Source organism: Capricornis sumatraensis, chromosome 17, assembly GCF_032405125.1.
Source record: "Capricornis sumatraensis isolate serow.1 chromosome 17, serow.2, whole genome shotgun sequence".
In the NCBI taxonomy this organism is placed as follows: Eukaryota; Metazoa; Chordata; class Mammalia; order Artiodactyla; family Bovidae; genus Capricornis; species Capricornis sumatraensis.
In genome coordinates this window covers 79068613-79133648 of record NC_091085.1, presented here as the reverse complement: position 1 = coordinate 79133648, position 65036 = coordinate 79068613, and the positions used below count along the sequence as shown (strand labels likewise).

General features: G+C 66.1%; 6 protein-coding genes across 10 annotated transcripts; 4 read left to right on the top strand and 2 right to left on the bottom strand.

Annotated features, from left to right (window-relative positions):
- Window positions 1–7391: 7391 nt before the first annotated feature.
- On the top strand, window positions 7392–10261 carry SLC25A1 (solute carrier family 25 member 1). The gene is made up of 9 exons (XM_068989769.1): window positions 7392–7477; window positions 7698–7805; window positions 7879–7978; window positions 8071–8209; window positions 8586–8670; window positions 8816–8920; window positions 9013–9128; window positions 9397–9470; window positions 9670–10261. Exons 1-9 carry the CDS (start codon window positions 7393–7395, stop codon window positions 9782–9784), a joined length of 927 nt encoding a protein of 308 aa, XP_068845870.1. The 5' UTR covers window position 7392; the 3' UTR covers window positions 9785–10261.
- Window positions 10262–18238: 7977 nt separating this feature from the next.
- GSC2 (goosecoid homeobox 2) lies at window positions 18239–21048 on the top strand. The gene is made up of 6 exons (XM_068989648.1): window positions 18239–18292; window positions 19042–19131; window positions 19583–19726; window positions 19830–20175; window positions 20293–20546; window positions 20944–21048. Exons 1-6 carry the CDS (start codon window positions 18239–18241, stop codon window positions 21046–21048), a joined length of 993 nt encoding a protein of 330 aa, XP_068845749.1.
- Window positions 21049–23531: 2483 nt separating this feature from the next.
- Window positions 23532–30508, top strand: ESS2 (ess-2 splicing factor homolog). Its single transcript, XM_068989963.1, has 10 exons — window positions 23532–23666; window positions 24532–24700; window positions 24784–24885; window positions 25227–25396; window positions 25482–25599; window positions 25842–25975; window positions 26513–26615; window positions 27495–27604; window positions 29079–29194; window positions 29540–30508. The coding sequence occupies exons 1-10, from the start codon at window positions 23532–23534 to the stop codon at window positions 29817–29819; spliced, it is 1437 nt and encodes a 478-aa protein (XP_068846064.1). The 3' UTR covers window positions 29820–30508.
- A 567-nt stretch (window positions 30509–31075) lies between these two features.
- On the bottom strand, window positions 31076–32149 carry TSSK2 (testis specific serine kinase 2). The gene has a single exon (XM_068989647.1). It carries the CDS (start codon window positions 32147–32149, stop codon window positions 31076–31078), a length of 1074 nt encoding a protein of 357 aa, XP_068845748.1.
- Window positions 32150–35652: 3503 nt separating this feature from the next.
- TSSK1B (testis specific serine kinase 1B) lies at window positions 35653–36756 on the bottom strand. Its single transcript, XM_068990144.1, has one exon. It carries the CDS (start codon window positions 36754–36756, stop codon window positions 35653–35655), a length of 1104 nt encoding a protein of 367 aa, XP_068846245.1.
- A 2245-nt stretch (window positions 36757–39001) lies between these two features.
- Window positions 39002–63663, top strand: DGCR2 (DiGeorge syndrome critical region gene 2). Of its 5 annotated transcripts, none has more exons than XM_068989560.1 (10): window positions 39002–39120; window positions 45667–45789; window positions 53873–53998; window positions 54945–55155; window positions 56163–56239; window positions 56466–56642; window positions 56999–57202; window positions 60097–60249; window positions 60721–60957; window positions 61852–63663. In XM_068989560.1, exons 1-10 carry the CDS (start codon window positions 39042–39044, stop codon window positions 62097–62099), a joined length of 1635 nt encoding a protein of 544 aa, XP_068845661.1. In that variant the 5' UTR covers window positions 39002–39041; the 3' UTR covers window positions 62100–63663. The 5 variants fall into 5 exon arrangements, with proteins under 5 accessions (XP_068845661.1, XP_068845662.1, XP_068845663.1 ...); XM_068989561.1 differs by having other exon boundaries at window positions 54936–55155; XM_068989562.1 differs by lacking the exon at window positions 45667–45789 and having other exon boundaries at window positions 39042–39120.
- The last annotated feature ends 1373 nt before the right edge of the window (window positions 63664–65036 follow it).

Below are 65036 nucleotides of genomic sequence, written 5' to 3'. Positions count from 1 at the left end.
TCTTTCATGCTCATCAAGAGGCTCTTTAGCTCCTCTTCACTTTCTGCCGTAAGGGTGCTGCCATCTGCATATCTGAGGTTCTTGATATTTCTCCCGGCAATCTTGAGTCCAGCCTGTGCTTCCTCCAGCCTGGCATTTTGCGTGATGTGCTCTGCATGTAAGTTAAATAAGCAGGGTGACAATATACAGCTTTAGCACACTGTTTTCCCAGTTTTGAAACAGCTGTTCCATGTCCAGTTCTAACTGTTGCTTCCTGACCTGCACACAGGTTTCTCAGGAGAAAAGTAAGGTGGTCTGGTGTTCCCGTCGCTTGAAGAATTTTCCCGTTTGTTGTGATCCACACAGTCAGAGGTTTTAGCATAGTCAGTGAAGCAGAAGTAGGTGTTTTCCTGGAATTCTCTTGCTTTTTCCATAATCCAACCAATGTTGGCAATTTGATCTGCCTTTTCTAAACCCAGCTTGTACACCTGGAAGTTCACGGTTCATGTAGTATTAAAGCCTGACTTGGAGAATTTTGAGCATTACCTTGCTAGCATGTGAGATGAGTGCAACTGTGCGGTAGTTTGAGCACTCTTTGGCATTGCCTTTCTTTGGGATTGGAATGAAAACTGACCTTTTCCAGTCCTGTGGCCACTGCTGAGTTTTCCAAATTTGCTGGCATATTGAGTGCAGCACTTTCATAGCATCATCTTTCAGGATCTGAAACAGCTCAGCTGGAATTCCCTCACCTCCACTAGCTTTGTTCGTAGTGATGCTTCCTAAGGCCCCCTTGACTTCACACTCCAGGGTGTCTGGCTCTGGGTGAGCGATCGCCCCAGTGTAGTTATCTGGGCCAAGTGTCCGCCTGCTGGTGCAGGAGAGGCAGAAGGCTCAGGTTTGATCGCTGGATTGGGAAGATCCAAGGAAATGGCATCTCACTCCATGGACAGAGAAGCCTGGTGGCCTACAGTCCGTGGGGTCGCCAGGGGTGGGACAGGACTGAGCATGCACACGTGCTCAGTATCCAGTGGTTCAGTCTCAGAGGCTGTCGAGCAGAGGCTGGCCCTTCCTCGCCCTAAATCCTGCTGTGAGGCTTTAATGTTAGGTGTGGCTTGTAGGCCAGAGAGGCCACAGAGGCCTGTGCAGCCGTGTTCGGGGCTGTGTGTGTGCCTGAACTCGGAACTGCTGCCGAGTAAATCATAGGCCGTGAGCTTACGCTGGACTGGGCGCATACACCCGGGTTGGATCCTGCCTGCCGGAGCTAAGGTGCCCAGGGTAGTCTGCCCTGCCTCCGGCCAGCCTCCTTGGGTGGGTGTCTGCCTGTGGACACTTGGCAGGAACGGCGCTAGAGGCGGGCCTGGCCGCGTGCCACCTCCCCACACACGCCGGCCCTTCCCAGACCCGCAGGGCCCTGCCCCCCTCGTGGCTCTTTCTGTGACTGGCAGCTGTACAGGCATGGTTTTCTGTGCAGGCAGCCGGGATGCTCGCAGGCCTGTCCCCGGAAACCGTGAAATGAAGGTGTAATGTGCGGAGTGTATCAGTGAGCCCCAGATGAGCAGAGCAGCCTGAGAACCGGGCCTGCGGGCCAGGGCGGGCGACGGGTGCCCCGGTCAGCCCGGGGAGGAGGAGGGACGGTCCCTGCTGAACCGGTCAGCCCTGGGGTGAGCACCGCTGCGGTGGCCCGGCCCAGCCCTGTGCCCGAGACCAGGCGGAACGCACACAGCACTCTGCAACCTGGTGCAGGGTGTGGGGACAGAGGCCCTGGCAAGGCTGCCTTTGCGTGGGTTTTAGTAAAAAGTCATGTCTAAAAAAACCCTCCAGTTAAGGTTCCAGGTTTTTAAGCAGGTGCCTTATCCTCGGCCGCACTGGGTCTTCCTCGCTGGGTGCAGCCTCCTCTCGCTGCCCGAGCGGAGAGCACTCTCTAGTCGTGGTGAGCGGGGATCCTCTCTGGTTGCGGTCCGTGGTCTCGCTGTGACGCTTCTCCTCATGGCCCCCGGCTCTACACACGGGCTCAGTAGTGGGGGCACACGCGCTGAGTTCCCCCATGGCACCAGGGATCAGGTCAGTGTCCCCAGCATCGCAAGGTGGATCCTCAACCACTGGACCCCCAGGGACGGCCCAGGACTTTCATTTAAAACGGTGGCTGCCAGGCAGTGCCCTCGCCCCTCCGATTTCTGCAAGAGGTGAACACATCCTCTTCGGGAGAACCTGTGCACCAAAGCTTCGAGGGAATCTGGTGGAAAACGTTGCAGCGAGCGAGGAGCTCGTTGTGAAAACACGACAGAAAGTGTACGAAGCGAGACCCCGTTCGCAAGGGCCGGACCTGCCCTGGCCGACCGCGGGCTGGGCCAGCGGGCACAGAGCTGAGGACCACAGAGAGGGCTACCCCAGCTTCTAAAAGCATGGAGAGAGTTCTTGATAAAGCACTCAAGATGTGTCTGTATAAAGGCTGTTATCCAAGGAAAGCAAAATGGTTCACAGAGAGCTCAGACTCTGGTTAGACTTGACCTTGGGCCCCGCCAGATGTGGCCACCAGGACTGCGACCGGTTCCTCCTCGGGAGGCGGGAGGCCGGGTCCTCAGCTGGGTCAGTGCAAACTGCAGGTGTGATGAGACCAGATATAGCTGCTGGCCGGGGAACTCCCGTGTTGGTTAAGTGGCTCCAGGCATTGTCTTCAGAGCAGGGAACTTATGAGCAGGCAGAGGCTTCCCAGGGGGCTCAGTGGAGAGGCATCCGCCCGCCAATGCCGGAGATGAGGCTTTGATCCCTGGGTCGGGAAGATCCCCTGGAGAAGGAAATGGCAACCCACTCCAGTACTCTTGCCTGGAAAGTCCCATGGACAGAGGAGCCTGGCAGGCTGCAGTCCATGGGGTCACACAGGGTCGGACAGGACAGATCACGCGTGCATCCGTGTACACGTGATGCCCACACGTGAAGCAGTGTCTGGGGTGGTGTTGCCTCACTGGCGTCTGTGCTGAGCACGCAGGCGGGTTTTGGAGCCCTCTGCCAGGGATCCTGCATGTGGGAAACGCTTGAGAAGACGTGCAGCGACCTTGCATCAGTGAATGTCTGAAGCCTTGTGTCCTAAAACGTGGAAACCAAGCATCCAGTCAACAGCAAGACTTTAGTTAAAACAGTGTAGGTGCCCGGAGGCCACCTGCTCTGCCATCCAGAATGAACACAGGAAGGAGAGGCGTCAGTGCGGCCCCACCTGTGTGTGTGCACATGCGTGCCCGCAAGGGTCCCTGGGGGGCTGGTGACACCTCACGCAGAAAACAGGAGCAGGGACCAAGCCTTTTCCATGTGTTTCCTGCTTCTGGGGCAGGGGGTGGGGAGGCTGAGCTGGTGGGGGGCCCTCCGGGTCACCCCAAGATGGCCATCCTAGTGGCCCCGTGAGGCCCTTTGGAGCAGAAGCCTCCTCCTGCTCAGGGACAAGGGGCTCCAGGCTCTCGCATCTTCCCATGTGCAGAGAAGTGCTAGCCAAATTCTCTGCCTTGGTTTTCTGGTTCTGACTCACAGTGACCTTTCAATGTTCCGACCCCCTGCCTTTTGTTACAGACCCTAACCTGCTCTCGCCTGCTCACAGCAGCTTTCTCAGGGTTTCTTGGGACGCCGTCTCGGGACTTGAAGTCCTAAACATTTCCGCAGAATAAAACATAGTTCTAAAGAACATGAGAGAAGGACAAGGGGCTCTTTCTTGGCTTCCTGCCGGTGCCTCTGCGGGCAGCCGGGCCGGAGCACGAGCACGCTTAGGTCATCATCAGGGCAGACCCTGCGCCCGGCCCTGCCTGCCGACCGGGCCTGAGGCTCAGGGTGCTCCTTAGCCCCTTCTCCACCGCCTGCCCCGCCTGGGGGTCAGTGGGGGGCTCTGTCCCCCAACCTTGTGTGGCCCTGACGTTGGCTTGTCCGGGAGCTGCGTGGGACAGCGCCGGAGCTGGTGGTCCCTGTGTGGGGCCCGGCCGGCTGGGATACTCCGAGGCCCGGCCCTCCGCCTCTGGCAGTGCCCTGGGGACGTCTCCACACAGGCATCCAGGGTGCCCCTCTGGCTGGAGCCCATGTTGCTGGCACCTCAGCGCTGAAGGCACGGGGGTCATGTGGTGCGCGTGTAGCTGAGCCAGCCTGTGCCCCGTCGCTGGCCAGGACTGGGCTTTCGAGGTGCCCTGCCTTCTCTCGGCTCCTTGGACCTTCAGGAGCCCAGTCGGTGCCCAGGGGGCCACCCTGGGGACCACCTTTGGGCGATGTGCTGAGACCACTGGGTCAGCACTGACGGAGCCACAGCCACCCCCGCGGGGCCCTGGGGACGGGGGCCGCGCCCGAGTCCAGGAGGGGCCCGGGACCTTTAGGGTGGGGCCTTCCCGAGTGTGCTGTGCGTGGACTCAGCCTTGGACAACTGGCCAGGAGACGCCGCGGTGCACGTGCCTGGCGCGATGGGCCTCCACGGGGCTGTGGTCACAGGAGCGGCCTGGTCCAGGCAGCCTGGGGAGGGGACTGTTAGGAAGCGTTCCCCATGGACTCCGAGCCCCAGCCTCCCCCCCAGCAGTGGGGCACGAGTCTGGAGGGGCCTTAATGAGCTGCAGGGCTCAGGACCTGTGCAGGTGGATACCACTGAGGCCTGGTAGCAGGTGCTTTCCTGCCGTGCAGAAGTCCTAGAAACAGACGGTAAAGCAAACAGGAAGGGTGTTTGAGCTGCCCTGAGGCTTTTAAGTGAAACACTGTCCGTTTGGCAAACGTTCCAGCCCCTACTGCGTGTCAGGCATTATTCCAGACAGTGGTTATCAGTGGGCAAAACAGAAAACCTTCTTGGGTCGGATCCGCGTTTGGCGATGTTGGCTGACAGGGGGCAGTGTTTGGAGGGGGTGACGTGTGCCGGGTGGGGCCCAGAGTGCTTCACAGGGAGGGACTGTCAAGGCAACTCCGGGAGAAATCCAGGGTCTGAGACGGGGGGGGGGGGGACGTTCGAGGGAGGGGCTTGCCCGTGTTCCGAGAGGGGTCTCTGCAGCGGGACGCGGAGGTCAGGAGGGCCGGAGGTCAGGGCCTGGTGCTGGTTGTGGCGGGCAGGGGTGGCCATCCCCGCATGCACGTGGATGGGCGGCGGGGTGACCGGAGCCCAGGTGAACTGTTTGCTCTGGGGCTTGAACGTCAGGAACAGGGTTATCACCGGCGATCGCGGAGACCAAAGGGGAAGCGGCCGGAAAGCAGGACAGGAGCTGCTCTGGGATGAGCTGAAGGGCGGCCAGGCCGACTGGACAGTGCTGAGGGGCCCCTCCTTTGCCAGCAGCGACCCAGGCCCTGGGCCCCCCATCTGCTGAGGGCGCACCCTCTGGGAACCCGGGGGGCCGTGGGCACAGCTCCCATGGAGCAAGGGCGGGGCTGGCTCTGCTCTGGCCGGCCGGCCAGCCCCCTCCCAGACCTGGGCACACGCCGGACATGAGTCTTCTCACCCAGTGCGTGTGTGGGATCCCAGGCACACAGTTGCTGTTGCCCTGAGAACACGGTGCGTGTCCACCCCCAGCCCAGGTGGCTGGTTTCAGGAGGGGTGGGTGGCCTGGGCTGGCTGAAGCAGGCAGTGCTGCACTCATGACCCCTGGTCAAAGGCCACCGCTCCGGTGCCCTGGTGGCCTAGTGCCCGCTTGAAGGCCCAAGACCGCAGCGGAGGCTGGGGTTCATCAGGCCACCACCCCATCTCTGCCTGGTTATGGACATCATGGTGGGTAGCCCGGGCGCCCGTCCTCTGGTCTCCCTCTCATGTGGGCTGTGCGCTCCTGCGTGCCCCTGGCACACACACAGCCTGTCGTATGGGCACTCAGCACTCCCCGCTCTTCACAGATGGACAGATTGGGCACCCCAGAAAGCCTGAGGCCCCACCCCACTCCTGCGTGGTAGGTGGCAGCTAGTAGCCCCAGTCCCCTGTCCCCGGGGGGAGGGGAGGGGAGGAGAGTGGGGAATCCTTTGGCTCTGCCCTCCCCTAGCTGGGCTCCAGGCGGGGCAGGCCTGCGGGAGTGGGTCAGTGCTCCAGGGTCGCTGCCCCTCGTGCCCGGCAGCTGCCCAGCTGCAAGTGCCGATGTTCCGGCCCCGGCCGGCCCCCTCACGCAGTGAGGCTCCGCTGGCCTGGCTCTGGGCAGCGGCGTGGACGGCGTGCCCTCGAGCAGACAGGGTGGTTGTAGGAGGCTGCGGCAGGGACACCTGCTAGCTGTGTGGGCAGGCAGCCCGCGAGCCTCAGGCCTCCCACCACAGCTCCTCTGCCCAGCACGAAGGGTCAGCCTGTTTCTTAGTATTTTGATTGGGCATGCCTGGAGCCAGCAGGCTCGGCTAAGTATGTGCCTGGGTGGGGCCCCACAACAAGGCCCATGTCCCTGTGGCTTCTGTGTGCTCAGGGCTGGCCTGACACCCTGCTCCTTGGGCCCCTGGCTGCTCAGGGGCAGCAGGAGCTCTGCTCACCACCCGGGCCTCTCCCTCGCCGGCCGCCGCTCCGCTGACCGCAGGCCCGCTGCAGGCCCTTGGCTGCAGGCTCCCCCGCTGGCTCCCGAGCTCAGCTCTGCCCTCTACGGGTCCCTAACCTCCCCAAGGAGCGCCTCACCAGGAAGCACAGAGAACTCGGGGATGGGGTGGGGGGCGGGGACCGCCCGGGCGTAGTTTATTTTGCCGGAGTCCAGTGAGTGGTGGCCCCGCCGGAGCCCGGGGCGGCCACGGACTGCTCGAAGCAACCGCAAGAGGTGGACTCCCACCCCCGGGCCCTCTGGCTGGAGTCCGCCCTCCCGGGGGGTGGAGCGCGAGGACTCCCGGGCGCAGGGGCAGGGAGCCCTGCCCACTCCACGCCGGGGGAGCTGCGCCTCCGGGTCACGTTGTGGACCCGCTGGGCAGTGCCTGAGCCCCGCACGTTAAATGAAAGTCGGCGTGTCCCCGCTCCCCCGTCGTGGCTGGCGCGAGCGGGCGGGGCCCGAAGCGCTGAGGGGCCTCCCCGGGACCGGGGTTGGCCGGCGAGCAGGGCGTGTCGCGGGTGTGCACCCCCAGTGCGCGCCGCCCGGAGCCCCGAGTCCTGGGGGGGGCGCGGCGACCGCGCGGCGCGTCGGGTGAGGGGAGGCCCCGCCCTCCGGGCGAGGGGGGCAGATCCTCGGGGCGGGGGCGGGGCCGCCCGGCCGGGGGCGGGTCCTCGGGGCGGGGCCGGGCAGGGCCGCGCGGCCATTGGCTCGGCCGCAGGACCGCCCGGCCGCACGTTCCCGCGAGCTCGGGGCGGGCCGGGGGCGGGGCCGGGCTCGGACCACGCGGGGCGGAGCCCTGGGCCGAAGCGGCGGCTCCGCCCCGGCCCATAACCGGTGCCGCCGCCGCCGCCGCCGCCGCCGCGACCGAGCGCTAGAGCTCGGACCCGAGGCCGCCGCCGCCGCCGCCGCCGGGCCCCCGCCCCGCCCGCCCGCCATGGCCGCACCCCGCGCTCTGGCGGCCGCCGCGCCCGCGCCCGGGAAGGCCGCACTCACTCACCCGGGGAAGGCGATCCTGGCAGGTGGGGCGCGCGCACCGCGCACTCGGACCCCGACCCCGCTGCGCTTCCGGGCGGGCCCGGGATACCGGCCCCGCCGCGCTTCCGGGCAGGCGCGGCCCTCCGGACGCCCCGCCGGGACCGCGGGGGCGGGGGAGGCGCGGGCCCGGTCCCCGGGCGGCGGGCAGAGTCCGGGCGGGGGAGGGGCTCTCAGCGCCGTCTGGGTCCCGGTCTTTACCCGCAGGCGGCCTGGCGGGCGGCATCGAAATCTGCATCACCTTCCCCACTGAGTACGTGAAGACGCAGCTGCAGCTGGACGAGCGCTCGCACCCGCCGCGCTACCGGGGCATCGGTGAGAGGGGGCGGCCGGCGGGGGCGGGCGGGCCGGCCGGGGCGGCGGGGCCGCTGACCGCCCCCTCCCCCAGGGGACTGCGTCCGGCAGACAGTCCGCAGCCATGGCGTCCTGGGCCTGTACCGCGGCCTCAGCTCCCTGCTCTACGGCTCTATCCCCAAGGCGGCCGTCAGGTGAGGCGGCTCGGGCCCAGGGGGTCGCGCGAGGGAGGGAGCGAGCCCCGGCCCCGCGGCGGCCCGTCTCACGCCTCAATCTCCCGCCCCAGGTTCGGGACGTTCGAATTTCTCAGCAACCACATGCGGGACGCCCAGGGACGGCTGGACAGCACGCGCGGGCTGCTGTGCGGCCTGGGCGCCGGAGTGGCCGAGGCCGTGGTGGTCGTGTGCCCCATGGAGACCATCAAGGTAGGCAGGTCCCCGTAGGAGACAAGGCGCGAGAGAGCACTGGCGCGGCGGGGTGGTGGCATTGTGCCCCGCGGAGACTGTCGAGGTGGTTAGGGGTCTTGCCCCGCGGAGACCATCGAGGTGGGCAGGAGTCTGCCGGGGAGCCCGGCGCAGAAAGCCCGCCAGAAGAGCCTCCTGGGGGCTGGACTCTCTCCTCGAGGCAGTGGGAGGATAAAACTACCTTAAAAAAACGTAGCACAAAACAAGGTAACGCGTGTCTGCTGCCTAAGTCGTTTGAAAAACTAGTAAGCATAAGGGCAGAGGCTCCTCCGTAAGGCGGCCAGGTGCGCGCGCGCCCTGACCCCTGGGAGCCAGCGTCTTGCCGCCTCTTCCTCAGGTGAAATTCATCCATGACCAGACGTCTGCCAGCCCTAAATACCGAGGATTCTTCCACGGGGTCAGGGAGATCGTGCGGGAACAAGGTGAGCCGCTCGGCCTTGCCCTCTGGCGGGGGAGGTCAGGGACGTGGGCCAGGCTGCCCAGGGCCGCCACCGGCGCCTCCTGCCTTGGCGCTCCTGCGTCCGTCCGGGAGGCCGTCGGTGTGACGGCCGTGCCTGCTTGCCCCAGGGCTGAAGGGGACGTACCAAGGCCTCACGGCCACCGTGCTGAAGCAGGGATCCAACCAGGCCATCCGCTTCTTCGTCATGACCTCCCTGCGCAACTGGTACCGAGGTGTGTTTGCGCCCTAAGACCCCCGCCTCCAGGCCTGGAGCCCTGCCCTCGCCCGCTGTCCCCGTCTGACCCCAGCCTTCACCCCCATCCAGGGGACAACCCCAGCAAACCCATGAACCCGCTGATCACTGGTGTGTTCGGAGCCATCGCGGGCGCAGCCAGTGTCTTCGGGAACACTCCGCTGGACGTGATCAAGACCCGGATGCAGGTGGGGGCGGGGCCCTGGAGGGGCGGGGCGCGCCCCTGGAGGGGCGGGGAGGGGCGGGGGGGGCGGGGCGGGGGGGGCGGGGCGGGGCGGGGGGGGCGGGGCGGGGCGGGGGGGGCGGGGGGGGGCGGGGGGGGCGGGGGGGGCGGGGGGGGCGGGGCGGGGCGGGGGGGCGGGGCGGGGCGGGGGGGCGGGGCGGGGCGGGGGGGGCGGGGCGGGGCGGGGGGGGCGGGACCGGTTACCGAGGCTCCTGGCTGTTGGTGTCCTGCAGGGACTGGAAGCACACAAGTACCGGAACACGTGGGACTGCGGCCTGCAGATCCTGAGGAACGAGGGGCTCAAGGCGTGAGTGGGCGAGGGGCGGCGCTGCCTTCTGCACCCCAGGCCCTCCCCACCTTCCACCCACGCCACCCGAACCCCGGTGCCCCGCTCTGGGCATCCCCGAAAGGGTCCGCTCTTGCTTTCTCAGTCTCTGACGCCTCCCCCACCCCCGCCCCGTCCAGAGCCGCGCCTTCACCTGTCCTCCCACCGCCCCCCTCCCCAGGTTCTACAAGGGGACTGTCCCGCGCCTCGGCCGGGTCTGCCTGGACGTGGCCATCGTGTTCATCATCTACGACGAGGTGGTGAAGCTTCTCAACAAAGTGTGGAAGACGGACTGAGCCCTGGGGTCCCCGCGGGCCGCCCCCAGCGCCCCCTTCTTACAATTCCAGTGCAGTCGTGCCAAAAGGCCCCTTCCCTGTCCCGCACACTCCGTGGCCTCGGTGTCCTCAGTGGTCTGTGTGCGGCCACCACGGTGTCTGTGTGTCCAGCTGAGACTGGGTGTGCCTCTGGCCTGTGGATCTGTGCCCACTCGTCCCCGTGCTTGTGTGCCCGTGTTCCGTGTTCCGTGTCCTGTGACCCGGGGTGCCCGTGTGGCCGGGGTCATGTCCCAGCCCGGTGCCTTCCACCCTGGGCAGCAGGGGCAGTGCCCCGGCCCACCACAGCTGCCTCCGGGCCTCAGCCTGGCCTCACTGCATTCCAGGGGCTGCGTGGCCCCCGCTTTTCCCGCCACTGGCCTTAGTGGCCCTCGGGCCCTCCCTCCGCCCGGGACAGGGTGGCACCTGCCACTCTCTCAGGACCACCCTTCCAAGGCAATAAACCAGACCCTGTCGCAGCCTCCTGTCCCTGTTGTGAACCCACGTGTGGGTGGGCAGTGGTGCCCACGCCTCACAAAGGACACTGCCAGGGGGCCAGACGGGCTGGTGGGCAAGCAAGCTGTGGCATGGTGCCAACCCCCGGGATGCCTGGCACCAGGCCTTGCCTGTGACCAGGAGGCAAGATCCTGCAGGAGAGCCAGAGGGCATGTCCTTGGGGGTCATCTGGCGGGCAGCAGGTGGTCTGGCCTGGAGAAGGGGCTCTCGTCCATCCTGCAGCCTGGGGCCCGGCCCACCTCACCCCCTCATGGTTTCCTGGTGGCCTCCTCACAGGGAACTGCTTCGGGGCGACCATCTTCTGGGGCCCTGAGACTGAGCAGGAGACCCTTAATGCTTCGCCAAGGCTGGGAAATGACCCACAGCACTGAACTTCCGAGTAAGGTGTCCCCCGTCCCGGAGCCCACCTCCCCCCAGGGCCCAGGCACAGCTGGGAGCCCAGCCCAGCACAGGGGCCAGAGAGCCTTGAACCAGAGGGTCCCCCTGGCGCAGATCTGGCTGGAAACCACCTGCGAGCCAAGTGGAGGAGGTGCCCCAGGCTGTGCGGGGGCAGAGGGACCTTCAGGTCCAAGTGACCCCACAGCAAAAGCGACACAAAGGACTTGGCTCAACTAGCAGCCAAGCCCCACTCGTGGAGCTGTTCCCTTCGGGGGAGAGCCCCCACAGCACCTGGATCCCTGGAGTCGGGTAGATCCGGGCGCCAAGGGTGGGTTTGATGGGTGCAGGGACCAAACTGCCCTCACCTCACAGGAGATGGAGGAGAAGGCCTGGCAACAAAGCTTGGCTGCTCACAGGCTGAGGCAAGCCGCCTAAACTCCACTTCCAACCTGTGAAATGGCCCAGCCCTGTGGGCTACGAGGAGCGCTGTAGTGTCGGCAGGGCGCTCAGAACACACTGCAGAGGGAGCCCGCGGGGAGACTCAGCAGGGCCCTGGGCTCCCAGCGAGTTCCTACATGTGGTGGAGCCCCAGCGCTGGGCCTGAGGGGACGCTGCCACAGATACCTTAGGAGTGGCGTCTGCTCAGATGGCCTACCAGCACCCCCAGCCCTGTCCCCACCTCCTTTCATAAGGAGGAAGGGGCCGGGCTGCACTCAGCCAGAAGGAAAGTGTTGGGACCTGTGCCCAGGAGGGGCAGGGCGCCCTCGCCTGTGCCAGAGCACAAGGTGGATGGCAGGAGGCCCAGCTGGGAAAGGTGGTGGACCTGGGCCTGCGTCCCCTGGGGCTGTGAGCATGGAGAAGCCACCTGCCCCCCACCTACACCACCTGTTGACAGAAGGTGGGATTAGTCGAAGCCTCAGTTCTGCAGCTGAGACCTGAGGGAAGCAGGGCTGTGGCACTCTGAGACAATGTCAGCAAAGCCGGAGGGAAGTGAGCCAGTGCAGAGTGGCTAGAGGGGCAGGCAGGTGTCTGCAGAGAGCCCAGGGCACTTCATCAAGGTCTGGAAAGCCGCAGGGAGGAAACCAATGGCAGGGGACGCTTGCCCTTGCAGCCCTGGGCCAAGGGGCAGAATGATGTGGGCAGAACTTTGAGCAGCTGAGAGGTGAAAACTCCACTTCCAGGGTGGTTCTCCCCGCCCCACCCTGGCCAACCTGGGCACACAGGCCAGGGCCGGGGAGAACGCTGGGGCAGCTGTGCCTGCATTATCAGAGGAGTTGTCAGCTGAGTGCAGGCTCTGGGTCAGGGTATCTGGCCCACAGCCAGAAACGTCTGAGCCCAGCTGGAAGCCACTCAGCATCAGGCAACCGTCACCACCTGGCATCGTCTTGAGCCTGGGGTCATTAGGAAGTATGCCCAGGACAATGGCCTCAGAGACAGGCCAAGGGAGCAAAGGGTGAGATGGTGGCCATCCCGGGGGCAGGTCTTGGCCAACTCCCAGCCCCATCTCACAACTGTGTGGCTGAGGAGGGGTGTCCTACCCGCCCTCTAGGCAGGGCCCCCTGCCCGACTTCTTTGAACCCTCCCCTCCGCCACTACCTGACAGGCATCCCCTGGGTTTCTCCATGTCCTTGTGTAGGTGATGAACGGCAGTCAGAGCTTAGTACACACACACAATCGCTCCTGACAACGGGTCCTCTCCCCTTCTGGCCAACAAAGAGAATTCCGAGTTTCGGGTTGTCCTCAGCCTTCACAGCAAACAGTCAGAGTTGAGGATGCCAGACTAGTTTCCTCACTGACTTCTACTTCCTACGTGTTCTCAGATTCTCTGCACAGAAGCCGGGGGCCTGAGGACCTGCCTCCTCAAGATCTGGGAACAGGGCCAAAGAGAGAGAGGCAGGCGGCCACAGCAGAGAAGGGACCGAAGAGGACCGCGGGAGGACCAGAGACAGGGCCGCGGACAGACGTGGCGTAGGCCGACCAGCGGGTGACCCAGGGAAAACACGGCGGCCCCTGGCCGTGGCCTGGCAGCTCGCCTCCTCCCACGCCCGACTGGGACTACCCGAGCACCACCTCGTCTGCGTGGACTGGGCCAGGCCCCGATCCCACCCCGCCCATCGTCGCCCGGGCCGGCCACACCCATCTACGCCCCAACTGGCCGGGCCTGAGAGGCCCCTCGGCCAGAGAGGCTGCCTCCCAGGTGGCCTCCAGGCAAGGGCCATCCCAGCCCCTGTGCTCAGACGCCTGCGGCGGCCCGCCGCCCAGCCCCCGGCTGAAAGCCGGCCTCGGGCTCAAGCTCTCGGACCCGCCGCTGGTCGGCCCGCGGCCGCTCTACAGGAGGCCCCCTCCGGCCGGTCGACCTTGACTCGACGGCCCGGGGACGCCCCCCTCACACCTGTGTGACCCGGGGCGGGGGGAACTGCGCCCGCGGGGCCGTCGGCTCAAGGTCGACCCGGAAGCCCGGAGACACGCAAAAGGCCTTCCAGGCCCGCTCGCGAGGGAGGAGCCCCACCCCCGGGCGCAGTCACCGGCGACGCCGCAGCGACGCGCCGGCCGCTGGCGCCCGCAGGCCGGGGCCCGGGCTGGTGGGGGCGGGGCCGCCGGCGCCCGGAAGTCGGGCGGCGCGCGCTGATGGCGTCATGGCGCGCCGGGCGGCGCGGACCCGCGCATGCGCTTGGACCTCCGCACGTGCGGTACGCGTCTGGCCGCCCCGGACACTTGGGGCTTGTCCGGCGCTACCGCGATCGCCCGCCCTCCCCGATGACCCACTGGCTCCCGCTGGACGCCGCCGCGGGCGCCCCTGACACGCTGGCCCGGGGCTCGCGCCCGTGTCTCCCTCCCGCGCACCCTTTGGCTCCCGAGTCCCTAGTGCCAGCCAAGGGACAAAGGACAGGGTCACGGGATGGGGCCGCGAGGACCGCCAGCCTCCCCGCTGCTGGCCAGCTGCAGTCCGGGCACCTGCTCCCACCTGCGGGCTCGAGTAGGGTGCGGGGGCCATGCCCCATCCCATCGCCATGGAGGAGGAGGCTGGGGCAGCCTCGTGGTGCAGGCGCACCCCGCCGAGTCCCCCACCCCCGGAGCCCGTCGTTAGTGGGGCCGGGGGTGCGCCCCTCCAGCAAACAGCTGTAGCACAGCCGCACCATTCCTCTTTTCAGCCAGCCCCGCTCCTCAGATGGGAAAACCCAGGCAGAGACAGAGAGCCTGCCTGCGACCTATGAGAGCCAAGTCTGCACAGCCCCCACCCCCGGCTCCCTCAGTGAGGGAGCTGAAGATTGGGGTTGGGGAGGCAGCTGGTGAGACCACGTCCGCCGGGGCTGGGGTCCGTATCCTGGGGTGGGACCGCGGGAGGGACGGAAGGTCTGCAGACAGGGGCTCCTTCCTGGCCTCGGGCAGCCTCCCTTTGGTCTGCAGTACCGGCACCCTGGCCTTGCGGGGTGGGGAGGGTGTGCCTTGCTGCAGAACCACACCTGAGGGCCAGCCGGGAGTGTAGAGGAGGAGCTGGCCGGAAGGGCGGGGGCCTCGCGAATGGGCAGGGGCCAGTGCGCCCTGGTCCCCAGCACAGGCTGCGGCCAAGAGCCGGGCCCCACTCTAGCCTTCTGGGCCAAGTGCACGCGGAGCCCGTTGGTCTGAGGGACCGAGGGGTTCATCCCGCCCTCTGGGACTCGGGGCCAGGCTTGGCCCGGTGACCGCTGGGGAAATCGAGACCGGCCCCCGTGCTGGACTGCAGAGGTCCCGCGGCCGCGCCACCGAGGGGTCCACCACGCGAGCGGCCCGCTGACAATTGAGCGGCCAAAGCAGATTAACCCGGGTGCTAATCCCCGCTAATGGCTTCAGAATCCCCGGCGCCCGGCGGCTAAGCCGGCCTTTCTCCGCGGCGCGGCCGGCCCTCCCCAGCGGCCCCAGCCTGCGGCCGCGCGATGCTATCTCGGCTCCGCGGCACTAATCCCCGCGCTCGCTTTCTTCCCGGGCCCGCTCGAGATCGGCCGATCCGCGCTTGATTATGGCCGCTATCGAGGGCCCCTTTGTGCCGTCGGCCCTAAATCCCCTAATTCCGTGATAAAGGAGGCATTAGCGGGCGTTCTCTGCAGAGAAAGGCACCGGCATGAAAGAAAGCAATCAGGGAGTTCTGATGGCCTGGCCGCCGGGCCGGGAGGGGCCGAGGTGCGCGCCGTGGGGAGACGGAGAGGCGGCGCCCCACCCCCGTCCCGGCCGCCTACGCCGTCGGCGAGCTGCGCCCGGGATCCCCCCCCGCCCCCACCCTCCCTGGCGGCAGAAGAGCCGTGCTCGCCGTCTCCCCTCAGCCGCACGTCGGCATGTGCTGGGACCTGACTCCCGAGCTCGCCCTGGGCCATGCTGGGCCCGCCTGGCGCCCCAGCCTCTGACTGTCCGAAGCCAGCGGTTTCTCGGGACTGAGGTCCCGGCCCTCGCCCCCGGTGCTCCTCCTGCCTCCGTCCTCCCGCCCCGCTCCTCCCCCCTCCCGCCTTCCTCCCTGGAGGCCCCGCCCCCACTATCCACCCCCTCTTTGGCACCGACCAGTTTTGACCAGTCCTGGAAGCAACTTGGTCAGCTCCTCAGTCCGGGAGACAGAAGTGAGGGCGGCCAAGAGCCGCTGGCGCCGTGGAGGGGCTGTGCAGGGGCAGGGAAGGCCGCTGGACTCGGCCGAGAGAGCTGGGCCGCTGGCGGAGCTGGTCTGCCTCCTGGGCAACGGGAGGGAGGGGGCAGCGGGATAGAGGTGTCGGGGTCCAGGGGCCAACGGAGCACCGCGAAGAGGCGGCTGATCCTCTTATCCTGAGCAGGGGAGCGTGGTGATTGGATCTGTGTGCAGAGAGAGGGGGTCAGGCCAGGAGAGTGGCCAGGAGTGCGTCGGAAGGCCGGTGTGGGGTCCAGGTGGCCGGGCATCGGCACCAGCGCTGAGGGCGTTGTTAGGACCGGCGAGGTGCGGGCGTGGGCGGGGCAGCGTCCCACATGGAGCCTGGTGCTCAGGCAGCTCTGAGGGCAGGGGGTGTCAGGGAAGTGTGTGGGTGGCTGGTGGAATGGTGGGCCATTTACCAAGGGGGATAGTGGGCGCGTGTGAACCAGCGGGTGATATCCTGGAGGCGGCTGGGGCTCTGTCCCGACCGCTTGAGTGCCCAGCTCGCCCATCCTGCGCCTCTGGTTAGCGCCCAGTGGTGGCCCAGCTGCGTCCACCTGGGAGCGATGCCCTGGGTGATGGGGCCGCGCATCACGGGGACTCAAAGCTGGAGCCTGCATCCTGAAGCCGCCCGTGCCCCTCCCGGTGCCTCCCGGGCGGGGCTTCCTGGAACACTGGCCTCTGACCCACGTGCCTTCCTGCCGAGCCTCCCTGGCCCTCCCCGGGCTCTGCCCTGCTGCCAGGCTGGCCCCCACGCCCCCCCACCCCCGTTGGTGAGCTTCCCAGCAGGCAGTGCTCCCAGTGTGCAAACCTCGACAGTCACCCCGTGCTTCTGTGTCCTCCCGCCTCTGTTGAGGCCTTGAGCCTTGGCATTGACCCCTTCTGGTTTCTACTGTTCATATCCAGTGTTCCCAGGTTTTCTTTAAAATATATTGTTCAGAGTTTATCATTGCTATCCATGGGAGGATTAGTCCAAAGCAAGTGACTACCATTACAGGAAGTGTTCACTGGGGTCACTCATTTTAAATCTTTTGAGGCTTTGCTAAATTGTTAAATTGGTAAATAGTTTTTGGGTTTTTTTTTTTTCCGGCCAATGATGAAGCCCGAATCCGTTCCCTCTACGATCAGGAACGTGAGCATGCCCCCTGTCCCCACTGTCCAGCCATTTACTGGAGATTCTAGCCAGGGACCTGCCAGTGCAACGGACACAGGCTCAATCCCTGGGTCAGGACACTCCCCTGGAGGAGGGCATGGCAGCCCACTCCAGTCTTCTTGCCTGGAGCGCCCCATGGACAGAGGAGCCTGGCGGGCTACAGTCCACAGGGTGGCAGAGTCAGACACGACTGCGCAGCACACACTAGCCAGGAGCTCAGGCAAGAAAACGAAGCAGAGGCATCAGCGCTGAAGAGGAAGAGGAAAGTCTCCGTTCACAGGTGCCGCTGTCTTGCACATAGAAGACCTTTTAAATCCACAAAAAATTATTAGAGTAAAATTCTGCAGCTTGCAAGATACAAGATCAATGTACAAAATCACTTCTCTTTGTATATACTTGCAGTGAGCAGTCCAAAAATGAAATAAAATCATTCCATTTACAATAGTACCCAAAGGAACAAAATGCCGAAGGATAACTTTAATCAAAGAAGTGGGGGAAAAAATGTGTACTCTGAAAATTACAAACACTGCTGAAAGAAATTCCAGATGATCTAAGTAACTGGAAGAAGTCCTATGTTCATGGACTGTTAACGTTGTTTAGATGGCAAGCCTCCCCAAATGGATCCTCAGATTCAATGTAATCTCTATCAAAATTCCAGCTGGTCTCTTCCAATAAACTGAGGAGCTGGCCCTGAAATTCACATGAAAGTTCACGAGAACCAAAATAGTCAAATCAATGTGGAAAAAAAAAAACACACAAACTTGCAGAACTCACACCTCTCAATCTCAAACCTCCAAATCTCAGTCTCAACCGCAGAGCTCCAGTAATCAAGACAGTACGGGTAAGGACTTCCCTGGTGGTACAGTGGATAAGAATCCACCTGCCAATGCAGGGGACACGGGTTTGACCCCCGGTCCAGGAAGACCCCACATGCTGGGAGAAACCAAGCCTGCAAGCCCCAACTACTGAAGCCTGCGTGCCTACAGCCTTTGCCCCGCAACGAGAAGGCACTGCAGGAAGAAGCCCCACTTGACGGAACTAGAGAGAAGCCCGTGCGAAACATCACAGAGCCAGGGCAGCCAGTAACAGATAAGGAATAAAGCAGTTAAAAGAGACGGTGCGGGTAGACACGGGTCAGCGGAGCAGGACTCAGAACCCAGAAACAAGTCCTCCCGTTTACGTCAATTGATTCGCAGCTGGGTTGGGGGGGTACAAGTCAAAGGGGAAAAGAATAATCTTTTCAACAAATGGGACTGGGACAACTGGATATCCACACGCAAAGAATGAAAGTTGGGTCTTTACCTACATCATAGACAAAATTTAAAAGGGGTCAACGTCAGAGCTGCCCCGCGTAGGTCTGGGGCCGGTCCTTCAGCTGGAGCTGGTCTGCGTGTCCAGTTCCTGTGGCTGCTGCAGCGAGCGTCCCCAGATGGAGAGGAGCTGCAGGACCTGGCCTCAGAAACCACAGGGTCACTTGTGCCTCCTAGCAGTTAGAAGAGAGTCACTAAGCCGGCACACGTACAAAAAAAGGGGGGTTAGATTTCACTTCTTGAAGGGAGGTGTGCAAGGATTTGCTGATAGGTTTGAAGAGCATCACACTGGGCCGGTGGGCTGGTGGAGAGGTGGCATGTCCACCCAGGTGGGTAGGTGTGTAGGTAACCCATTTATCAAGGTGGGGAGTACTGGCAGGGGGCGGAGGCTTCCAGGAGATCCTGAGTGTCTTCCAAGCACAGTGACTGAATGTTCCTTGGTCCTGAAATGGGACATGGAGCAGGTGCTTAGGGAGCTGCCTGGAGCAGAGGGAGCTGTCAGGCCCGAGGTATCACCTGGGGGGGTCCTTGCTGCAGAGGTGGTGTCTGAAGCTTCCAGGTTGTAGGAGGTCACCAAGGGTGAGGATGGAGAGGGCTGAAGGAATCCCAGGACCCAGCCTTCCTGGCCACTGGTCCCGGAGCCCCCATCCTTGGGGAAGTGACTTTGATGGGTTGTTGACTCCCAGGCACCTCTCTGATCTGTTGGTTCTGTGAGGGAAGTTGGCTGGGAGACGTTTCTAGGGTGATCCAAAGGCATACACGGGAAGAGATGGGAGGTCTGGGGGTGGTGGCAGCCGTCTTGCAACCATGAGGTGGGCCACTCAGAGGTGGTGGCGCCTCCCTGGAGTCTCCAGATTAGTGAGTGCCGGGCAGTCTGCGTCAGGACTCCGACAGCGAGTCAGCGGGTTCTGTGGCTGCAGTTCTAGAGTGCTCACTGACACCGGAGTGGGATCAACAAGGGAGCTTGAGGAGGGGCGCGTGAGGCAGGAGAGGCGGGAGGCTGCGTGTCGCCCCCTCACGGTACCTTCCGTTCTCGGAGGCCCCTGCCCAGCGGGGATCGAACCTCACACACAGTGACTGGTTGAGCCCACAAAGCATCTGGGAGTTAGGTCGCAATGGTGTCAGTTCAGAGATCAGGAAACCGAGGTACAGGGTGGGTCGAGCTGAAGGCACCTCTCGGGGAGCCAGGAAGGGGCAGCTGGGGCAGAAGCCAGGCTGTCTGCGGCCCTGTCCTGCGAACCGCACGCTAACTTTTCAGCGGTCTGGAGACGGCCTGAAGCAGAAGTCCCGGCCGGCTGTCCAAGGCTGCCTAGATGAAGGTGCGACAGGCTTCCTGGAATCTGGCAAAGTGCGGGTCGGTCCCCCGCGATGGTGGACAGAATGACCCCGAGGGGTGCTGAAGAGTGGGGCTGTGGGCACCAGTCAGCTCCCAGGAAGCCTGGCTCTGCGGAGGGTCGGGGGTGGTGCTGGATCGGGGGGTGGATTCTGGGAGACAGAGGGAAGCAGACAGTCCGTTTCTGCCGAGTCCCCAGTAGCACCCGGCGGGCTCCGTCACCCAGGAGAGAAGGCAGAGAACCGAAGGCAGGGCTGCCGGTTTGGGGATGGGCAGAGACAGCTTGCTGCCTGCGCCCCGCCTCCTCCCCGAGGTTGAGATCCAGATCCTGAGTATGGGAGCGGGCAGTCGGGCTGAGTGCGGAGGGCCGGCGGGGTTGCCCAGGCTGCTGGGCCCCGTTTGAGGTCGGACCTCAGGACACTGCTGTTTGGGGGGTTTCTCCAGTCTCGCTCCTCCGCCCCTGTAGGGCGCGGAAGAGGACGAAGAACCAGCCGTGGGCGCTGTGGCTACGGGACCGGGCACCCAGGGCCTGCCGGGTCGGGGTGTCCTCCAGCCGCTGGGCCGGGGCCGGCGGGCCGTGGGGGCGGCCCTGCGCGCGCCCGCCAGCCTTGCGGGTCCGGGGCAAGGGATCGGGACAGGGGGCTCCCCGCCGCCCCTCCCGCCGCCGCCGCCGCCGGGGATTAGCCCCGCTCCTGGCCGCGCGGCGGGATTAGCGCGAGTGGACGCGGCGCCCGGCCCGGGGATTACGGCGCGGACGCCCCCGCCCCCCGACGGATATATTCCCGCGGCGGCGGCGGCGGCGGAGGGCGGGCGGCATGGCGGCGGCGAGGGGCGCGGTGGGCCGCGAGGCACCCGGGCGGCCCTGCCCCTTCTCCATCGAGCACATCCTCTCCGGCCTGCCCGAGCGCAGCCCCCCAGCCCGGGCCGCCCGCCCGCCGCCCGCCCCTGACCGCCAGAGCCCCTCGGAGCCGGGGGAGCCCGGGGCGCCGGAGGCCGCGCGCTGCGCCTGCTGCTGTTGTTGCGGCCCCCGCGGGCCCCCGGAGACGGACGCGCGGCTGGGTGAGTGCACTCGGGGCGCGCGGGTTGCGTGGGTGCGCTCGAGGCCCCCGGGGCGAGGGCGCGGGGCGAGGGGAGCCCAGCACCCCGGCCGCGCCTCACCGCGCGCTCGCCCCGCAGGCGCGCGGCTGGCGTGGCCGCTGAGGCTGGCACCCGCGGCGCCCTTGCCCTGGGCCGCGCCCCCCGGGGGCCCCGGGGCGCAGCCAGGCGCGGGGGTTCCGGGCCCGCCGCGGCGCACGCGGCGTCACCGCACCATCTTTAGCGAGGAGCAGCTGCGGGCGCTGGAGGCCCTCTTCATGCAAAACCAGTACCCCGACGTGGGCACGCGCGAGCGCCTGGCCGGCCGCATCCGCCTGCGCGAGGAGCGCGTGGAGGTGGGTGCCCGCCGCCTCGGGAGAGCCAGCTCTGCGAGGCGGGCGGAGGCGCCGAGGCCCGGGGGCTGAGAGGCGGCCGGCGGGGCGGGGCCGCGGCGGAGGTCAGGCTCCCTTCGTTTTAAACACCCCACCCGCCCCTGACGAATCCAGCCCGCGTCCGCGCCCTGGAATTCGGGGGGCTCAGAAGTGCGCGGGGCTGCTCGAGGGGCACCGGCCGGCGGAGGCGGGGGAAGGGGTTCCGGCCCCGGGCCTTCGGCAGCAGAGGACAGACGATGGAGCAGCCGCCCGGAGGCCCCCGTGCGCCCGCACTCGCGTCCCGAAGACGCGGCCGGTGCACTTGGGACCCGCGAGCGACCTGGGCCTGCGCTGGGCCCGCCTGAGCGCTCCTCCCCCGCAGGTCTGGTTCAAGAACCGCCGGGCCAAGTGGCGACACCAGAAGCGCGCGGCGGCTTCCGCGCGGCTCCTGTCCGGACCCAAGAAGCCCCTGAGGGAGAGCTGCTGACGGCTCCAGAGTTACCTGCACAGGCCTCCGGGAGCTGCTTCTCGGGGACGGGGGTCCTTGATTCCTCACTCTGGAGGTTTCCATGCAGGCGTGTCTGCCTCCATAACAGCGGGCAGCCTGTGCCACCCTGTGGGGCCCGGCCAGTTCAACTGGGGAGGGTCCCCCACCCGCTTGGAGAGTGTCTGCTGTGCTCTCTGCCATCCTGCTCTCAGGGTGAAGGACAACGTGAAGACAAGGCTTCAGTGCCCAAGTTGGCACCTGACACCCACTCCATCTGGCGTGGGGACTTTGTTCTGTCCCCTCGCAGGTCCTGCAGGGAGTGGGGGTGGGCGGCATCTGGCCGGAAGCACAGTCCCTCCATGGAAGGTCTAGAAGCCAGGGCTGCGGCTCCCAGGATGCGCCAAGGCAGGTGAGCCTGGAGAGCACAGGGCGCTGGGGTCCCGACCAGGACAGCAGCCCTCGCCCCCCCAACACACACAGGGCGTACACTTCCAGCTGTCTCCGTGACTCCTGGCCTCATCCCTGGAGATCGCACAGCCTGCCTGCGGGGCTTCCCCCCACGCTGGGACGCCCCACCCGCCTGGTCCCAGCCCTTGCCGGCTGACTGGCTTTTTGCCAATGTGTGGGGCACCTGCGATCAGAGCTCTTCGCTCCAGGAACCAGCCGCCATGCTGCCCTCCTGGTTTTTCCTTTCTCTCCAGCTGCTGGGCAAGCCACCAGCAGCTGCCGGGAACACAGGTGTCCTCGAGGCCGAGCCCACACTCTCCCGCTCATCTTATCCGCGCCCTGGTCTGTCCCTTCCACCCTCAGCCTCCGGTCCCAGCTCCATCCCACGGTCACACCTGCCCCCAGGCCTCTCCCCTGTGCTGGGTAGTTGTGTCCAGCAGTCCCTCTGACAACTCCATGTGGAAGCCCAGGGCTTCCCCAGTCACTCTGTCCCTGGCAGCTCTTGCCAGGCGTCCCAGGCATGTGAGCCAGAGCGCTAGCGGCACACACCCTGCCTCCTTCCCTCCCTCACCCATGAAGCCCAGGCCACGGTGATGACCTCCCCAAACAATCCCAGAATCCGCCTTCTCCCCAGCCTCGATTGCACCAACCTGATGAGAACCACCGTCCCCTCTCGCGTTGGCCATTGCAGTTGCCTCCAGTTGGCCCACCTGCACCCACTCCGATTCCTCTGTGACTCATCCTCATAAAACCCAGCACGCAAGTCTGAACCTGCCCCTCCCCTGCCTACAGCTCTCCAGGGTTCCCACGGCTCACAGAGCAAAGACAAAGCTCCTCGCTGTGACCCACGACCTGTGACCCACGACCCGTGACCCACCCACAAGGTCGGTGCAGCCTGGCCCTCCAGTGTGGGCGCCCACCCCGCTGTGCCTTGCACTGCGCCTCCTCCCACTGGCCCTTCGCACACGCGCTCCCCTCCCACGTGGGCAGCAGTGCCTGTCCGTCCTTTGGGTCTGCAACTGCTCCCTTCCAGGGGGCCGTCTCCTGAGTGTCCCCTAGGTAGATGTCCCTTAGGTAGATGCCCCGTGGGTAAGATGCCCCCTGGGTGGGATTCGTTTTCCTGCCCCCTGGGTGGGATTCGTTTTCCTGGCGCCTGCCCGCTGTTTGTCTGTGGGGTGGTCTGCATCTCACGCTCAGCTCCACGAGGGCAGCAGCCATCCCGTGGAGTCCCCACTGAACTGTACTGAATCCTTCTGGGGCAGAACTTGCTTGCCATAATTTACAACCTCCTTTTGGAAAGAAACGATTGTTCCTGGAAAATGCTCAGACAATTTTCTTGTCCATTTCAATAAGGATCAGCTTTCTGGGAAGCCAACTCCGGCATTTAGAGACCAGACATTTCTTTTCTTGCATAAACTTTGAATAAAAACTTTGAAGCGCAAATATACCCAACGTTTCTGAAGCATGTGTCTTTGTTAATTGCATAGAAGTGTATATAGTGATTAGGGTAGGGTGAAGTCGCTCAGTCGTGTCCGACTGTTTGCGACCCCGTGGACTGTAGCCCACCAGGCTCCTCTCTGTCCATGGAATTCTCCAGGCAAGAATACTGGAGTGGGCTGCCATTCCCTTCTCCAGGGGATCTTCCCGATCCAGGGATCGAACCCGGGTCTCCCTCATTGCAGGCAGACGCTTTACCACCTGAGCCACCAGGGAAGCCCAGATAGTGATTTCTTGCGAGAAAGTGGAATTTCAAGGCCTTCGGATTCCGCAGAACTGGAGTTTTCAGGGTTAGAGGGAGCCACAACGCTCCTAGCCCCTACCACAGCGCCCTCTGGCGTCCACAGGCCAGAGAGTAGTGACCAGAGCGGGGCGAGACGAAGACCACAGCTCCCATGAGGCGCAGGGCTCGCTGTGACGTCAGTACGTCGGCGAGCGCGGCTCTCCCATTGGGCGGCTGGATCAGGCGCCTGCGCACCTCGCGCGCCCCCCCCCCCGCCCCGCCGCGCCTGCGCCGCCCGGGCGTTGCTGGGATGGCGATGGCGTCGCCGGGCCCGCCGGCCCGCTCCCAGCTGCTTCCCGCGGCGTCCGGGCCCCGGAGGAAGCGCGCAGCCAGCGAGGCTGGGGCTGCGACGGGCCGGCAGCGGGTCCTGGACGAAGAGGAGTACATTGAGGTAGCGTTCGGCGCGGACGCCCGCGACTTCCGGGCCCCGCGCTCCCCGCCCGGTCCCGACGCTCCGCGCTCCCCCCCGAGGCGGTGGGGCAGCCTGAGTCTTCGCCCCCGGCGTGTGGACACGCGGGGGCCGAGCTGGCGGAGTGTCGGGCGAGCTGTCCGCGCTGTCGGGGGGCCGCAGGGGTGGGTGTGTGCACGCGGTGAGGAGCCGGAGAGACAAGCCTTTGTCAGGGGGTCCGCAGGGGTCTGGACAGCGGCGGAGAGGCCTTCTTGGGCAGCGGTGGGGGTGGGAGGTAGGGCCGGGGGCCCCGCAAGCCGGCTGCCACGGTGGCAGCATCGATGAGCGGGTGCGCCTCCTGCCAGCGCCCCACCGCAGCCACGCAGGAGGTGCGAGAAGGTCACTCAGGTTTGGGAGGCCAGTGGGCTGGGCAGGCAGGTGGTCTTAGTGGACAGCTGGGCGCGCAGACGCGCAGCTCAGGGGCGAGTCCGGCTGGAGGTCTGGAGCTGGGAATCTCCACCCATGCTGGTGGTGGGGTGAAAGGCTCAGATTGGAAATCGGAGGCCGTGGGCGGGGTGAAGGTGGCAGCAGCCAGGTAGGTTCAGCTGATGTGGAGGTGAAGGCGACAGAGGAGGATGAAACAGAGAGACAGAAGGCTTTGAAGGTCCGGGTTCAACCCTTGATCGGGAACTAAGATCCCATATCGCACAAGCGCACAGCGTGGCCAAAAAAAGGAAAAAGGGAAGTGTTCCCAAGCTCTGGGGATCTTGGGGTGGATCGAGGTTGTGGTCTCAGCACGCACCCTGTGGGGTAAGCGGCCGGGGGAGGCAGATGGCGCCTCTGACTTGTGTTCTGACCTGTCCTTCAGGGCCTCCAAACGGTCATCCAGAGGGACTTCTTTCCCGACGTGGAGAAGCTGCAGGCACAGAAGGAGTACCTGGAGGCCGAGGAGAATGGAGACCTGGAGCGGATGCGCCAAATTGCCATCAAGTTCGGCTCCGCCCTGGGCAAGGCCTCCCGAGAGCCCCCGCCACCCTGTGAGAGGAGTCCCGGGGGCCGGGCGTGGCTGCCTGCTGCAGCGACCCTTCAGGCCCCTGATCCCACTCCCTCTGTCCCCCAGATGGCACGCCAGCCACGTTTGAGACCCCTGAACTGCACACAGGCCCCAGCATGGTGGGCGGCAAGGCCAGGGCCCGGGGCCGTGGCCTGGAGGACGGTGACGGTGAGTGAGCGGCCCTAGCGCTGGCGGGCTTGCCTGGGGTGCTCCTGACGCCTGTGCCCTGGGAATCTTGCGCCCCGTCTCCCGGCCGCTCACTGTGCCGCAGGGGACCCACTGTGATCTCGTGACTGTTAATGCCCAACACCCCATCCTGGCCCGAGCCAGAGCACACACTTCACTAGCCTCCGGTAGATGGGGAGGGGGGCGGCTTGGGGGTGTTGATTTCACTCCCGGGGGTGTTGTCTGGCGGTGTGGGGGTCTCACAGACAGACCCGTGGCCAGGCAGAGGGTTCCCGGGACTGAAGGGGTGCACAGTGGCATTCATGCCGTGGCACCCTGGACAGGAGAGGCTGCGGAAGAGGCAGCGGCGGAGCCCCTGCCCAGCCTGGACGTTTTCCTGAGCCGGTACACCAGTGAGGACAACGCCTCCTTCCGGGAGATCATGGAGGTGGCCAAGGAGAGGGGCCGGGCGCGCCACGCGTGGCTCTACCAGGCCGAGGAGGAGTTTGAGAAGGTGCCTGGGGCGGGGCGGTGGTGCCCTCTCAGGGCGGGTTGCCGGGACTCAGGGCCTCCCTGACCCTCGTTCCCCTGTGACACAGAGGCAGAAGGACAGTCTCGCCCTCCCGTCGGCCGAGCAGCAGGCGGTCGAGAGCAGCCAGGCCGGAGTGGAAACCTGGAAGTACAAGGCCAAGAACTCCCTCATGTACTACCCGGAGGGTGAGCATGGGCCAGGGCCTCCGGGGTGGACCGGCCTCCAGGGTGGGTGTTGCTGCTCCTACGCTCTGGGCCTTCAGGGGCCCTGATTCTCGGGGGGAGGGGGGGTGAGAGGGCGGTCTGTGGGCGGAGTTAGCACGGGTGTGCACCCCACCCCGGCTGCGCCCAGGCTGCGCTCCGAGGGGACCAGCCCGCCCCCCTTGGGCCTGCTCCCCCAACGCCAAGGGCTCTGCTCTCACCGCCAGGTGTCCCTGATGAGGAGCAGCTGTTCAAGAAGCCGCGGCAGGTGGTGCATAAGAACACTCGCTTCCTCAGGGATCCCTTCAGCCAGGCCCTCAGCAGGTCACAGCTGCAGCAGGCAGCCGCCCTCAACGCACAGGTGAGGGCCGGGCCAGCACCTCTCTGCTCAGGCGTCCTTGGGTTCAGCAGGGCTCGGCGGCGTGGGCGAGGCTGGGTCTGTTCTCTCTCTGGTTTGAAGTCAGGGCCTGACTTGGTTAGACCGGTGAGTCAAGTGTGTGCCAGCCCGTGGGGCAGAGGCGTGAGAAAAGGGAGGCGGTGGCGTGGAGCCAGACTCTTGGGGTGGCAGACCGCAGAGCTTCCAACCCCGGGAGTGGTTCAGGGCCACGACTCCAGTGATCGGGGTTGGAGGGGAGGCTGGAGCGGGGGTGCTGTTCGGGAGGTCTTCACAGATGCCTTGCCCCACTTCCCGCCCCGGGCCTGAAGTCGGGGCCCCCAAAGGTGGCACGTGTCGGGGTGGCCCTCGTGGAAGGCCGGGGCGCGTCCCTTGGCCGCTGCTCCGACAGGTTCTCAGGCCTTGGTGGCCCTGGGTCCTCCTCCCTTGCCCTGGGCTTGCGCAGCGTCGGGGCCTCAGCCCACAGCGCAGCCTGGCCCTGACCCCACCTCCCCTTGGCTCCAGCACAAACAGGGCAAGGTGGGGCCGGACGGCAAGGAGCTCATCCCGCACGAGTCCCCCCGAGTGGGCGGCTTCGGATTCGTCGCCACGCCTTCTCCCGCCCCTGGTGAGAGACACGCCCTCTGCTGGGGTGGGGGGTTGCCTAGCTGGCTGCGGCCTCTCCTGGGCCTGCCCACACCCCGTGGCCCAGGGTCCCATCCGTGCAGTGCCGGGACTGAGCAGGGCTGTGGGCCCTGGGCGCTCAGATGGGCCCGACCTCAGACGCCTGGGGCCAGCTGGGACAGCTGCGCTGCGGGGTGGTCCCTCTGCCTCACTTGAGCTCGAAGGACAGCCTGGCTTGGCGAGCAGCGGTGGTGCGGGCAGCGGGTGGGCGCCGTCTGGCGTGGCCCCGCGCGTGGAAGCCAGGCTCAGCGTGCCGGAAGCTGCACGAGGCCCCTGCAGGTGGGCGGGACGGGGCCGAGGGACCCTGGGGGCGTGCACGCCTCTTAGGCCGCCCGCTTGTGCTCCCACTGGGTGTCAGCCGGGGGTCCTTGTCAGTCTTGGGTGACCTTTCTCAGCCGTGGGTCTCATGCCAGTGGGCATGCGGGGCTGATGTACCTAAGGGAGGTCACGAGGCTCGGGGCGGCCTCCTGGGTGTGTGCTGGCCTCCGGGCCTGGGAAGGCACCACGGTCTGGCCAGGCTCGGGGTGGAGGGCTTCGCCTGGAGGACTCTGGATTTCCTCCCTAGGGGCGGGGTCCTGTGGGGCGGGGTCCCGTGGGTGTCACCTGGGGCTCCCTAGCCCTGTGCCAGCCTGAGGGTCCAGCCGCCCAGCCCCGCTTCTCTGGAGGCCCCTCTGTCAGGCTCAGCCCGGCAGACCAGGCTCTGGGCCGGCCATGTGGACCCTCTCACAGCCGGACGCACCCGGGGCCCCGCCCTGGGAAGGAGGGGGCCAGGCCCGCCTTGGTGGCCCCTGGCCTGAGGCAGCTGTGGGCGCTCCACGTGCAGGTGTGAACGAGTCCCCACTGATGACCTGGGGGGAAGTCGAGAACACGCCCTTGAGGGTGGAAGGGTCAGACACGCCCTACGTGGACAGGACGCCGGGGCCGGCCTTCAAGGTGGGTCAGCACGGTGGGGATCACGGTGGGGGTCGCACGGGTGGACACGGGGTCTGCTGCTCTCCCATGGCTGCGCATGGCGGACGGGGCTCACGCTGGGGCGGGCGCCGTGGTTGCTTGTGGCATCTGGGCCTCCACTGAGGACCGCCGTGGGCGGGGCTTGGGTCGGGTTGGGCGCCGCTGTGGCCCCTGTGAGCCTGCAGGCCCACAGGACAGGGCCGTTCAGAGACGGGGGTCTTGGGCCAGGAGCTTCCCCGTGTGCTGCAGCCTGCGGCTGGGGAGGAGCCCCGAATCCCCAGCGTCCGTGGGAGGCGGCCCGGCTGAGCACTTGGTCACAGGGACCCAGACCAGGCCCTGGGCAGGTCCCAGGAGTAGTCAGAGAGGGGGCTCCCGAGGCTGGACACTTACAAGGGAGACCCTCGGTGGGCAGGGGAGCAGGGTGGCAGGTCGTTTCTGGGGATGGGAGGCCCAGGAAGGTGCCAGCAAGTGGCTGGTCGGGCCCAAGTGGCTCTGGGAAGGCGGGTGCCTGATCTCGCGTGGTGTGTGGGGGAGATCCCTGGAGCCTGGGGGCACTGTTGGGGCCGAAGGGTCCAGCGTCACTTCACCTGCTCTGAGGCCCCAAAGAACCAGAGCAGGGCGGGGTCCCCTCGGGTTGGCAGCACCCGGTGAGGTGCGGAGACACAGTCCCCGTGGCGGCAGGCATCGCGGCAGCGGCTCTGGGGGCAGGGAGCTGTGGACCAGGGTCCGGGGAGCGTGTGCTCGCCCACACAGCAGTGATCCTCCTCGCCCGCGAGGCCCTTAGCCTGGGACGCAGCAGCAGCCAAGCAAAGCCTGGGGCACCGCTGTGTGCCCTGAGGCGTTAAAGCTCACCTCCGTGGCCAGCGGGTCAGGACCGAGCCCAATGCCGGGTCCCAGGCAGGTCCGGGGCCAGGGGGCGCCGGAGCCCTCTCCTCGCGGTCGTGTGGAGACAGGAGCGGCCAGGTCCTCAGTGCACGGCAGGACAGGCTCAAGGGAGACGGGAACGCTGAGCGTCGAGACAGTGAGCGTGAGCCTCGGGCCCGCACGCCAGGGAGGCAGGAAAGGGGTGTGCACACGTCAGCAGAGGGTGTGGGCGCTGGGCCCTGGCACCTCTCAGCGCAGCGGGAGCCCTCCAGGTCCAACTGCAGGCCGACCCCCAGACGGCAGGAGGGTGCGCGATGCGCCAACGCAGCCAGCACGCTGCGCCAGCGAAAGAGGAGGCCGGTGGGGATTCGGACCAGGACACGCCCCTTGAAGTTCCTGGAAGAAACGCAGGTGCCATCGCAGCTGCTGGCCGTGGGGAAGCAGGCTGAGCAGGCCCTTTCCTGGACGGTGCTCCCAGTGCCTGGCTGGGTAGTGCCGGCTTCACGAGAACCCGGCCCGGGAGTGGGCTGCTCAGGGGGCTGGGGCTGGGGAGGCTGACGCCCCGCGACGAGCCTGGTCTGCCATCCTCTAGATCCTGGAGCCAGGCCGCAGGGAGCGGCTGGGCCTGAAGATGGCCAATGAGGCCGCCGCCAAGAACCGGGCCAAGAAGCAGGAGGCTCTGCGGAGGGTGACGGAGAACCTGGCCAGGTGAGGGGCGGGCCTCGCGCTGTGGCCGCAGGCTCAGCAGCGGGGGCTGGGCCCTTTCCACTGCGTCTGCAGTGCTCCTCACACACGCCCAGCCCCTCTTCTTGCGCGTTTCTAGGGAACGTCTTTACGCCTTGTCCCCCGTAAGCTCCCATCCGCCCATGGAGTCAGGGTCATCGCCCCTCTTGGAGACGGTCAGGGTCCCCTGCAGCCCCACGGCCCCGGGCGTGGCTGTTCAGGATCCCAGCATAGAACATGCACGTGTCCCCCAGGCATCTTCCCAGGGACTGAGGGGCCTGCTGCCAGGCAGGCCTGACCCTGCCTCTTGCCACGTCTTCCACACTGCAGCCTCACTCCCAAGGGCCTGAGCCCCGCCATGTCCCCGGCCCTGCAGCGCCTGGTGAGCAGGACGGCCAGCAAGTACACGGACCGAGCCCTGCGGGCCAGCTACACCCCGTCCCCCGCCCGCGCCAGCCACCTCAAAACCCCGGCCAGCGGGCCCCAGACCCCGACGAGCACACCAGCCCCCGGCTCGGCGACACGCACCCCGCTCAGCCAGGACCCAGCCTGCATCACGGACAACTTGCTACAGCTCCCCGCCCGGCGCAAGGCCTCAGACTTCTTCTAAGGCTGGGCCCGGAGCTCCACAGAACCTGCAGGGCGGCTCTCCGCCCAGCACGGGACTCCGGCTTTCCGGGGTGCTGGGCCTGCCCGGCCGACACCCTGTTTTGTAGAACCCTGCCCGCTCTACCTGTCACTAAAGAGAGCCTCTGGCCAGACAGGGCTGCCTCTCTGCCCCAAGGCCACCCTTGTGCCTGTGTCGCCTGCTGGGCGGTAACCTCGGCGGCTGGGGTGTCCAGGCCTTCCTGCGTGGCATCCAGCGGCACCGACGAGGCAGGGGGCCTGCCTTCTAAGCTGAGTCGGCCCCTCGTTTCCCTGTGACCCCTACTTCCGTTCCCCTCGGGGGTCAGAGCCCTCAGCCATCAGGCCTGCAGGTCCACAGGCTCCCTGGCCAGGCCAGGCCTGTGGGAGGCCCTTCCCAGTGGCCTCAGCCGTCACCTCCTGAGCGCCTGACTTCCAGCCGGGCCAGGGCTGACCCCGCCCCCTCGCTCCTCTGCTGGGGCCAGCTCCCCAGGAAGTGGGCTGGGTCTCGGCGGGCTCTTTAAGCCTCAGGTGGGGTCAGGTCATGCTCAGAGAGGCAGCATGGGGTCACATGGGGTCCGCTTAGACTGGAGCCCGTCACGCTGGGAGCAGGCAGGCCCCAGCAGGCCGCCCTCGGGCTCCCTGGGGTCCGGCTGGTCTGCGCTCCTCCACGTTGAGCCCTGGCTGGGCACCAAGGGCGCGGGGCTGGGGCCATGGGGTCAGGAAAGGGCTGCTTCTGATGCTTCGTCCCAGTAGGGAAGGGTGGGCGTGGGCCTGAGGGAGCCCCAGAAAGTGGGGTCGGAGGTCTGGGGGGGCCCGAGTGAGAGGCGGAGCAGGGGGCGGGAGGGGGGCCGCCAGAAGTCCTCGAGGGCCAAAGGGCGGGCGGGCGTTGAGGACGGGCTGCCTGAGGGGCGCGAGCGGGGTGGGAGGGCAGCGGGGGCCTGGTGGGGGGCCGCGGACTCCATGCCCACACGGCCGGCTCCCCGGAGCCCCCTGGCCGCAGGGAGTGGGTGCTGAGTCCCAGAGAAAAAGGCTCCGCGCACCTCTCCGCTGCTCACTGCGGTTTATTTGGTGGTCAGGGTTTAAGGTCTCTGCTACTGAGTGGAAGGAAGCTAATAGAGCGTAATCAAAATAGCGGTTTAATTGACGGACTTTACTCGTTCTTGCGCCTGTGGCTTCTTCGGCTCCTACCGCCCACTCAGCCCCCGGGGCCGCGCGGCACCACACACGCCCCCCGGGCCCTCAGCACCGCTCGGTGCTTGCCTTCCCCACCTCGGCCCCGGAGACGTGGGGGTCCTTGCCCCTGGAGGCTTCGGCCAGCCGCTCCTCCACGCGGTCCTCAGTCTCGGGCACCACGAGCAGCCGGTGCTGGGTCTTGGCCCCCAGTTTGTGGTCGGGCTGGTGCTCAGGCCGCGGGTCCAGCTTGCAGTCAGCCCGGTACTTGCCCTCGCCCTCCCTCTTGAAGGAGGCGGAGGGCATGGCCTTGGGCTTGGGGGGCTGCAGCCACGCGTGGCTGAGGATCTCGTCGATGTGCAGGCGCCGGGTGACGTCCGGCTGCAGCATGCGGTAGATGAGGTCCTTGCACTCGCCTGTCAGGTGCTTGGAGCGCGGGAAGTCCACGCGGTGCTCTTTCTGGACACGCAGCATCTTCTTGACGTCGGAGTCGTCGTACGGCATGGACCCGCAGACCATGATGTAGAGGATCACGCCCAGGCTCCAGATGTCGTACACCTTGGGCTGGTAGGGGATGCCCTGCAGCACCTCGGGGGCCGCGTACGCCGCCGACCCGCAGAAGGTCTTGCTCAGTGTCAGCCGGCCACTGCCGTCCCGCAGGCAGCGCTTGGAGAAGCCGAAGTCAGACAGCTTGATGTTGAAGTCCTTGTCGAGGAGGAGGTTCTCGCACTTGAGGTCGCGGTGGACGACGTCCAGGTCGTGGCAGTACTTGACGGCCGAGGACAGCTGCCGGAACATCCTGCACGCCACGTCCTCGTGCAGGGCCCCCCGGCACTTGATGAACTCGAGGAGGTCACCCTGGACGCCGAGCTCCATGACAATGTAGATGCGGCCGTCGGACGTCTCGAAGATCTCGTAGGTCTTGATGATGGAGCGGTGGTTGACGGTCGCCAGGATGTCCATCTCCCGGGGCAGGAACCTCTCCACAAAGTCGGTGGGCGTCTTCCTGCGGTCGATGATCTTGACCGCCACGTTGAACTTGAGGCGCTCCGAGTAGGCGGACTTGACCTTGGCGTAGGAGCCCTTTCCCAGGTTGATGCCCACGATGTAGCCCTTCTTCCTCAGGACCGCGGCATCGTCCATGGTGCCCGGAGCGGCCTGCGCCGCCGCCCTCTACATCCCCTCCCGACGCGGGCCAGCGGGCATCGTCCTCATCTGCGCTGCGGGGAGCCGTCTGGCCAGGCTGGGCCTGCACTTGGAGATGTGGAACGCCCAGCATTGTCCCCGCGTGACTTCAGGCTGTGAAGTCATAAAGCCAGGCTGCCCAGAGTGGGAACTGGGTGGGGGACGGGCCCTGGAGCCCTGGAAGGCTGACTGGGCTGGCAGAGCCCCGCGGCCCGCCGGAAGAGAGGAAGCCGGCGCCCAGGACTGCTGCGAGCTCGCCGTGCCGCCCTGGGCTGAGTCAGGCTGGGGCCGCCCAGGTCCAGCCAGCGTGCCAGGCCCCTGCAGCGGATCCTGTCCCTTGAGGGAGGGCTGCCTTCCCGCCACTGCCTTGAGGTGGGATGAGCACCACCTCTGGGCCGGGCCTGGGAGGGGCCGCCCCGATCCCGGGGGGCGAAGGTGGCTGTCTAGGGTGGAGGGCAGCTCGGACTCTGTGAGTGCCCAGCCCGGTGGCCTGGAGCCCTGGTGGGCTGGCATTCCGAAGGCAAGAAGAGTTGAGGTCCAGGCAGGGAAGGGCCTGGGGGAGGTGGACGTTGTGAGAAAGGATGGGTCCCGGCGTCGGGGTCGGGATGTGGAGGAGAGGGTCGGGGGGTGGGGGCTGCAGGAGCCGCCAGGGTCCAAGCCCCGCTTTAAGACAGGTCCTGCGAGAGCACGTAGCCAAGGGCGGCCAGTGGGGTGTGCACACAGTGGGCGGGGCCCGAGGCGGGGGCTGGGGGCTGGGGAGAGCGTCCTGAATTACGTCACTTGGGCCTTTGTGAGCACCGGGAGCCTGGGCAGGCGTGTCACCTTCGCGCCTTAGACCGTCTCTGCGTCTGGAAACGGCGTCCGCCTGCTCTGTTCTTGCCCCGGGAGCCAAGGCCCCTGTAGGCGCAAGTCCAGTGTTCATTCGTCCTCGCGGCCTGTTGCCAGGACAGGTGCTCGGAGGAGGGGGCGTCCTGTGTCTGGGTGGGTGGCAGTGACCCAGAAGCCCCGTGCCGGGGTTCAGCGGGGCTCGCCAGCTGCTGGGAGGGGAGCATGTGCACACACCTGGGGCGCACAGAGCTCCCTGCAGGAGCTCCACGCGGAAGGCCCCGGGCAGGGCAGCCGGGCCCAGAGGCCAGCGGCAGGGACCTGCCCGACGCCAGCAGTCTCCTGGTGGCTTCGGTAGGAACCAGTGGAACTGTAGAGGGGCCAGCCGCGAGGCCCCCCAGGCCAGGCGCCCTCCCCGCCTGTCTCCCTCGCCCCCAGGACTCTGTTGGGGTTGCCCTTTGCTGCGGTTCCTGCTCCCCACGCCCTCCCTCGCCCAGGACGCTGTGGCCTCTGGCTCTCCAGGGACGTCAGGCCTGCAGACTCAGGCGAGCCGCAGGGGCCCTGCCCAGGACGTGTGTGCTGGACTGCCGGAGCCCCCGGGGCGGGGTCAGACTGGACGGGCTTCAGGGTGCTCCTGGCTGCAGGCCTGTGAGTGCCAGACCGCAGGCTCTGGGGCGCTGCCCTTGGAGCTTTGAGGGTTGGCCTCAGGCCCCAGGTGACCGGAGTGGGCCCTGCCTTCCCAGGGCCCAAGGTGGCTCAGCATCACCCAGGGTGTGAGTGCCCTGTGGCTGGGCCGTGGCGGGCACGCACAGCTGTGGACTCGGGGAGGCTGAGGGCTGAGGTCAGGCCCCGTGGAGGATGGGGACAGAGGTGCCACTGAGGGTCTGCAGGGCCAGGTGGTGAGAGCGTGCGGGGCGGGAGGCGCACGGCTGGCCCAGAGGCCCCACCGAGGGTCCCAGGGATCGCTGCAGGGGCTGAGCCTGTCTGGGGCAGTGGGGCGGCTCAAAGGGTCGACCGGTGCCTCAGGCCGCCTTGGGAAGGCCTCGCAGTGGGGCCTGCTCCGTGCTGGGTGGGTTCAGGTGGCCACCCGCCCCCTCTGACTGGTGCCCCCGCCTGGGAAACACACAGCTTTTGCTCCTTTCTGAGGCCCCTCCCCGCAGCCTTGCCCCCAGGCCCCCATGATCACTGCTGACCCGAGGAGGAGTTTGCAAGCCTCCTGGGGCGTATGCATCCCCGCTGGCCCTGCGCACCCTGGAATCCCGCTCCCCCACGGTGCAGGCTTGTGACCCCACCACCAGGACTGCTCCATCTTGGGCCCTCGCCCGCCTGCCCGGGCAGTGGCCGCCAGAGGCTTCGTGTGTGGAGGCTGCGGCCCCTCAGTGGAGCCTGGAGAGGTGGGCAGGGGCTCAGGGACCGGTCCGCCAGCAGGGTTGGGGTCCACGGCGAGCGGCCGGGCAGCCAGGAGGAGGCCAGACCCAGGAGGACTTCAGGGGCCAGGCGTGGAGATCCTTGCTGCAGGCTGCAGAGCCGGACTGGGTGCAGGAGGGGGGCCTCGGCTACCGTGGGAGGTGACGGGAACACGGGGATGGGGCCCGGGCGGCGGCCACGCTGTGATGCCCAGGGGTGCGTGGCTGTGGCCGTGAAGGGGCTGGGTGGGGGCAGGGCCCTTGCTGGACACCGGCAGGGGCAGGAGGAGGGGCCCTCTCTGCAGGCCCCATTCCCTTGGTGTGTCAGACCCGCAGGTGCACGCGTGTCCGGGCACAGGCAGATCGGAAGAGGGAGCGGCGGCCGCGCGCAGCCAGGTGAGGGCCGCTCGGTGCGTGGGGCCTCCCGCGCCGGCGGTGCCCCTGCAGGCCTGCCCCCCCGTGGACACCCCGGCCACGCGTGAGAGGAGGCCTGCTACTCCTGCTTGCCAGCACCCGCTCACCCACGCTGGCGGGGGCGTCGCCCCGGGACAGCTAGCTGGGACCAGAGAGGAGCAGGAGGCCCCGCTCAGTGACTGGGGGACACGCAGGCCTCGGGGTGGGCCAGGCGGGGATGCTCCAGGCGCTGCGGGGAGTGGGGTGCTGGCTGGGTGCGGGGCAGACCCTGGAGCCAGGCCAGGCGGAGGGGAGGGGCCCCGAGGGAGGCCCCCACAGGCAGGCAGCCTCGGGGGCGGTTGAGGGCCCTGAACGCCCGCCCCGACCTCCCGGCCTGCAGCCGCTGCGCCGCCTCCCTGCCCAGCTCGGCACTTGTGGGCCCCGTGCTTGAAGCAGTGTCTTCCTCACTCGGCTCTCCCCGGTCCAGGGCCTGAGTCCATCGTCAGCGCTGGACACATGGGGCTCTTTCCCCGGCGCGAGGTGAAGTGCGGTGTGGCCCACGGAGGGGGCCACGGGGGTGCAGGGTCCTCTCCCCGGGTGACCGAAGCCGGCAGGGCACACACAGCGACCTCGGGGGCTGCAATAATATAGTGATTTATTGCTGCTTTAGTCACGTGAGTTACCAAGTTCAAAGGGAGGGGAAGAAACTGACAAAAATAGCGGCACGTCTTGGACCCTCCTCCTTCTCGGCTGGTCCCGCGGCCTCTCTCGAGCTCGGGCTCGGGGCCCTGAGCTCGGCCTCATTCCCTGCCGGCCGCCCGGGCCGCAACAGGTGGGCTAGGCATGTGTCTCTGAAGGCTGCGGGGGCGCCCCCTCCTCGGTCTTGCTGGGCTGCTCGCTGGGCAGACCCACAGCCTCCGACTGCCGGGACACCTGTACCGTCGCAGTCTCCTCCTCGGGGCCGGGCTCAGTCTGGGACTCGGGCCGCGCCTCTTCCCGGGGCTCCAGCTTGGTGGCGGACTTCTTGTCAGAGCTGGGTTCGGGGGTCCACGGGGGCTCGGGGGCCCGGGAGCCCTCGCCCTCCTTGTTGACGGCTGCGGAGGACAGGCCCCGGGCCTTGGGCTGCACCCAGCAGTGGCTGAGGACCTCGTCGATGTGCAGGCGCCGGGTGACGTCCGGCTGCAGCATGCGGTAGATGAGGTCCTTGCACTCGCCCGTCAGGTGCTTGGAGCGCGGGAAGTTGACGCGGTGCTCCTTCTGGACCCGCAGCATCTTCTTGACGTTGGAGTCGTCGTACGGCATGGAGCCGCAGACCATGATGTAGAGGATCACGCCCAGGCTCCAGATGTCGTACACCTTGGGCTGGTAGGGGATGCCCTGCAGCACCTCGGGGGCCGCGTACGCCGCCGACCCGCAGAAGGTCTTGCTCAGCGTCAGCCGGCCACTGTCGTCCCGCGGGCAGCGCTTGGAGAAGCCGAAGTCGGACAGCTTGATGTTGAAGTCCTTGTCGAGGAGGAGGTTCTCGCACTTGAGGTCGCGGTGGACGACGTCCAGGTCGTGGCAGTACTTGACGGCCGAGGACAGCTGGTGGAACTTCTTGCGCGCGTCGTCTTCCTGCAGGGCCCCCCGGGTCTTGATGAACTCGAGGAGGTCACCCTGGACGCCGAGCTCCATGACAATGTAGACCTTGCCGTCGGACGTCTCGAAGATCTCGTAGGTCTTGATGATGGAGCGGTGGTTGAGCATGGCCAGGATCTCGATCTCCCGGGGCAGGAACTTCTCCAGGAAGTCAGTGGGGGCTCTCTTGCGGTCGATGATCTTGACCGCCACGTTGAACTTGAGGCGCTCAGAGTAAGCGGACTTGACTTTGGCGTAGGAGCCCTCTCCCAAATTGATCCCCATGATGTAGCCTCGTCGCTTGAGGACGGCAGCGTCATCCATGGTGCCGGGAGCGCCCAGTGCCCCTGAGGCTGCCCTCTACATCCCTGCGGGACATGAGCCAGCGCGTCCTCATCTACACTGTGGGCCGAGTCCTCTGGGATGCCCGGGCCTCCCGTCCCTGCCTCCTAGAGGCCAAGACTGTGGGGTGGAACGTTTGGCACTGTTTCCCGGGTGACTTCAGTGGGTGAAGTCATAAAGAAGTAGTGCCCTGCGGAATGGGTCTCCAGCCTGAGCCACTCGACCTTGGAACCCTGCAGCAGAAGGAGGGCCCGCGGAGCGTGGGGGCCGAGGTAGGAGGGGCCGCGGGGACTGCGTCGGCTCGCCCAAGCCTCCACACCAGAGCCAGGACTGCTGGGGGCAGGGGGCTGCTGGGGGCAGGGGGGAAATGGGCTGATTTTCTGCACCCCAGGGCATCCCTGGGAACCCAGGCAACCGTCCCAGCCATCTAGGTCTCAGCAGCAAACGGGAGACGCTCAAGTGAGGACTGCCTGCGAGGGTTTAACAAGAGGATGATCTCCCCACCCCCACATGGAGCCATGTCCAGAACCCCGAGTGCGTGATGGGCCCTTGGATGAAGGGACGGTTGTTTCTGGAACCCGGGGACAGTGGTGCCAGGAGGGCCACCTTGACCAAGGCAGTGACCTAGGTCATCTCCCCCAGGAAAGGGGCTGGAGAAAACCTCCCTGACCTCCTCTTGCTCCCTGTAGCCCTGGAAATCCTCCGCGGTGTCCACACAGGCAGGTGGGCTGAGAAGGGGGCTGGGGCAGGAAGGGTCCCCTCCACCTTCCTGCTGCGTGGTCTGGTTGGACTTTTCACTGCCCCGTGCTGCTCTCCTCTGAACCTTCTCTGGCCAGCTCTGCTGGGGACAACTGACCGGGTCTCTGCCCTTGGCTGGGAGGCCCCTCCCGGGGGCCTGCCCTGCCGTAGCCCTGGCTGGGCTCCAAGGGCAGGTCTGGGGGTGGGGGAGAAGGTGGGCCTGGACTCCTCTGAGAGCAGCAGCTGCTCCCGGAAATGCCCTCTGAGGACAGGCAAACAGGGCAGTGTTGAATGGGAACCACCCTTCCCGCCAGGAGTGGGTCCTCTGCTCTGGGCCTTGCTGTAGGGAAGGGCCGGGTGGTGCTGGAGGGCAGGAGCAGGCAGGCCCGGCAGAGCCTTGGGGTCAGTCTGGTGCCTCTCTCGGATGACCCTGAATGTCCCAGGCTGGGATCCTGGGGGTGCTCAGGAGGATTATGCCCTGAGGGGCTTGGGGTGACTGCTCCTGGGGAGCCAGCTGCTGACGGTCTGGGTGCACCGCCCATCCCCGCCTCTCCCCTCCCTATTTTCTCGGCTCCCATCTTCACCCTCTAACCACCCTGACGCCCAGGCCGGGCCTGCTGTGCGTGGCCGGTGGTCTGTCCTTCGGAGGGCTTGCTCCTCCCTCGCCGGTACTCCATCTGCTGGGTCCCCTCCCGCGGTGACAGGTGCGCGGCCAACGCTTCCCTCCGTGTGGAAGAGCCTGCTGTGGCGGCAGCTGCGCCAGCGTCTCCCCGCGGCCCCGCTCGGCCCCCACTGTGCAGGGGGGCCCCCCTTCCAGGGGACCGGGCGTCCCAGTCGGCTCTCCGCGCGGGACCCTCCTCGAGCATGATTGCTCGTCGGTATGCAGCATTCCAGTTGCACGCGCCGGTGAAGCCGCACCTGCGGAAGCGCCTCCCGGGGCCACCTCGGAGGTTCTCCAGGTCTTCTCTCCCCTCACCGCAGCGGTGCAGCCTTTAAAGCGCCACTTTGGGACGCACTCTTGCAAGGGCCCTACTCAGGGATTCCCAACTCCGCCTCCGCCCGGGGCTCCCTCGGTGCCGCGCCCCCGCGCCGCTCCTGCCCCTCCGCAGCTCCTGCTCCGGCAGGCCCCCAGGAGGCCCCGCCCCCGATCCCCGCCCTTCTCTGGTCAGCCAATGGAGCCCGCAGCTCCTCGTAGTCCCGCCCCGGCGGGCCCGCCCCCGCCCCGCCCCGCCCTTGGGACGCGCCCCTTTCAGTCACTGCGCAGGCGGAGTGCGCATGCCCCGCCTCCGCCCGGCGCTGATTGGCTGGCGGCGGCGCGGGCGGGGGCGGGGCGGCGCGGGCCGAGCAGGACGGCCGCCATCTTGCGCGGAGCCGGAGTCGGAGCCCGAGGCGGCGGCCGAGAGCGCGCGCCCGCCCGCGGCCCCCCGGAGCCCTCGCCCCGCGGCGCCCTCGCCTGGCCCGGCCCCGGCCCGGCCCGAGCCCTCGGCCCGGCCTGCGCGGCCGCCCCGGGGACGATGAACGGAGGATAAATGGTGCCCAAGGCGGACAGCGGCGCGCTCCTGCTGCTCTTCCTGCTGGTGCTCACGGTCACCGAGCCGCTGCGGCCAGGTGCGCGCCGGGGGGCGGCCGGGCCGCGGGGACCGCGCGCTCCGCGGCCGGCGGGCTCGGCCCGGGCGCCTGGAAGGCCTGGCCGCCCGGGTCCCTCGGACGCGTGAGGAGCCGCCGAGGCGGGCGTTCTCTGAGGAGAGCCCGGGTCGGGAGCTGGGGTCCGGGCCGCAGAAGGTCCCGCTCGAGCCTTACCTCTTGTTTCCGATGTGCACCCCCCCCCCCACCTCTGTCCGCGAGAAATCAAGAGCCCGAACGCAGGGCCGGTTCTCCCGTCAGGCGCAGAAGGCCGGGGCCCGCCGTGCCCCGGTGGGTTGCAGGGGTTCTGAACTCAGCGGGAAGGAGCCCGATGCTGTAACGCGCACGCATAAATGCGTTCGTTTTTGTATCGACGCGGTTGCAGAGTGAGGTTCTTGACCCTGTTTAGTGGAGGAAGGGGCCCATTTCGTGGGTGCTGTCGGGACTGCTGGTCCCCAGCAGGTTGGGGAGCACGGCGGGGTGCAGGCCCCAGGCGGGCTCCGGGCCCGGGCGCGCTGCACCTCGCTGCCCTTCGCCATCTGCCGCCGAGCGCCCCACCTCCTCCCCCGGTTCCCTCGGCAGCCAGGGGACCCCTCACTCAGTTGGAGTTGGAGGGGCCAGTGATGCTTCCGGGGCGGCGGGGTGACTGGCTGCGGGGTGGTCTTGGTAGAAACTGGAGCCGGTATCTGCAGGAGGGTGCTATATGGGCTGTGAGAGACCAGAGCCGACGGGTTTGTGCGTGCTTGTTATTACGTTGTTCAGAAAACGTGTCTACACCTGTGGGGAGGCGCGAGTCATCCCCTCCGAGTCCTGGGTCTTCTGTTATGTGGCTGGACTCCGAGGGCCGGAGCCACACGGCGCCTGTGTCCTTGGTGGCGGGGAGGCTCGGTCCAGCGGGGGATGTGACCGAGGTCCCCAGCTCCCTTTGCTTTGCCGTCTGTCCGCACATCCTGCCAGCCGGCCGGCAGCAGTTCAGGAAGCATCTTGGCCGGCCTGCCCGTCCTTAGGGATGCTCACCTGAAGAGAAGCTGCCCTCTTCGTGGGCGTGCTCTTCAGCTGAAAGCAGGGGCGGGGAAATCGGTTCCCCGGCCGGCTGCGGCAGAGGTGGGAAGCGGTGGCCCGCAGCAGGCCCGAGTTGGGGCAGGGAAGCGACTGGGTGGGGAGCAAAGCTGCTCTTTGCGCCCGTGGCTGCCCAGGTCGGGCCTTCACAGTGACCCCTGTGGGTGTCTGGAGTTGCCCTGAGAAACGTGGCGCTCCAGCTGGCTTCCTGACTCTGGCTCAGCAGCAAGTGGAGTCTTCCCCCAGGGCCTGGAGTCCTGGCTCAGACCCCCCACTGGGGAGTGAGGAGGGGGAAACGGGGCACTCCTGCTTCCCTGGAGGGCCCCTGCCAGGTGGAGCGCCCGGGGCCCCTCAGGGCGCAGGCTGGGCCTTTCACAGAGCTGCCTCCAGGAGCGCGCCCAGCCAGGCCTGTGGGCAACGCGTGTGGTCTTGGTGGTTGAGGACGCGCTGGGTGCCGGGGCTCTCGGGGGGGGGGGGGGTGTCCCTGTGGGGGTGGTCCTGCTGCTAGCTCCGTCTTACAGAGAGGGCCGCAGGATAGAGCTGGAGGCCCCGGTAGCTCTGGGGAGGATTTGGTCCCGAGGCCTGGCCTCTCCCCGGCAGCCCCACCGCCCTCCCCTCGGGCCCCCTGCTCCCAGAGCCAGCCGAGGCTCTCCCGGTGGGTCTGCGGCCCGTCTCCCGTCCAAGGGCCCTGATCTGAGCGCCAGAACTCCCCTCCCCTTGGGTCCCCACTGTGACGGTGCATCACGAGTGACGGCTGGTGAGGCAGGAAGGCCGGGACCTCTGGCCAGAGGTGACGGAGCTGGAGGGACCTTTGGGGGCCTCTGACTTGGACACCCCAGTGACTCGGTTCTGTCTGCAGCTGGTCCTCTGGGAGTGCGGCGTTAGGCGTGCTCGAGAGACTGTTTCTCGTCTCAGCTGTGGAAGGAGACCCTGTGTGGCTTTAGCCCCAGCTGCATCTGGGTGACCCCTCCGCCACCCCTACTTTCCCTGCCGGGTGAGCTGAGGCACGCGGGTGCTGTCCTGCCAGGAGAGGCCAGCGATGGGCCTGAGGCCGCAGTGGGAAGCCGCAGGGCTGGGTGTGGGCCCGGGGAGGGGCTGCCTGCTGGTTCAGGTTCTTTCCCGCGTGCCGCTGGGGCCCTGACACGTGGTCAGCATGCTGCAGACCTGCGCTGGGGGCCAGGGGGCGGGTGGGTATGTCCCGAGCCCGTGCGCCGTGGCTCACAGACCGGCTGGACGCCGTGGGGTCTGTCCTGGGGCTGGCCAGGCACCCCCACCCTAGCTTGGAGCCCGCACTCAGCCCTGACCCGCACCACGCGGAGCTGGTCCCGTGGGCCTACAGAGCGCTGGGCTGGCCACTTGGTTTCACTCTAACTCGGATGGTAGCGTAGTGTTCTTTTCCACCTCGCTAGCCTTTTTTTTTTTAGGGAAGAAACTTTTGCTTGGGGATAATTTCAAACTTACAGAAGAGTTGCAGGGAGAAAGTGAGCTCAAACAGCCCGGTGCACCGTCTGCCCAGACCTCCCTGCTATCGCCTGCCCTCCTCTGCCTTATCACGCCCAGCCCCCTCGCGCGTGCACGTGTGAGCGTGAGCGTTGACGCAGGCACGCACGATTGTTGGGGAGCGAGGGGCGGGCGTCGTGGCCTGCTCCCCAAGGGGCCAGCCTGTGAGGGCGCGGTGGGCCGGGGTCAGGCCGGGGGCCCGCTAGTGACGGGCTCGGGGGTGGAGCCCGTGCCACGGCTGTGTCTGGGCATGCGCCCCTCTGCCCCCCTCACCCAGGGTGCTGTCCGCACAGCCTGCCTCCCTGGTCCTCTCACCCCGGGAGCGGCCATGCCGATGGGGTGCCCTGCCCTGGTGCCCAGCGTCGCCCCCTCCAGCTCCCACGGGGCTGCCCCCGTGCTGGGTGTGGAGTCAGTGCGGAGGCGGCCGCCCCGTCAGGCTGCCGAGCCAACTTCGAACTAGTTGGGTGTTTGCAGGGTGACGGGCAACCTTGCAGGCAATTGTCACCCGAGACCATGTCTTGGTTTCCGGGGTGGCTTGCAGCCGGCGTTGGCTGTTCTGCGGAAGCGGGGCCTCAACGGGAGAGGGGCGCTGAGGTCAGGGCCTGCTTCTGGGTCAAGGCGAGTGCAGGCTGGTGGCTCGAGAGCATGGAGCCCTGCATGGAGCCGCCCCTCGCTGTCCTCGGCTCTCCTGTGACCTGGATGTGGTTTGCGGGCACACAGGCTCAGCGTGACTCGGCTTCTGGTTCTGAGAACTGTCGATGTAGGACAGATGCTCCCTAGAGCTGTGAGTGTTGAGAGGTGGGTGCGCGAGGGCACGTTTCCCGGGAGAGCCCCCCCACTCCCAGGCGGCCGGCTCTGTGGCTTGGCCGTGCGGACGCCTGGTGTGCGCTAGGTGAGTCCAGCTGCGGCTGGAGGCGGGGGCCTGGCCGGACGCCCCAGACACCCCGCACCGCGGACAGGGCCGGGATTGTTCCTGCGGGCGCACTTAGCTCTTGGGCACGTTTCAGCTGGGGCTCCGGCCTGGTCTGGCACAGAGCGGGCGCTCGGAAATCGGTGACGGAGCCGACGCACAAACGGCTCCTTATGTTAGACATAAAGAGCGGCGGCTCCCCGCACCCGTGGGCCTCGCAGCTGCCCAGTGAGGGCGGTGGGGACCCAGCCAGCTGGCCCGGGGCTCAGGCCGGGGGGTTGCTCCCAGGGGCGAGAGCTGCCCTGAGAGGCGAGGGCGGGCAAGGCTGCTCACCGCAGAGGGCTCACCAGGTCCCCGGCTGCACGGGGGACAGGCCGCCCCTCTGATGGCTGCGCCCGCCAGCCCCGTCTCCCGTGCTTCGCTTCTCTGCCTGGCGCGCCATTCCCCCCAGCCCCTCTCCCGTCCTTTTCTGTAGGCTGGCTGCTGGGCGACTGGCTGTCCTCAGCTGTGGACAGCTCCGTGCCGGGAGGGTGGGTCCGAGAGCAGAGTCTGTGTGGACGCTGGACGATGGGGGTCTCCGTGTCGACCCTGAGCCCTGGCCTGCTGCACCCTCCCTGGGCCCCCTGCTCAGGCGCTGGGCGCTGTGGGGAGTGCCCGGGACTAGGGCACTGGGCAGGGGCCCACTGGCGGGTCAGCGGGAGGCGCAAGGTGCCAGGCCCCCGGTGCACCCAGCGTCTGCGCGCTGTTGGCTGCTCCGTGGGGCCCCAGGGTTGGTGGGACCGGGCAGGGGGCCTGGAAGGCGTCTGCGGGGCCCTCCTCCAGCCAGCCCTGGACGGGAAGGGGTCCAGGCCGGGGTGAGCCGTGGGAAAGCCCAGCACAGACTCCCACACGTAGAGAAGCTCACGCGTACCCAATTCCAGGGTGACGCGAATGGAATTGGGTAATGGGCACATGGGTTCTGCTTTTTCACTTGGCAGTGTTGAGAGGTCTGTAGGTCAGTCAGCACAGCTCTGAGTCATTCTTCTTGTCTTAAGCCTTTATGAGAACTTTGCTTAGCCTTCTTTTGCCCGCAGGGCGCCTTCCGGTAGACCTCTTATCAAAACTTTCCCTCCAGAAGCTGCTGTTTAGAGGGCAGCCCTGTGGGGGGCGGCGTGGCCGGTGCTGGGGACCTAAAGCCACCTGCCCGATGCGGTGTTGACCTGTGTGCGGCTGTCACTTGGGTTTGTGTGTCACTCTGCTTGCCTCGGGGGCACTGAGACTCAGAATGCCCACACAGAGGAGCTCAGCTGGAGCTGCCTCAAGGGCAGACTCGGAGCCTGGGGAGCAGCGACCTGCGTGTCTCACTGTCAGCTGGCTGTGTACTTGCTCAGCCCTGTCCGTGTCTTTGCAGCCCCGGGGACCACAGCCCGCCAGGCTCCTCTGTCCATGGCACTCTCCAGGAAAGAACGCTGGAGCAGGCAGCCATGCCCTCCTCCGGGGGGTCTTCCTGACCCAGGGATCGAACCCACATCTCCCGCATTGCAGGCAGATTCTTCACCACTGCGCCACCTGGGAAGCCTTTTATTCCAAAAAGAACTAAGATTTCAAAATACCTTTCTTCAGAGGGAGGCAGAGGATTCTTGCCTCATTGTTTTTCCAAAACGTCTAACTCTGGGAGCATTTGATGCCCTTGGAAACGCTGCAGGCCTGGCCCCGCGTGCAGTGCGCTGCGCTCACCGGCGGTGCCGCCCGCTGCACCCACAGCCGTGCGCTCTGTGCATTCGAGTGTATGCGCGCGGCTGCACGCCCAGGGCCCTGCGTCTGGGAGCCCCGCGCTCCTGTTCGCTGAGAGCACGCCGCGCCCTGGGGCCCAGTGCAGCAAGCAGGGGCGCGCGGTGGCGGCAGCACCAAGCCGCCTGCCACCCCAGCCCCAACCCCGCCCCGTGGCAGCCCCGAGCCTGCTTCTTGTCTGGGAGTCCAGCTTCCCCTTCGGATGTGTGTCTCGCTTTCTAGTCCTTTCCCCGCCACCTGCTGAGACGTGCTCTCTCCACCGAACCGTCTGTACCTCCGTCGAAAGGCGGCGGCCGCGCCAGCTGTGCTCCGGGCTCTCGTCTTCTCTTCCGTTGGCCCAGGCACCTTCCGTGAGCTTTCGGTCAAGAAGTTCTACTGACTCTGAAGAAGTTGAGAATGTCAGCCGTGCTCGTGTGCGCGTCTGACAGTTTTCACCAAACGACAGGCTGTGGGTTCTGGCTTTTTGGGCTCAGCGTGTTTCTGCGCGTTCCTGCGGGTGCGCTCGAGCCTCACCCTGGGGCGTGCCTGGGGCACAGTGCGGTCTCCCCGGCTCTGTCCTCGGCTCGCTGAGGCAGAGCTAGGGCAGCCCCTGACCTGGAGTCAGGTTTTCCCGCTAGTCAGGCACGGCTCGCGCGCGTCCCGGCCCCGCGCCTGTAACTGAGGCGGCTCTGGTCCGGACGCTGAGAGCCGCGCTTTCCGTTCGTGCCTGCGGAGCTCCGGCTGTTGTCCTCAGGGCAGGTTCTCCTGGCCTGGGCAGTGTCTGACCCTTGCCGCTCCTCCTGCCCGAGGGCCCTGCCTTCCTGCCGCTCACCTCTCTGTTTGGTGAGCCCCCCGCTGCCCCGCTCCCCTGGGCCGAGGCTCTGCTTCTCCTGCAGGTGGCGGGCCAGATCTGCCCTCACTGCCCACTCCCTGGGCCGGCCCGCAGCTCAGGAGTCTGCAGGCTGCGTCCCGAGGGCTCGAGAGTTAGATCTCCAGCTTCGGGTCACTCCGCAGCGGCCACCCTGCTCCTGGGCGCCCCTGTGGGGAGCCCAGGCAGGCGAAAGGCAGGTGCCGGCCCAGCCAGGCCGTCCGTCCTGTCGGGTCCCGTTCCAGGCGCTTCGGGAAGCCCCCCCTCTGTTCCTCCATTAAGCGCAGGTGGTGCCCTGTCGCGTGTGCCTGGAGGTCGGGGCACCTTCCCGCCTGAGCTCCAGCCCCTGGTGACCGCTTCCGCTCCCTGCCCCTGCCCCGCGCGCCTCCTGAGCCCTGGGAGCGCCCGGGCCGCGTGCTCAGGGCCCCTGTGCTTGCCCCCACAGAGCTGCGGTGCAGCCCCGGGCAGTTTGCCTGCCGCAGCGGCACCATCCAGTGCATCCCCCTGCCCTGGCGGTGCGACGGCCTGGCGACCTGTGAGGACGGGAGCGACGAGGCCGCCTGTCCAGGTGAGTGCGCGCGCGAGGCGGGGGAGCTTCGGTGAATCCTCGGGAGAGCCTCGCTCCCTCTGGGCGGCGGCTTCTGAGCTTGGACTGCAGGCCTCCTGGAGGGAGGCTATTTCATTGTCCTGCTGAAAGCCTGCTAGAATTACAGCTAGAGACAGAAAGCTACAGGGACCAAGAAGACGGGGAAAGACGACCCGGGGCTTGGTCGTGCCAGCGGTGTCTTCGGAAGACAAAAAGCAGATGGCGTTCCGGACAGCCTGCCCCCCAGGGGCCGGGAGGGGGCTGTAGCTGCCGTGCCCAGAGCCCCTCCCAGCGGCTGCTGGTGTCGTTGAGCCCGGGGTGCATTCCCGCGGCACTGGGAAGGCGTGAGGGATGTGGCTGCTGGGCTCGGGCGGGGGGCCGTGGCCGGCCTGCAGAGGGTGGTGGTCCCGGCGGTGCCTCCCTCCCCGGAGGGCGCTTGGCGGCTGGAGGTGGCGCGTGTTTTGTGGGCTCCTTCCAGCCTTGTCAGCTGGTGGAAAGCACAGGCTCCAGTTGCAAACCCCTTTTGCTGGAAATAGCTGCCTGGTCGTTGTTCTGAGTGAGCAACCTTTGATGCAAACGGGGCTGTAAACAGTGTGTCGGGGTTTTAATGGAGGAGAAGTTACCGCTTTATTAAGAGGCATTAGGGAAGACTTGACTAAAGGGTGTTCTTGGCAAGGAAGGCTCGGCGTGGTGAAGCTGCCCGTTGGCCCGTCGGTCTGTAGGCTCAGTGCATCGCTGGAAGGTCTTCAGGGGAAATGGGACGAGTCAGCTGAGACATCTGGAAGGATCAGGTCCCGAGGTGGGGACTTGGAGAGGAGTCAGAGCACGCGGCTCCCTTCACGGCTGGTGCAGGGAAGCCAGACTGGCTGTGAGACGGAAGAGCTGCCTGAAGTGGGGTCCAGAGGCTCAGCACGGGCAGGAGGCGCCCTCGACCCCGCGCTTCAGCTGGGGCGCTGGGCTCCCCGATGCACCTGAACAGAGATCAGCTACAGGCTCCTTGGAGACAAGCTCCTGGAAGGCGGGGGGAGCATACCTGTATCACTTTGGTGCAGGGAAGGGCCATTTTCAAGTCACAAAAAAGGCCAACTCTGAAATGGAAGCAGGGCGTCCCCGGTGGCCCGGGGGTGAAGAATCTGCCTGCGACGCCGGAGACACGGGTGCGATCCCTCCGCTGGGAAGATCCCACGCGCCTCAGAGCAGCTGAGCGCCTGCGCCATGACTGCGGAGCCTGGGTTCCACCACGAGAGAGGCCACCCCAGGGAGACACCCATGCCCCGCAGCCAGAGGGAAGGCCAGGCAGCCACACAGGCCCAGCACAGCCAAAAATAGGTGCTATGGAGATGACCAGTTTTACCAGGTTAAAGTTAACTCTCCCTTTTATCAAAAAGTGCTGATAAACAATGTAAGCAGGCAAGCCTCCAAGGGAGATGGTGTAGCCCAGAGAGGATTGTGGTTTAGCAAACATAAAGAAGGCCTGCGAAGGGGCAAGAGCCAGTCAGGCGTGCCACAGAGCGACGAACACGGATGGTGCGGGGCCGGGCAGAGAGGCACTCTGCCCACTGTGGTCCGGCGACAGCGAGCCCCCTTGCAGCGCCTCAGGTGGGCGGGCCTGCGGGCGGCTCTCAAGTCTGGGCGCTGCTGAGAGGAGGCGCCGGTGCCGCCACGGCAGACAGCTTCCAGAGCTGCCTCGGGCTTCCCCAGAGGCAGGGAAGGTGTCTGGTATTCCCATCTCGTCAGGAGTTTTCCAGTTTTTTATGATCCACACAGTCAAAGGCTTTAGTGTAGTCAATGAAGCAGAAGTAGATGGTTTTGAAATTCTTTTGCTTTTTCTGTGACCCAGTGGATGTTGGCAATTTGATCTCTGGTTCTTTTTCCTTTCCTGCATCCAGTTTATACCTCTAGAAGTTCTCGGTTCACTTACTACTGAAGCCTGGCCTGGAGAATTTTGAGCATAAGCTTGCTAGCATGTGAAGTGAGTGCAATCGTGCGGTAGTTTGAGCATTCTTTGCCATTGCCCTTCTTTGGGATTGGAATGAAAATTGACCTTTTCCAGCCCTGTGGCCACTGCTGAGTTTTCCGAATTTGCTGGCATATTGAGTGCAGCACTTTGACATCATCTTTTAAAATGTGAAACAGCTCCACTGGAATTCCATCACCTCTACTAGTTTTGTCCGTAGTGATGCTTCCGAAGGCCCCCTTGCCTTCACACTCCAGGATGTGTGGCTCTAGGAGAGTGATCACACCATCGTGGTTATCCGGGTCGTTACCACCTCTTTTGTGCAGTTCTTCTGTGTATCCTTGCCCCCTCTTCTAACCCTCTTCTCCTTCAGTTAGATGCTTACTGTTTCTGTCCTTTATTGCGCCCGTCCTTGCGTGAAATGTTCCCTTCACAGCTGCAGTTTTCTTGAAGAGATCTCCAGTCTTTCCCATTCTCTTCTTTTCCTCCACTTCTTTGCAGTGTTCACTGAAGAAGGCTTTCTTATCCCTCCCAGCTATTCTCGGAAACTCTGCATTCAGCTCGGTGTGTCTTTTCCTCTCCTTTGCCTTTTGCTTCTCTTCTTTGCTCAGCTGCTTGTAACACCTCCTCAGACAGCCACCTTGCCTTCCTGCATTTCTTTTTCTTGGGGCTGATTTTGGCCATTGGCTCCCGTACAGTGTTCCAAACTTTCGTCCAGAGTTCTTCAGATCTAATGCTGGTCACCTCCACTGTGTCGTCGTAAGGGATTTGATTCGGTCACACCTGAATGGCCTAGTGGTTTTCCCTACTTTTCTTCAGTTTAAGACTGAACTTGGCAGTAAGGAGTTCATGACCTGAGCCACAGTCAGCTCCCGGTCTCGTTTTTGCTGACGGTGTAGAACTTCTCCATCTTTGGCTGCAAAGAAAAGAATCGGCCTGATTTTGGTATCGATCATCTGGTGATATCCGTGTGCAGTCATCTCTTGTGTCGTTGGAAAAGAGTGTTCTTGCTATGACCAGTGTGGTCTCTTGGCAAAATTCTGTTAGCATTTGCCCTGCTTCATTTTGTACTCCAAGGCCAAACTTGCCTGTTTCTCCAGGTATCTCTTGACTTCCTACTTTTGTATTCCAGACCCCTGTGATGAGAAGCACATCTTTTTTTGGTGTTAATTCTAGAAGGTCTTGTAGGTCTTCACAGAACCCATAGTGGTTGGAGCATCGGCTTGGCTCCCTGTGAGCCTGAGTGGTTCAGGATGTGCCATGTTTCAAGGCTCTTACGTGTGGGCCTTTAGTTCTCGTTCCGTTCCGTTCAGCCGCTCAGGCGTGTCCGACTCTGCGACCCCATGAATCGCAGCGCGCCAGGCCTCCCTGTCCATCACCAACTCCGGGAGCTCACTCAGACTCAGGTCCATCGAGTCCGTGATGCCATCCAGCCATCTCATCCTCGGTCGTCCCCTTCTCCTCCTGCCCCCAATCCCTCCCAGCATCAGAGTCTTTTCCAATGAGTCAACTCTTCGCATGAGGTGGCCAAAGTACTGGAGTTTTGCTTTAGCATCATTCCTTCCAAAGAAATCCCAGGGCTGATCTTCTTCAGAATGGACTGGTTGGATCTCTTTGCAGTCCAAGGGACTCTCAAGAGTCTTCTCCAACACCACAGTTGAAAAGCATCAATTCTTTGGCGCTCAGCCTTCTTCACAGTCCAACTCTCACATCCATACATGACCACAGGAAAAACCATAGCCTTGACTAGACGAACCTTTTTTGGCAAAGTAACGTCTCTGCTTTTGAATATACTATCTAGGTAGGTCATAACTTTTCTTCCAAGGAGTCAGCGTCTTTTAATTTCATGGCTGCAATCACCAGCTGCAGTGATTTTGGAGCCCCTAAAAATAAAGTCTGACACTGTTTCCACATCTATTTCCCATGAAGTAATAGGACTAGATGCCATGATCTTCGTTTTCTGAATGTTGAGCTTTTTCCACTCTCCTCTTTCACTTTCATCAAGAGGCTTTTTAGCTGCTCTTCACTTTCTGCCGTAAGGGTGGTGTCATCTGCGCGTCTGAGGTTCTTGCTGTCTCTCGCGGCCATCCTGAGTCCAGCTTGCGCTCCCTCCAGCCCGGCGTTCCTCGTGATGCGCTCTGCGTTGGCCTCGTTAGATTGCTGTTATAGCCAATGTCACAGTGAGTAACCCTGTGCATCTGTGGGGTTGTGGGGAGACTGTTCTATTTGGGGGGTTGGAGAGGTATCATTCATGTGAATGCTTACATGTCCAGTAAGCAAACCTTGAGGCTGACAGATGCTAACGGGACCGGGTCCTGGAACAGCAAGGGCGGCCGGGCCCCCGGTTGCCTTCTCTGAGCCGCGGCCTGTCCTCCTGCCGTCCGGTCGTCAGGCCGCTGTCGTCCTCTCTGCTGCTGTTTGTCTCTGTGGCCGTGCCTTCTTTAACGTCTTGCTGCCGGCCCTCTCGCCTTCTGAGATGGACCACCACACGCTCTCTGTGGAGCGTTCCTCTCTAAATAGCACTTTGTGTCTGGAAGCCGAGCTTCTTGGAGTCCTGCGCGCGGGGGGATCTCAGCTACAGGAGCGTCGCTCCATGTCCTGCCTGGGTTCCACATCTCAGGAGCTCCCTGCTGTTAACAGTCGCTGGGTGGGATGCACCCGATTCAGGAGTCAGCTCGTAATGTCAGCAGGAGCTTCACCTTCACTCCGTCGGATTGTTTTTTAACTAGTTTGGCTGGTAAACTGTCTTTGCGGTTCTGTCTGTTAACCTTCACAAGACTCACTGCAGAGAAGACAAGCCCGTATCGTCTGGGAAGGGGCTGCCAGGCTCCTCACAGCCTGCAGCCTGGCAGGAGCCCTGGGACGGGCAGAACAGACGCGTCTTCCAGCTACGGGCTCGCTGAACACTTAAGTGGCAGGGCCCCCAGGGAGGCTGCGTCGCTGTGAGGAGTGGATGCTTGCACATGGCTCGTCCTTCGCCGTTCGGGTGGCAGTCCTAAAGGCCGCGCCTCTCTACAAACCGAAAGGAAGTCTGTCCGGAAAAAGAGCCAGCTCTGACCAGTTCTCAGCAGACCAGACGGGGGTCATAGGTCCGCAGTGCTCCCGCGTGCTCGCGGCTCCGCCCCTCCCCTCCTCCCTCGGTGCTCCCGCGTGCTCGCGGCTCCGCCCCTCCCCTCCTCCCTCGGTGCCCCCGCGTGCTCGCGGCTCCGCCCCTCCCCTCCTCCCTCGGTGCTCCCGCGTGCTCGCGGCTCCGCCCCTCCCCTCCTCCCTCGGGGTTCCCGCGTGCTCGCGGCTCCGCCCCCCCCGCAGTGCTCCCGCGTGCTCGCGGCTCCGCCCCTCCCCTCCTCCCTCGGTGCTCCCGCGCCGTCACAGGAGTAGCAAGCCTGGAGCTTGCTGCGCATTTTCAGTTTTTCTCTCTGTGCCGCACACGTTGTCCACGTCATGCGTGTGTCCCCACGGGAGCGAGACAGAGGTGGCGGCCCCGGGTCCCCCCAGACCGTGAGACCCCCGAGCGCAGTGCCTGGCCCCGGTTGAGGGCAGAGAGCATCAGTTGCAGAGAGCCCGCTAGTAACCGTGTATCTGCGGGCTCTCTAGCTTTCGTAAGCCTGCGCCGGCTAACCGAGGCGTTGGATTTTGGGCCCCGGCTCTCGGCCTGTTTGGTGTGAGGCAGGAGAGCAGCAGGGGAGCCCGCAGCCCGGGGCGCCGCCTTCAGAGCCCACACAGGCGCGTCTGGACGCAAAGTGGACTCACATTTTGTCCTTTATCCCCAAGTCCTCTCCACTTCCGACCAGCGAGTGCCCCGGGCCCCGCAGGCTCCCCTGCTGCCCCGAGCGGGCTGTCTTGAGAGGAGCGCCACCCCTTCAGAGGGCTGGGCTCGGGCTGGACTCCAGGCCTGGAGCAGCCCCGGCCCCACTGCGGGAGCGAGGCCCCCACTCAGGGCTCAGGGCCCTCGGCTCCCGGGACTCTCGGCCATGTGTGCTGGGTGGGGGGCGCTGGGCAGGGAGCCAGGAGGGGACACTCGGGCGCGCGGATGTGCAGAGGACCGGTGTGGACGCTCCCCGCGCTGAGCCGCCTGCCCCGCCCCCCCACAGGCTGCCTCCCGGCCACGTGGCGCCCAGCGCCCCCGGCAGGGCTGGGCCTCCCGCTCCCCTGTGCCCCAGATTCCTGTCCTGACCAGGCGCCCAGGGCTCTGCGTGGTGGGACCCAGTGGAAGCACGGTCTTGCTCGCTGGAGCGGCCAGCAGGCAGTGTCCAGTGCAGGCGCATGGGCAAGCCTCCTCACACCCGAGCCGGCCCCCAGCCATGCCCACACTGTGCCCTGCACACCCCGAGCCCTGCAGGGACCTGCCAGCCCCTCTGCCAGCCACCCTGGGCCCAGGCTCTGCAGCCTAGCCCTGCCTCAGAGCCGCTGGTCACAGCCCCTCCCCCCCAGGAGGAGAGCAGCGCCGCCCAGGTGTGCGCCTGGGGCCCCCGCCCCGGAGGGAGCCCCGTCTTCCCTGGGTGGGAAGAGGACGCTGGAGCCTCTCTCAGGCCTGGGGGCACTGTTGATGGGTGGCAGTGCTCTCTCTGTTTCTGACACGGGCTGTGGGAACTCTGAAAGCACTGCCCAGCCGTTGCTGTGGGCAGCGCAGAGCTCTGGGGTCTCAGGGTGCAGACACAGCCTCTCCACCAGCCGGGAGCCATGGGGAGCCCAACAGAGAACCTCCCACAGGAGCGGGGCCAGCAGAAGTGACCTTCCCGCGCCTAACATGATCAAAGCTGTCGTGGTTTTAAGCTCACACCGCAAACTGTGAGCTCGTGCTGGACACGGTCCCGACTGTTTCAAGGATCTGTATAGAAAAGAGCCTTTGGAAGGGCAGTCGCCTCTGGAATAGTGACAGCTGGTCTGTTCTCCTCTTCCCAGACTTCTGTGCTTTTCAGGTATTCTGTGTTGGATGTGTGTTATTCTACAATGAGAGAAAGTAAAAGGGACTCTGAATAAAGACAGCATCGGGGAAAGCCCTGGTGGTCCAGTGGTCAGGGTTCCTGTGCTTTGCACCGCGAACTCCGCCACTGCTGGGAGAATTAGGGTCTTAGTGCCACAATCAGGAGGGTTTACGGCACCTTCCACCGCCCACTGGGCTCACCCCAGCACAAGCCCAGAGTGTGTGTGTGTGGGAATGTCTCTGCAGACCAAGGTGGGTGCCTGGTGCGTGTGTGTGTGTGTGTGTTTTTGTGGTGTCTCTGCAGGCCGGGTTGGCCACTGTGCCGACCTTGTGTGTGTGGCGGGGCGGGGCGGAGGGTGGTGTCTCTGCAGACCAAGGTGGGTGCCTGGTGCGTGTGTGTGTGTGTGTGTGTGTGTGTGTGTGTTTTTGTGGTGTCTCTGCAGGCCGGGTTGGCCACTGTGCCGACCTTGTGTGTGTGGCGGGGCGGGGCGGAGGGTGGTGTCTCTGCAGACCAAGGTGGGTGCCTGGTGTGTGTGTGTGTCTGTGGGTGTGGGGGGGGGGCCGCTCTGCGGGCTGGGCAGCTGTATCCTCTGCTGGGCCCACGGGTGGGGCACAGCGCCCCAGGGACGCAGCCTCGACGGTCCTGCTGGTGCCCTGGGTGAGTCTCATTCCCCTGGGCCTCCTCACTCAGGCCTGCGAGGCACCCTTGGATCAGACACAGAGCTGGCGTCTGCCTCCCCCTGCGCCTCGTGCTCACACTTGGGCCGTGCCGCAGGCCTGCTGCGCGGGAGGGCTGCGTGGGTGCCCAGGCCCTGGCCTTGAGGGTGAGGGAGGGGCGGGCAGGCAGAGAGGGATCCCGCCTGGGCTCTGCAGGGAACCCCTGGACCAGAGCCGTGGGGGCTCCGCAGGAGGGCTAACTGCACTGGGCCCGCAGGGGCCTGTTAGGAAGCACAGCGCGGAGGCCCCGTTTCGTGGAGAGTGAAGACTTCCCGGGTGCACTCGGTGAGACGCACATGTGACCCGTGAGGCGTGAACTGCACGTGTGAAGGATTCTGAGGAAGCCTGAATAGACGGAGTCTCCAGCGGCTCCTCCGGCCCGCCCGCCCGCGGCCCTCTGCCTGCCGGCAGCTCCCTGTGGCACCTTGCCCTCCGACGTGTCTACAGACACTGCTCTCTGCTTTCAGAAGCGAGCGGGCAGGCCCGTCCCTACCATGGGAAGGAGGCTGCGGACCCGAGGCCGGGCCGGGCGCGTGGCGGCGACCCCTTGCACCCACACGCAATGAGTGTGGCACAGCCCGTGCGCTTCAGCAGTAAGTTGCAGGCCTGCCCTGGCGATGACCTGGGGCCCACCCCACAGGTCCCCCCAAAACACCCCTTCAGGCCTTCTCCGGTGGCTGGGGCGGCAGGATGACCTGCCCAGGGCCTCCCTGCCGGGCGGGGAAGCCGAGGCGAGCACCAGGCCCCGGAGCTTTTCCCACAAGGTGCTTGCCACGTGGGGCCCGGGGGACTGCCCTTGGTCCATAGAGGAGGCTGCCCTGCCTCTGCCTAAAACGTACTTAGTAGCAAGCTACTTTGTGAGCTTCCTGCAGCATGCGCCTGTTAGAAGCGACGCCTGAGCAGAAGGACGCAGACAGGCGCGGGCCTGGGCGGGCTGCTCCTGCCGCCCGCCTGGGGGGCTCGCCGTGCTGTCCACCGCTTGGCCCAGGGGGCACAGCACCCCATCCTGACCACCCCGGCCTCAGTGTCCCCCCCATCCTCAGTGTCGCCCCCCATTCTCAGCGTCCCCCCCCGGCCTCAGCGTCCCCCCCAGCCTTAGCGTGCCCCCCATTCTCAGCGTCCCCCCCAGCCTCAGCGTCCCTCCCCCCACGGCCTCAGCGTCCCCCCCCCAGCCTCAGTGTCCCTCCCCCCCGGCCTCAGTGTTCCCCCCATCCTCTGTCCCCCCTATCCTCAGCGTCCCCCCCTGGTCTCAGTGTCCCCCCCCCCGGCCTCAGCGTCCCCCCCATCCTCAGTGTCCCTCCCCCCCGGCCTCAGCGTGCCCCCCCATCCTCAGAGTCCCTCCCCCAGCCTGAGTCCCTCCCCCAGCCTCAGCGTCCGCCCCCAGCCTCAGCGTCCGCCCCCATCCTCAGCATCCCTCCCGGCCTCAGCGTCCTGCCCCCGACCTCGGAGTCCCCCCCCCACCAGGCTCCCGCGCAGGCGCTGGTGTAGGGAGGCCTTGCGGGTGCTGACTGGGGCCGCCCCGCCCTGCATGCTTCCTAGGGAAGTGCCCCGCGGGCTGGCACCACTACGAGGGGACAGCCAGCTGCTACCGCGCCTACCTGAGCGGGCAGAGCTACTGGGATGCCGCACAGACCTGCCAGCGCCTGAACGGCTCCCTGGCCACCTTCTCCACCGACCAGGAGCTGCGCTTCGTGCTGGCCCAGGAGTGGGAGCAGCCAGAGCGGAGCTTCACCTGGCAGGACCAGCACAAGTGAGCTGCTGCGCCCGGGCGCCAGGGCGTGCGCGCGCACGGGGGGCGGCGGGTGGGGGCCCGGGCGCCAGGGCGTGCGCGCGCGCACGGGGGGCGGCGGGGCCCAGCGGGCGGTGGCTCTCGGAGGGCAGGGGCAGTGCCTGCTGCGGTGCCTTGGGCTGGCCCTTCCCGCTCTTACGCTCGGGGATTCTGATGCAGCTGCCCGGGGTCTGGGCCCGAGTCAGGAGGGGCCTCTCTGTGTAGGGGGGCTCCGTGGTCCTGGCTCGCAGGCCGTGCTGGTGGACTGGGTCCTTCTGAGAGCCTGGGTTGGGCCAGGCCTGTGCCTGGTGCCTGCCATGGGCCTTCTCATCCCTTCCTGAAACACCACGGGGAACCAGGGCTGACTAGGGCGCGTGCTGGCTCTGAGCCTGGCTCTGGGCCCACCCAGCGCTCGGGGCTTTGTTCTGTGGCAGCTGGGAGCTGAGGACCCACCCACACTGCCGGGCTGGGCCCTGGGGCACCCTCCCACGGGGTGTGGACTGCAGGGTGGCCAGAGCCCACGAGGGCAGGGGCTGGCACAGTGACCGGCGGGGGCGCTCCAGGGGTCTGCCCAGTGACGTTAGAAGCCCCTAGCTCGTGGTGGTGCTGAGTGCTTGCACAAGGGGGAGAGTGGGCCGTGCTCTCAGGTGGGCACACGCACGTGGGGCTGCAGGGGCTGCGGGCATCCCCAGGGCTGGGCAGGGCCTGGGGGCAAGCTGCCACAGGGCTGGGGGTCCACAGGGCCCGCACCCACAGGCCCTAGGGTGGTTTTGCTTAGACGTGGATCTGTCTGCTGAGATCCACTGATAAGAGCGGTCTCAGCCAGGGTCACCCAAGACGAAAACGGCCAGTGAATTTGTATAGAGTTTTAATACATTTCATTAAAATTAGGGACGAAACCTTGGAAAGACCATTCGTGCTTTTGAGGCTCGCATTGTCAAGGTCAGCGTAAGTACTCACAGCGCCTCCTGCGCTCTGCCTTCTTGCAGGCTGTGGGTCGGCTACCAGTACGTCGTCACCGGCCGCAACCGCTCCTTAGAAGGACACTGGGAGGTGGCGTCCAAAGGTGAGGCGCGCTGGGCTTGCTGCCCGAGCTCTCCTGGCAGGTGCCCGGGGTTTGGGTGCCGCAGCTGACAGCGGAGCCCGCGGGGCCCCACCCCTCCCAGCTGCCGGGCCAGCCCCTCACCCGAAGCGTGCCCCTGCCCCCCGGGCCCCCCGGGCACGTGCAGAGCTGCGCGCAGAGGAACGGAGGCGGCAGTCCCCGTGACGCTGGCCGGCCGTCCGCCCCGCAGGCTCCTCGGAGGTGCTGCTGCCCCCGGACCCCATCTTGGCGGCAGCCACGGCGGAGGGTGACGGCGTGTTCTGCGCGCAGCTGCAGTGCTTCCACTTCCCCACGCTGCGCCACCACGACCTGCACAGCTGGCGCGCCGAGAGCTGCCAGGACAAGTCGTCCTTCTTGTGCAAGAGGAGTGAGCGGGGCCCCCCCCCCCGGCCCAACCCCACGGGGGCCCTCTCAGTGCCCTGGACCCCCGGGGCCGCAGGGACCCCCGGGGCCGCAGGGACCCCTCGGCACTCCCGACTCTGCGGGGGCCTCTGCCCTGGAGATGCCTGGGACCTGGGCGGTAGCGTCCCCCGTGACCCCTCGCTCCTTCCCAGGGTAGACGGAGGCTCTGCCCGGCTGTGCGGTGAGGAGACGGTGGCGGCCAGAGGCCCAGCCACGCCTCGTGTGTCCGGAGCCCTTCGCCTCTCTGCTCCCCGCGGCCCCGGCCTGTGGTCCAGGGTTCTCCCAGGCGGCTGACGCGCAGGTCCGCTGTGCCTGTCACAGGTCAGACGTGTGTGGACATCAAGGACAACGTGGTGGACGAAGGCTTCTACTTCACCCCCAAAGGGGACGATCCGTGCCTGAGCTGCACCTGCCATGGCGGGGAGCCCGAGATGTGCGTGGCCGCGCTGTGCGAGCGGCCGCAGGGCTGCCAGCAGTACCGAAAGGACCCCACCGAGTGCTGCAAGTTTGTGTGCCTGGACCCAGGTGAGGCCCGCGCCCAGGCGGGGCCAGGGCCAGCTCCCCTGCCCCCAGGCCAGCTGCCACCCCGGCCCCCACTGGGCACTTCTGTGTCTGCACGTGGCGCTGAGGGGAACTTAAGCAAAAGGTGGGGCGCTGCCCACAGCCCGGAGCAGGCCTCCCCACTCGGTGGTGCCCCCGGGGTGGGCGCCAGGCGGGGTGGCATGTGGTGGCCTGTCCTGCCGCCGCCTCGTGCTCACACTGCGGTGAAAGTCTCATAGAGTAGGCACACCCCCTGTGTGCTACGATCGTAAGACGCTGATGGGAGAGAGGCGAGAGTGTGCCATGTTCGTGGATCAGAAGACTCGGTCAGTAGGAAGGGGTTCTCCCACGAATCACCTATGGATTCTGTGCAGTCTCTGGAGAAGGCAATGGCACCCCACTCCAGTCCTCTTGCCTGGAAAATCCCGTGGACGGAGGAGCCTGGTGGGCTGCAGTTCATGGGGTCGCTAGGAGCCGGACACGACTGAGCGACTTCCCTTTCACTTTCTGTGCCGTCTCAGCCAGAGTTCCAGCAGAGTGCTCGTAGGTGCTGACAAGCTGATTCTAAAATTCATGTGGAAAGGCAGAGGAGATAGAATAACCAAACCGGTTTCAGAAAAGAGGAAAGTTGGCGGGTTCGTGGCACCTGATTCAAAACTTACCGCGTAGTCATACTATCTAAGCAGCGATTTCAGTGACTGACACGCAGACCAGTGGAAGAGAAGAGTCTAGAAACAGTCCCCACGCACGCAGCCAGCTGATAGGCAATTCAGTGAAGGAAGGCTGGACCTGGAACAGACGGTGCTGGAACAACTGGAGATCCCTGAGCCAGAAACGCATCAAGTGAGCCTTCTACTGCACCCCTGCTGGGTGTGGAATCAACACCAAGATGCTCACACACCCGTCTAAACCTTCGTAAGACTTGCAGAAGAAAGCACACACTCTTTATTTTTAATTTTTAAAAATCTTACCAAGGTTTAGTTGACGTACAATGCTTTTAGTCTCAGGCGTAGAGCAGAGTGAATCAGTTGTACACACTGCCCTTTTTTAAGGTTCTTTCCCCTGTAGCTTCTTACGGCGTATGGAATGGAGTTTCTGTGCTGCCCGGTAGGTTCTCGTCTGTTTGATGATAACAAATCATGCTGTCTGTACGTCAGTCCCAGCCTCGCAGTTGATGCCTCCCCAGCGTGCTTTTAAAATTAAGTCTTTTAAAAGAAAAAAGAAAAAGCTTTGTGACCTTGGGATACACAGCATTTTTAGATCAGAAGAAACATTAATAGATGACACTTCATCAAATCAGAAACTTCTGCTCATGGAAGACCCTTGAGGAAATGAAGAGGTAAAGCACCAATAGAGAACCAGATGAGACCCCAGAGCTCTTGTGTGCAGCGTATGGAAAGACTCTCCGCTGAGCAATATGCAAACAGGCCACGCTGGGGAAGAACAGGCTGCCGCCCCCCTTGAGCTTCTGGGCCCGGAGGGGAGGGGCCCGTCCGAGAGCCGCCTCAGAGGCCGGGCCCGATGGCTGCTGCCTGTGCCCAGACAACAGCGGGCAGCCCCGCCAGGCAGGGCCCAAGCCCCCGCAGGGCTGGGGAGGCCTCTGTCCCCGAGGACGCTGCTCTCTGCATGTGCCTGCTGGTGCCTCCTGCTGCCAAACGCTGGGGACGGCCATTGGGGACCTTGACCGTGTCCTGGGGTCCACCTCGGGCCGAGTAGGAATTCATTGTTGGAGAGAGCACCCCATGCTGGGACCTCTGAGCTGACCACAGGCCGGCAAGTGGGATCTGGAGGGGCTGTGCCCTTTTGCACGCTGCTCGCTGGCCTCTCAACAGGACACCCAGCTGTGGAGGAGCCCGTGTGAGCCTGGCCATGAAGTGTATCCTCAGGCTGCAGTTGGGTGCCTGCCTGTGCGTCAGAGGCAGGGGGTCGAGAGGGGGCCCAGAGCCTCCACACTCGGGCCACCCCTGCCCTGAAGCCCTCTGGTCTCCACGCTGGGTTCAGGGGCAGGGCAATGCTGTGACACGATGCCCGTGACCCCTGCATGGGGAGAGAGAGAGCCTGGGGCTGCCGGCCCTACCCTCTGCCCCTGCCACGCCCAGCAGGCCTGCTGTGCGTCAGGCAAGGTGGCCAGGCCCTGGGCCGGTGCCGCCAGGGTGCTGAGCCGCGTCCCCAGCACGCCCACCAGAGGTGTCACCAGACGCTGCCACGGTGCCCCGGAGTGCAGAGGTGCTGGCCTGGCCCGTAGCAGAGCAGCAGCAGCTGCCTCCCAGAGGGGGCCACTTCAGGACTCCCGGCTGGCGGGGTGGGTCGGCGCCCACCGGAGCCTCTGCCCCGAGGCCTCCGGTGCAGGTGCAGGGCCAGTCCAGCCCCGGGGAGCTCCTGGGGGCCCGGGGTCTCCCTTGCAGAGCAGGCCCTGCCGGACTTGCTGGGGTCAGGCTGTGACCTGGGGGAGGACGTCCTTTCTGGCTGGCCACCTCCCTCCTGCCGGACCCCCGGTGCGCAGTGGAGGCTCCGGCTCCCTTCCCCCAGAGGGGCCAGCAGGAGAGTGGGTGCCGGGAAGTCAGGAGTCGGAGGAGCCGCTGGCGGGGCGAGGGGTGGTGGGGGCTGAGATCTGGGACTCAGGTCCAGGAGGCACGCCCAGACCCTCTGACCAGCTGCAGGCTCCGGGTGAGCCCGGCCTCTGTGTGAGGACTGTGGTGCAGGGTGGGCAGAGCTCTGTGGCCAGGCCTAGGCTTGGACGCTGACACGGCCCGACTGACCTCAGCTCCCGCCCAGGGACGCTCGCCTGCTGGGCGCTGCGGCCAGCACGGTCCTGCTCAGCCCGGTGAGATGGGCGTTGGGGGGGGCGGGGCCCCTGAGCGCTGCCCTCCTGCCCGCAGATGGCGGCAGCCTGCTGGACTCCATGGCCAGCGGGATGCGCCTCGTCGTCAGCTGCGTGTCGTCCTTCCTCGTCCTCTCGCTGCTGCTCTTCATGGTCCACCGGCTGCGCCAGAGGCGCCGCGAGCGCATCGAGTCCCTGATCGGGGCGAACCGTGAGTGTCGCGCCCGCCCAGCGCCCGCGGGCCGTGGCCCCCAGTAGAGGAGGGAATTGGGGCTGCCCGTCCCTGGCCTCGGCGTCCGTGTGGTGGGAGGGGCGCCGACCTCCGGGCCGTGTGGGCAGCTGCCGGCCGCCTGCCGTGAAGACCCGGGTGCGGCTGGCTGGGGGCCGCTTGGGGCGGCCCACCCTAGGCGCACGTGGTTGCGCGTCCGCCCTCCCGCCGAGTAGCTTCCGCGATCCCGCCTCGCCGGGTGAGTGGCCGGCCGCGGGCGTGAAGGGCCCACCTCACGTGGGCAGCGAGGCTCTCTGCGACTCTCCTGGGGGCAGAGCTGCAGGGTGGGCGTCAGGCCAGGGCCGTCGGCGCGGGGTCAGGGCTCTGGGTCGGCAGGCGGTCGCCGGGGTGCGCGGCTCCGCGCCCGTGGGGGTCCAGCCCGAGTGACGGCCCCGCGCCCCTCTCCCCACGCAGTGCACCACTTCAACCTCGGCCGCAGGATCCCCGGCTTTGATTACGGCCCCGACGGCTTTGGCACGGGCCTCACGCCCCTGCACCTTTCCGACGACGGGGAAGGTGGGACTTTCCACTTCCACGATCCCCCTCCGCCCTACACGGCATACAAGTACCCCGACATCGACCAGCCCGATGACCCGCCGCCGCCCTACGAGGCCTCCATCAACCCGGACAGCGTGTTCTACGACCCCGCAGGTGATCCTCGGGGCGTGGGAGCCGCAGCGTGGGCCCCATTCTTGCCGTTACGGCGGCCCCACTGCAGGGGTGGGCGGGCTCACCTTGCCCCTGCCTCCCTCCCGGGACCCCTCAGCCGGGCCCTGCGGGGAGGGGGTCCTGGGCGGGGTGCACGTGTGGCGAGCTGAGGCCACGCCCCGCGGCGGGCCTTCCTGTCCAGTGGGAAGAGAACCTATGAGTGAGTCTGGTCCCTCTGACGCTGTGAAAGCCAGCCGTCGGGGTGGAGCGGAGGGACACCGGATGGCCGGCCACAGCCTGGCCCGACCTTGGCCGGGGCGCGCGCAGGAGTCCCCAGCGAGTCCCCGTTTGTGCGCTCACACACACGCACAGACACGACGGAGCAGGCGGCTTTGCAAGGCCCGCGCTCTGCAGCGTTCCCTCGGGTGCAGCCCCCATAGGCAGGAAACGCTTGGGCCTGACTTCTGCTCTGGGGAGAGGTTGTAGCCGCCTGCCGGCAGGGGGCACAGAGAAGAGCGAGGGGTGCTCCTGGGGCAGCGGGTCCCTGACGCCTCTGGGCGGGACAGTGGGAGTGCATGCGCGGGGCCGCAGCCTGGGTCCCTGGGCCCCGTCCAGCGCGCGTGTGGGAGTCGGGGCTGCCGCGCCCCCCTCAGGCAGGCTGTTCTGGGGACCCCCGCCTGGGCTGTCGCCCTCACCTGTCCCCGTGGTCCAGCCCGGGCCTCGTGCGTGTGCCTGAGGGCCCCCTTTGTTCTGCTGTCAAAGCCTCCCCGCCGTGCACACCCACCGGGCTTTGCTCACAGCGGACCCCGCTTGCCCACGAAGCCGCCGCGCGGCGCAGCTGCGGGGAGGAGCCCTTTGGAGCCTCTCCACCCCGCTGACCCCTGTCTCCTCCCGCAGATGATGATGCCTTTGAGCCGGCGGAAGCCGCCCCTCCCACCGCTGGAGACGGCAGCGGGGAGGGCACGGTACCCCGGGGCCCGGAGCGCACCCCCGGGGCCCCTCTGGCCGACCTGGAAGACTCGGCCGACAGCAGCAGCGCCCTCCTGGCACCGCCTGAGCCCGGCCCGGGTGGGGGCGCCCCCACCCCAGAGGCGCTGCCAGGGTGCAGCCGGCACAGCCGAGGTTCCCTCAACACCGTGGTGTAGAGGACAGCCTGCCGCCCCGACGAGCCGGGCACTTGTCCGTCCTAAGAAAGACACTGGTGCCCATGGGCAGCGTGAGGACCTGAGGCAGACTGGACCTGGGCTGGGCACACATGTGGTCCCCAGGGAGCACCCCCACCACCACACACACCCCCGCGCCCCCGGGGCTCCGTGAGGGCTCAGACACGTGCAGCTTCTGGTTCCTGTGTCTTTTTAAACGGCGGACGGCGGGTAGAGTTCACAGAGGAGGCGCGCGGGCTGCCGTGGGGAGGGTCACCCCGGCTCTGCTGGGCTTGACTTGCCCCAGCCTGCGCACACCTGATCTGAGGACGGTCGACAGCCTGGGCGGGTGCCTCGGAGGCTGCTCTGGGGCCGCCCCCAGCTGCTTTGTCACACGGTGGGCCTGGCTGGGGGCTCTTCTGCCAAGGCCCTGAGGTGGGGCTGCCCGCTCTGTGCCATCTCCCCCGCTGGGCTCCGTGGAGCCCGGTGCCCGCCCCGAGGCTCCCCCAGCGCCTGCATGGCGCCCCCACCGCCCTGGAGCCAGGCTGAGGCCTCTAGCCTGCCCGGGTGTCCCGCCCTGGGCCTCAGCGCCGCTGGAACCTGGGTGCTTCTGACCCGGCCCCACCCCACCTTGTTGGTGCCATAAAGGGTCGTGCCCCTGGGGGGAGGGGCTGAAGCCCACATCCTGGGCTGTCCACCTTAAAGCCGGATGTCTGCCCAGCGCCACCACCCTCAGAATCCAGTGGCTGCATGCCGTGCCCAGCAGCAGGGTGCTGGGTGCCCTGCCCCGGGAGCCTTGACTGAGGGTCCCTGTGGCCTGCTTCTGGGCAGGGGCCTTGTCTCCTGGCGCAGGCCTTTAGCATTTCCGAGGTTTGGAGATTGAGCGGGCTCTGTGCGATTTTCAGCACGCCCGTGTCTTTTCTACGTTGAGCGTCTGGGTTTTTTCTTTTCTGTGTCCATGTGTTTGCAGGTGGTGGCCAGCCACGGGGACTCGCCTGTGCCCCTCGCAGCCTCGGCGGGCCAGCAGCAAGGAGGGGATGAGGAGAGGGTGGTGCCGTGCCAGCAGTCTCCCGTGGAGACCATTTTCTTTGTCCCGGGGGGCATGAGATGCCTATGTTGCCCACAGAGCGGGGCTCGGCCCACAGGAGCCAGTGCTGGAGGCTGCGCCGTGCAGGGGGCGGTGTGCCCTGCAGCCCTGCAGAGGGCCCGACCTGCTGAAGAGGGAGTACAAGGTGCATCCTGCCGCCGCTGTGTGCTGGGCACAGCGGCCACTCCAGGCCCAGCTGGTGCAGGGGAGGGTCGTGAGCACTCTCACTTTGAGGTGGGCGCCCCAAGGGGCCTGGTCCAGGCCTCAGACCCGTGCGCACAGGACACGTGGGGACCGAAGGGTGCCGGGCCAGTCAGGCGGGTGAGGGTATCCTGGGGCAGCCGCGGGGGCCACGGTCAGACAAGTCCTGGCCCGCCCTGCTTGAAGGTCCTGTGTGCCGGGGGGCTCCCAGCTGCCTGTCCCTGGTGAGTGTCCATACCCCACCCTCTCAAGGCCCGCCCCTGTTTCGTCTCACTGAGGGTTCCTAGTTTGGGTTTTTTTTGGTTGGGTTGCCACTAATTCTTTTCTTAAGATGCTGTGAGAACCATTTCATCCAAATGCCAAATAAACCTGTGTTCTGGAAGAAGTGTGGGCGGTCCTTGGTATGACTCCAGCTGGGGTGGGAGGCCCCAGCCGCCTCCGGAAGCCGGGACAGCTGCGGGGCTCAGAAACCCTGGCCGTTGTTTTCTGACTCTGGTCTTTAGTGACTCGCCAGTGGCTGGTGTGGGGACCAGCGGGCGCCCAGCAGACGGCCTCAGGCAGCCCTCCTGCCGTCCTAACCCAGCCTCCCGGCAGCGCGCGGGGTCGGGAGAGGCCCTGGGTGGGGGGCCCTAGGGGTTGGGGAGGCGGCCTGAACGCCGGCGAGCGGAGGGCGTCCCCATTAGCACCGCGGACAACGCCGGGGGTCGAGGCGCCGGCCGAGCCTCCGGAGCGACTGAGGCTCGGACCACGGCCCGGGATCCGCTGGGTGCCGAGGCCTCCGGAGCTGCCGCGGAAGCCGGGGCCCGAGCCCGAAGGGGTGGGGGCGCAGCGGCCTCCCAGACCCTTCGGTCCGGCGGCCGTGGTCTTGGGACGTCCTTTCCAGCCAGCCCCCCGAAAGTCAACGGCGCTGGGACCCGAGGTGCCCTCCCCTTCGAACGTCCTCCGTGCTGGTGGCCTTGTGTCACTCCTGGTCCCCAGCCTCCATTTCCTGGTCTGTAAGGGGCGTGACAATAGCACCCCCACCCAGGACTAATGGAGGGGGCGGCCATGGAAGCGAGTCGTTCGGGTGGAGACCGGCCGGCGGTGGTTGCGGGCAGCCGGCCCCGCCCAGCTGTCTCCCCGGCTGGAGGAGCCGCCCCTGCGGTCCCCTCCCGGCCTGGAGCCGCGAGGCCTCAGCCACGCCCCTGGCCCACCCTCCCGATGAACGCTCCGCCCTTGCCCTCCGCCTGCGTCCTCTGCTGCTCACCGCCGCACCGCGTGGGCCAGCCCTGGCGCTCGCCTTCCTCGCGGTGCTGCTGGCGGTGTGCGCTCTGACTCTGAACCTGTTCGTCTCTGATCCTCACCTCGCGGGATGCTCTCTCTTCTCCACGTGACGCCCTGCCCCTGGCGAGGGGCGTCGTTTGAGAAGGAAGGTGGAGTCTGGGAAGAGGAGGCCCAAGACGTGGCTCCCACCCTGAGACGGCGCTGGGACGGTGCTCAGGCCGGGATGGCCCGCGTCAGTCCGCGGGCGCCTGGCGCTACGACTCCCGGGCCCTAAGGTGTGCTGAGAACACCAAGCTGCTTGTGGCGGGTGGGCTTGGAGCCCGCGGGGGGGCCAGCCCGAGTGGGCGCAGTGGTGGAGGCCCCCGGGGCGGGAGGCCCTCCCCGCCCTC

What these genes read in the sequence shown, in the direction of transcription:
- TSSK2 (XM_068989647.1), bottom strand. Translation starts at nt 32,149, where the DNA reads ATGGACGATGCCGCGGTCCTGAGGAAGAAGGGCTACATCGTGGGCATC.
- DGCR2 (XM_068989561.1), top strand. Translation starts at nt 39,042, where the DNA reads ATGGTGCCCAAGGCGGACAGCGGCGCGCTCCTGCTGCTCTTCCTGCTG. An exon ending in CACCGAGCCGCTGCGGCCAG is followed by an intron (nt 39,121 to 45,666) that starts GTGCGCGCCGGG and finishes TTGCCCCCACAG; the next exon opens with AGCTGCGGTGCAGCCCCGGG. An exon ending in GTCCTTCTTGTGCAAGAGGA is followed by an intron (nt 56,643 to 56,998) that starts GTGAGCGGGGCC and finishes TGCCTGTCACAG; the next exon opens with GTCAGACGTGTGTGGACATC.
- TSSK1B (XM_068990144.1), bottom strand. Translation starts at nt 36,756, where the DNA reads ATGGATGACGCTGCCGTCCTCAAGCGACGAGGCTACATCATGGGGATC.
- SLC25A1 (XM_068989769.1), top strand. Translation starts at nt 7,393, where the DNA reads ATGGCCGCACCCCGCGCTCTGGCGGCCGCCGCGCCCGCGCCCGGGAAG. An exon ending in ATCCCCAAGGCGGCCGTCAG is followed by an intron (nt 7,979 to 8,070) that starts GTGAGGCGGCTC and finishes CTCCCGCCCCAG; the next exon opens with GTTCGGGACGTTCGAATTTC. An exon ending in GCCCCATGGAGACCATCAAG is followed by an intron (nt 8,210 to 8,585) that starts GTAGGCAGGTCC and finishes CCTCTTCCTCAG; the next exon opens with GTGAAATTCATCCATGACCA.
- ESS2 (XM_068989963.1), top strand. Translation starts at nt 23,532, where the DNA reads ATGGCGTCGCCGGGCCCGCCGGCCCGCTCCCAGCTGCTTCCCGCGGCG. An exon ending in CCGAGAGCCCCCGCCACCCT is followed by an intron (nt 24,701 to 24,783) that starts GTGAGAGGAGTC and finishes TCTGTCCCCCAG; the next exon opens with ATGGCACGCCAGCCACGTTT. An exon ending in GTGACGGAGAACCTGGCCAG is followed by an intron (nt 29,195 to 29,539) that starts GTGAGGGGCGGG and finishes TCCACACTGCAG; the next exon opens with CCTCACTCCCAAGGGCCTGA.
- GSC2 (XM_068989648.1), top strand. Translation starts at nt 18,239, where the DNA reads ATGGAGCAGGTGCTTAGGGAGCTGCCTGGAGCAGAGGGAGCTGTCAGG. An exon ending in AGGGAGCTGTCAGGCCCGAG is followed by an intron (nt 18,293 to 19,041) that starts GTATCACCTGGG and finishes CTAACTTTTCAG; the next exon opens with CGGTCTGGAGACGGCCTGAA. An exon ending in TGCGCGCGCCCGCCAGCCTT is followed by an intron (nt 19,727 to 19,829) that starts GCGGGTCCGGGG and finishes CGGCGGGATTAG; the next exon opens with CGCGAGTGGACGCGGCGCCC.